The 72,089-nt window shown below is 39.1% G+C and overlaps 1 protein-coding gene across 2 annotated transcripts; it reads right to left on the reverse strand.

Moving 5' to 3' along the window:
• Positions 1-20,765: 20,765 nt before the first annotated feature.
• FRZB (frizzled related protein) lies at positions 20,766-56,609 on the reverse strand. Of its 2 annotated transcripts, none has more exons than XM_067026430.1 (7): positions 56,454-56,609; positions 54,957-55,708; positions 47,441-47,488; positions 30,788-30,853; positions 25,995-26,199; positions 25,584-25,647; positions 20,766-22,047 (listed from the first exon to the last, which is right to left on the reverse strand). In XM_067026430.1, exons 2-7 carry the CDS (start codon positions 55,432-55,434, stop codon positions 21,931-21,933), a joined length of 978 nt encoding a protein of 325 aa, XP_066882531.1. In that variant the 5' UTR covers positions 55,435-55,708; positions 56,454-56,609; the 3' UTR covers positions 20,766-21,930. The 2 variants fall into 2 exon arrangements, with proteins under 2 accessions (XP_066882531.1, XP_058910582.1); XM_059054599.2 differs by lacking the exon at positions 56,454-56,609 and adding an exon at positions 56,080-56,165.
• Positions 56,610-72,089: the final 15,480 nt, after the last annotated feature.

Genomic DNA, 72,089 nt, shown 5'->3' on the forward strand with positions numbered 1-72,089 from the left:
CTCACCCTCCTGACCATGACATGATTATACGACCTCATCGTTATAAACTCCTCCAAGGATAACCAGTGTATTAAGATACCTAAAGATGTTTATCACCAAAGCACATGTAGTATGAGAATTAATTTCTTGGCACAAGTTGTAAAAGTGAATGCTTGGGCTCTCAGATTCCTCTATTTTTCACCACTTTTTTCTGGTACTTTACAATTTTTGGTGATTTAATGCACTATTTTTTTCCTCTGCATCTTTCTCAAATCATCTGCAGACTGCCAACTATACTTTTTGAATCAGTACATTTGGCTTAACAGAAATGGGAACCAGAAAAAAAGATGTTTTGATGTTCTAGCATTTTTTTAACCTCAGATTTTTTTAAGCAACTGTAATCATTATACGGTAACTCTGAGTCCTTCTTTATTCATTTAAATTATAACATAAGAATTTCTTGCATTATTAAACACTCATAAAAACATCTGAATAGTTGATAGTATTCTCTCAATTAACTAAATCATAGGCCTTTTAACCAATCCTCTGTCACGTGACAGACATAAAGCTAAATTTGAAGTATAAAATTTACCTTAGCTCTAGAGATCTAGAAACTAATCAGTGGGTACTGCTGTAAGGGTTGGTACCTAAAAGACTATTGCAATCAGTAAATTATATAGCCTGTCACACTTGACCAATTTTTACCATATTAACAGTGATTACACGTTTCTCATGTTTCACTGGGAAATCAAATCATTGACTACAGCTGGCAATATTTTATTTTACATGGAACATTGCAGCTGGAGGAAAGCCAGGCTAACCTTGAAGAGGGCTTTAACTGATGCAAACATTTAGGGGCAATGTCTTGTGCTGGCTGAATTTCTTTCTTTGCTAACCTTCTACTTGGTGTCTGAATATTTTCAGAAGTACACACAGGAGTTACATACCCTTCACCAAGGCCCAAGGAGAACCCAGAAGCCCAACAAGCTTTACCCCAAGAATGCAAAACAACCCTCTGACCATCCAGGATACGTCATAGGTACTTCTTAACAGCGGTGTTTGGAAACTCATTTGATCCCCTCAGGTTTTACAGCTGTTTCAAATCAATAAGTAAGGACAGTAACTTCAGAGAACATATTTTGAATACCAGTAATTCTTGCTGCAGGATTTTTGTAAGCAAGAATGAAATAAAAATGAGAAGAGGAAAAGAGAAATAAAAACTTTTCCTACCACTTTGGTTTATAAACTCTTCCTGACATGCACCATGTTTTACCTGAATCAATTGATTAAACAAAGAAAGGTTTACGTGTGGGTGAGAGAAATGCAGATTTATCAATATCATGTTTATTCATTCAGGAATATTAACATGTAGTTGCAGTTGTTTTGTTATTAGAAAGAAATATCAAATCCATTCTACCCACATAATCCACAAAATTTGAATCAACATGTTGTATAATTTAGACTGTAATTTTCCTAAAGTTGATTCATTTTCATTGGGCACTGTAAGAAAATGAAAAAAAAATGATCATAGGAAACATTCTCTAGGATATATCCTTGATTTACTAAAAATAGAGACAGATGCAAAGAACCCAATCTTACTACAGCTGCTTTTTACTTCACACAACAAAGAATGCTGCTGTCTACAGTAAAGGCACACTTGAAAAAACAAAAATAGCCTTTAAAAAATAGGGTTTCCCTGGTGGTGCAGTGGTTGGGAATCTGCCTGCCAATGCAAGGGACATGGGTTCAGGCCCTGGCCTGGGAAAATCCCACATGCTGCCAAGCGGCTGGGCCCGTGTGCTACAACTGCTGAGCCTGGGCTCTGGAGCCCACGAGCCACAACTGCTGATCCCACGTGCCACAGCTGCTGAGGCCTGTGCGTCTAGAGCCCGTGCTCCACAAGAAGCCATGACAATGAGGGGCCTGCGCACTGCAGCAAAGAGTAGCCCCCACTCACCACAACTAGAGAAGGCTTGTGCACAGCAACAAAGACCCAACACAGCCATAAATAAATAAATTTTTTTAAAAAATTAAGTTACTACAATATGTCATACTTGAATCTTTAAAACATAATTGAGGATCAATTGGAATCAGCTGATGAAAACATTTTTATTCTAATAAATAACCATATACATACACATTTACACACACATACATATACACTTCTCACAAGTCTAGCCTTCTATGTTAATTTAAAAACTTTGATGTCAGCATTTTAATGCTTGTATGTATTTTCAATATGTGCATGTCAACATAAGAATGATTGTAGGGGAAAGCTCTCTGGAAAGAAGCTGAGGGTGGTCAGGAAGGCCTCTGAAGAGGAGTCACTTGAACAAAGATCTCAATGAAGTGAGGAGGCCAACGATGAGGAAATCTATGGAAGAATATTCCAGACAGGCAAAACCTTTGCAACTGACATCTTCATCCTCATTTTATAGAGGAGAAAATTAAGACTCAGATAAGTTGAGTAACTCATTAATAAATGGCAAAGTTGGAACTCAAAGCCATATCTTGGAAGACTAAATTTTATGCTCTTTTTGTATGACCACAAAAGATTCAAATTTAAAAATGTTCACCTGGTGGAAGAATAACCCAATACGTATATGTGGACTTTGAATTTAAACATGTACCTTATCGAGAGGAGCGTCAAGATGGCGGAAGAGTAAGACGCGGTGATAACCTTCCTCTCCACAGATACATCAGAAATACATCTACATGTGGAACAGCTTCTATAGAACACCTACTGAACGCTGACAGAAGACCTCAGACCTCCCAAAAGGCAAGAAACTCCCCATGTACCTGGGTAGTGCAAAAGAAAAAAGAAAAAACAGAGACAAAAGAATAGGAACAGGACTGCACCAGTGGGAGGGCGCTGTGAAGGAGGAAAGGAAGGAGGAAAGGTTTCCACACACTAGAAGCCCCTTTGCGGGCGCAAACTACGGGTGGCGGAGGGGGGAGCTTTGGAGCCGCGGAGGAGAGCGCAGCAACAGGGTGCGGAGGGCAAAGCGGGGAGATTCCCGCACAGAGGATCGGTGCCTACCAGCACTCACCAGCCCGAGAGGCTTGTCTGCTCACCCGCCGGGATTGTCGGGGGCCGGGAGCTGAGGCTCAGGCTTCAGTCGGATCGCAGGGAGAGGCCTGGGGTTGGCAGTGTGAACATAGCCTGAAGGGGGCTAGTGCGCCACAGGGAGCAGGAAGGGAGGCAGTGAAAGAGTCTGGAGCTGCCTAAGAGGCAAGAGACTTTTTCTTGCCTCTTTGTTTCCTCGTGCGCAAGGAGAGGGGATTAAGAGCACCGCTCAAAGGAGCTCCAGAGATGGGCGCAAGCTGTGGCTATTAGCACGGACCCTGGAGACGGGCATGAGACGCTAAGCTGCTGCTGCCACCACCAAGAAGCCTGTGTGCAAGCACAGGTCACTATCCACACCTTCCCTTCCTGGGAGCCTGTGCAGCCCGCTACTGCCAGGGTCCCATGATCCAGGGACAACTTCCCCGGGAGAACACACGTCGCGCCTCAGGCTGGTGCAACGTCATGCTGGCCTCTGCCGCCGCAGGCTCGCCCCGCATCTGTGCCCCTCCCTCCCCCAGGCCTGAGTGAGCCAGAGCCCCCGAATCAGCTGCTCCTTTAACCCCGTCCTGTCTGAGCGAAGGACAGACGCCCTCAGGCGACCTACCCGCAGAGGCGGGTCCAAATCCAAAGCTGAACTCCAGGAGCTGTGTGAACAAAGAGAAAGGGAAATCTCTCCCAGCAGCCTCAGGAGCAGCGGATTAAATCTCCACAATCAACTTGATGTACCCTGCATCTATGGAATACCTGAATAGACCACGAATCATCCCAAATTGAAGAGGTGGACTTTGGGAGCAATGATATATATATTTTTTCCCTTTTCCTCTTTTTGTGAGTATGTATGTATATGCTTCTGTGTGTGATTTTGTATGAATAGCTTTGCTTTTACCATTTGTCCTAGGGTTCTGTCTGTCGGTTTTTTTTGTTACGTTAAAAATTTTTTTCTCCCTCTCTCTTTCTTTCCTTTCTTTCTATTTTGTCTCCCTTTTATTCTGAGCCATGTGGATGAAAGGCTCTTAGTGCTCCAGCCAGGCGTCAGGGCTGTGTCTCTGAGGTGGGAGAGCCAACTTCACGACACTAGTCCACAAGAGACCTTCCAGCTCCACATAATATCAAATGGCGAAAATCTCCCAGAGATCTCCATCTCAATGCCAAGACCCAGCTTCACTCAATGATCAGCAAGCTACAGTGCTGGACACCCTATGCCAAACAACTAGCAAGACAGGAATACAACCCCATCCATTAGCACAGAGGCTGCCTAAAATCATAATAAGGCCACAGGCACACCAAAATACACCACCAGACAAGTACCTTCCCACCAGAAAGACAAGATCCAGCCTCATCCACCAGAACACAGGCACTAGTCCCCTCCACCAGGAAGCCTACACAACCCACTGAACCAACCTTAGCCACTGGGGACAGACACCAAAAACAACGGGAACTACAAACCTGCAACCTGCGAAAAGGAGACCCCAAACACAGTAAATTAAGCAAAATGAGAAGACAGAGAAACACACAGCAGATGAAGGAGCAAGGAAAAAAACCCACCAGACCTAACAAATGAAGAGGAAATAGGCAGTCTACCTGAAAAAGAATTCAGAACAATGAGAGTAAAGATGATCCAAAATCTTGGAAATAGAATGGAGAAAATACAAGAAACGGTTAACAAGGACCTAGAAGAACTAAAGAGCAAACAAACAGAGATGAACAACACAATAAATGAAATTTAAAATTCTCTAGAAGGGATCAATAGCAGAATAATTGAGTCAGAAAACGGATAAGTGACCTGGAAGATAAAATAGTGGAAATAACTATTGCAGAGCAGAATAAAGAAAAAAGAAAGAAAAGAACTGAGGACCGTCTCAGAGACCTCTGGGACAACATTAACTGCACCAACATTCGAATTATAGGGGTCCCAGAAGAAAAAGAGAAAAAGAAAGGGACTGAGAAAATATTTGAAGAGATTATAGTTGAAAACTTCCCTAATATGGGAAAGGAAATAGTTAATCAAGTCCAGGAAGCACAGAGAGTTGCATACAGGATAAATCCAAGGAGAAACACACCAAGACACATATTAATCAAGCTATCAAAAACTAAATACAAAGAAAAAATATTAAAAGCAGCAAGGGAAAAACAACAAATAAAACACAAGGGAATCCCCATAAGGTTAACAGCTGACCTTTCAGCAGAAACTCTGCAAGCCAGAAGGGAGTAGCAGGACATATTTAAAGTGATGGAGGAGAAAAACGTACAACCAAGATTACTCTACCCAGCAAGGATCTCATTCAGATTTGATGGAGAAATTAAAACCTTTACAGACAAGCAAAAGCTAAGAGAATTCAGCACCACCAAACGAGTTTAATGCTAAAGGAACTTCTCTAGGCAGGAAACACAAGAGAAGGAAAAGACGTACAATAACAAACCCAAAACAATTAAGAAAATGGGAATAGGAACATACATATCGATAATTACCTTAAATGTAAATGGATTAAATGCTCCAACCAAAAGACATAGACTGGCTGAATGGATACAAAGACAAGACCCGTATATATGCTGTCTACAAGAGACCCACTTTAGACCTAGGGACACATACAGATTGAAAGTGAGGGTATGGAAAAAGATATTCCATGTAAATGGAAATCAAAAGAAAGCTGGAGTAGCAATTCTCATATCAGACAAAACAGACTTTAAAATAAAGAGTATTACAAGAGACAAAGAAGGACACTACATAATGATCAAGGGATCGATCCATGAAGAAGATATAACAATTGTAAATATTTATGCACCCAATATAGGAGCACCTCAATACATAAGTAAAGCAAATACTAACAGCCATAAAAGGGGAAATCAACAGTAACACAATCATAGTAGGGGACCCAAACACCCCACTTTCACCAATGGACAGATCACCCAAAATGAAAATAAATAAGGAAACACAAGCTTTAAATGATACATTAAACAAGATGGACTTAATTGATATTTATAGGACATTCCATTCAAAAACAACAGAATACACATTATTCTCAAGTGCTCATGGAACATTCTCCAGGATAGATCATATATTGGATTACAAATCAAGCCTTGGTAAATTTAAGAAAATTGAAATGGTATCAAGTATCTTTTTGGACCACAACGCTATGAGACTAGATATCATTTACAGGAAAAAATCTGTAAAAATGTCAAGCACATGGAGGCTAAACAGTACACTACTTAAAAACCAAGAGATCACTGAAGAAATCAAAGAAGAAATAAAAAAATACCTAGAGACAAATGACAATGAAAACACGATGATCCAAAACCTATGGGATGCAGCAAAAGCAATTCTAAGAGACAAGCTCATAGCAATACAATCCTACCTTAAGAAACAAGAAATATCTCGAATAAACAACATAACCTTACACCTAAAGCAATTAGAGAAAGAAGAACAACAACAACAAAAAACCCCAAAAGTAGCAGAAGGAAAGAAAACATAAAGATCAGATCAGAAATAAATGAAAAAGAAATGAAGGAAATGATAGCAAAGATCAATAAAACTAAAAGCTGGTTCTTTGAGAAGATAAATAAAATTGATAAACCATTAGCCAGACTCATCAAGAAAAAAAGGGAGAAGACTCAATTCAATAGAATTAGAAATGAAAAAGGAGAAGTAGCAACTGACACTGCAGAAATACAAAGGATCATGGGAGATTACTACAAGCAACTCTATGTCAATAAAATGGACAACCTGGAAGAAATGGACACATTCTTAGAAATGCACAACCTTCCGAGACTGAACCAGGAAGAAATAGAAAATATGAACAGACCAAACACAAGCACTGAAATTGAAACTGTGATTAAAAATCTTCCAACAAACAAAAGCCCAGGACCAGATAGCTACACAGGCGAATTCTATCAAACATTTAGAGAAGAGCTAATACCTATCCTTCTCAAACTCTTCCAAAATATAGCAGAGGGAGGAACACTCCCAAACTCATTCTATGAAGCCACCATCACCCTGATACCAAAACCAGACAAAGATGTCACAAAGAAAGAAAACTATAGGCCAATATCACTGATGAACATAGATGCAAAAATCCTCAACAAAATGCTAGCAAACAGAATCCAACAGCACATGAAAAGGATCATACACCATGATCAAGTGGGGTTTATCCCAGGAATGCAAGGATTCTTCAATATATGCAAATCAATCAACGTGATACACCATATCAACAAACTGAAGGAGAAAAACTATATGATCATCTCAATAGATGCAGAGAAAGCTTTTGACAAAATTCAACACCCATTTATGATAAAAACCCTGGAGATAGTAGGCGTAGAGGGAACTTTCCTCAATATAATAAAGGCCATATATGACAAACCCACAGCCAGCATCATCCTCAATGGTGAAAAACTGAAACCATTTCCACTAAGATCAGGAACAAGACAAGGTTGCCCACTCTCACCACTATTATTTAACATAGTTTTGGAAGTTCTAGCCACAGCAATCAGAGAAGAAAAAGAAATAATGGGAATCCAAATCAGAAAAGAAGAAGTAAAGCTGTCACTGTTTGCAGATGACATGATACTATACATAGAGAATCCTAAAGATGGTACCAGAAAACTACTAGAGCTAATCAATGAATTTGGTAAAGTATCAGGATACAAAATTAATGCACAGAAATCTCTAGCATTCCTATACACTAATGATGAAAAAGTTGAGAGAGAAATTAAGAAAACACTCCCATTTACCACTGCAACAAAAAGAATAAAATATCTAGGAATAAACCTACCTAAGGAGACAAAAGACCTGTATGCAGAAAATTATAAGACACTGCTGAAAGAAATTAAAGATGATACAAATAGATGGAGAGATATAACATGTTCTTAGATTGGAAGAATCAACATTGTGAAAATGACTCTACTACCTAAAGCAATGTACAGATTCAATGCAGTCCCTATCAAACTACCACTGGCATTTTTCACAGAACTAGAACAAAAAATTTCACAATTTGTGTGGAAACACAAAAGACCCCAAATAGCCAAAGCAATCTTGAGAAAGAAAAAACAGAGCTGGAGGAATCAGGCTCCCTGACTTCAGACTATACTACAAAGCTACAGCAATCAAGACAGTATGGTACTGGCACAAAAACAGAAATACAGATCAATAGAACAGCATAGAAATCCCAGAGATAAACCCACGCACATATGGTCACCTGATCTTTGATAAAGGAGGCAAGAATATACAGTGGAGAAAAGACAGCCTCTTCAATAAGTGGTGCTGGGAAAACTGGACAGCTACCTGTAAAAGTATGAAATTAGAACACTCCCTAACACTATACACAAAAATAAACTCAAAATGGATTAAAAACCTAAATATAACACCAGACTCTATCAAACTCTTAGAGGAAAACATAGGCAGAACACTCTATGACATAAATCACAGCAAGATCCTTTTTGACCCACCTCCTAGAGAAATGGAAATAAAAACAAAAATAAACAAATGGGATCTAATGAAACTTCAAAGCTTTTGCACAGCAAGGAAACCATAAAGAAGATGAAAAGACAACCCTCAGAATGGGAGAAAATATTTGCAAACAAAGCAGCTGACAAAGAATTAATCTCCAAAATTTACAAGCAGCTCATGCAGCTCAATATCAAAAAAAAAAACCAGCCCAATCCAAAAATGGGCAGAAGACCTAAATAGACATTTCTCCAAAGAAGATATACAGATTGCTAACAAACACATGAAAGAATGCTCAACATCATTAATCATTAGAGAAATGCAAATTAAAACTACAATGAGATATCATCTCACACCGGTCAGAATGGCCATCTTCAAAAAGTCTACAAACAATAAATGCTGGAAAGGATGTGGAGAAAAGGGAACCCTCTTGCACTGTTGGTGGGAATGGAAATTGATACAGCCACTATGGAGAACAGTATGGAGGTTCCTTAAAAAACTAAAAATAGAACTATCATATGACCCAGCAGTCCCACTACTGGGCATATACCCTGAGAAAACCATAATTTAAAAAGAGTCATGTACCACAGTGTTCATTGCAGCTCTATTTACAATAGCCAGGACATGGAAGCAACCTAAGTGTCCATTGACAGATGAATGGATAAAAAAGATGTGGCACATATATACAATGGAATATTACTCAGCCATAAAAAGAAACGAAATTGAGTTATTTGTAGTGAGGTGGATGGACCTAGAGTCTGTCATACAGAGTGAAGTAAGTCAGAAAGAGAAAAACAAATACCGTATGCTAACACATATATATGGAATCTAAGGGGAAAAAAAAAAGTCATGAAGAACCTAGGGGCAAGACGGGAATAAAGACACAGACCTACTAGAGAATGGACTTGAGGATATGGGGACGGTGAAGGGTAAGCTGTGACAAAGTGAGAGAGTGGCATGGACCTATATACACCACCAAGCGTAAAATAGATAGCTAGTGGGAAGCAGCCGCATAGCACAGGGAGATCAGCTCGGTGCTTTGTGACCACCTATATCGGTGGGATAGGTAGGGTGGGAGGGAGGGAGATGCAAGAGGGAAGAAATATGGGAACATATGTTTATGTATTCACTTTGTTGTAAAGCAGAAACTAACACACCATTGTAAACAATTATACTCCAATAAAGATGTTAAAAAATGATTGTAAATTACTTACTTTCAATTTTAAATGTAGTGGTTAAAATGTCTTTTAATGAGGAACAATTTTTTTTAACTGTTCTATTTTTAGCACCTTTCAAGGTTTTACTTTCATTATTTTCAAAATCTTACATCTAAGAAAATGTTAACTGGCATCTTTAATTATGCCTCTAGATCCTATGGGCCATTTTTCATGGTCTCTCCTCAGTTATCCAAGTTAATAGGTAACCCTCACTGTTACACACACTACACCATCAGGGAACAGCTTTAGGGGTAAAATAAGTCTCATAGGAATTTTATTCCAGGGAGTATTTCAATAACACCTCAAACCGAGATGTCTTAGGAGTTTAGAACATTTTATAAATAACTTTAAGTAATAAAATAGATGCCAAATTGTAACCTATTAGTAACAAGATAATGACTTCACACAATTTTAAAAACGGGTAACTTCAGTTTATGTTACCATGGCACATCTACTTGCCAGCGAATGCAAACTGTATTTTATTAATTTATTTTTAAACTCAGCCTACAAGCCTGCAGTCCCGGCTTCCACGGGTGTCAAATGGAGCTGTTGTGTTCATACAGTGTCTTTTGTACCATCACATGTGGGAATTTAGTAACCTTTTCACCACCACAATTAGAAATAACAAAGAGGTAAGTATTCATTCAGTATAAATTCTGAGCATTAGCAGCTGGGCCAGGACTGGTAAAGTTATTAGACTGTTTCATATCTGCTTCACTGTTTTTCCCCCTTGGTAAAATATGCATTGAGGTAGGGTTCTCATGCTTGAGGCTAGGCACCAGTTTATAGGGCAAAAGGCAAAGGGACAATTTAACTTTTAGTTAAGTGTTTTTCCATTAATTGGGCCACACATTCTTACAAGCACCATTGCACACAGTTTGGTTCTGAGAAGATTTGCAAGCGTTTTGTGTGTCTTTTGTTACTTCCGACATACAGTTCATCCTTGATTTAGCAGACTACAGTTACACAAGACTTTTCTTAATTGCTTTTCATGCACAGTTGGGAGAAACAGCAGGCAGCCTGTAAGTGAAGGTTTTGTGGCCCTGAAATGGTAGCTTGAAGGGCCTCCTTTCCTGTGTTTATTATTGACAATTCAATTAGCATGCCAAAGCATCTGTGGGCGGCAGAAGGCGGGGTCAACGGAGTTGCACAACAACTAATGTTATTAATATGCAAAGCAGAGGGGCAAAATTGGCTGCGATGTATTTATGTCCTGTAATTACTGTAGAACACAACAGACAGGGGAAAGTCTAGCCAGTTTTCCCAGATTTAGATTAATCTTATGAAAAGTCACAAATTTAAGCTTATTTCCCACCCCCCCCCATTAGTGGCTGATGAAAGTTATCCATTTTCTCACTCTTCAAGCTTTAACAAAAACCATACTTGGCAACAATGATATAAAAGACCTCATACTCATTCAGGGTGTTCTTTTAATAAAAAGTGATTTTTTTAAAATGAAAGGCAGGCAAACAAGACAAGTATCATATAAGGGTATTTCATGGACAATGCATTCAACAGTGATATTTGGGTAGCCATAAGCATACTGAATTGTTTAGTTGCTCATAGTAGTTCCAGTGTAACTGGTGAGACAACCCAAACAGTGCCAACAGCTACATGTAGGTAGGTAAGCTGAGGGGACTCCAGGGGTAGAATGGGGGAAGCTCCTGGGGTGGAATCTGGCTCTGTAAGTGGATCTGGGGGCAGTTTCCAGACAGATGCTCCACGTTCTGCTGGTGCAGCCACTCTCTGAAAGCCATGTGGCACTGGTTCCCTGGGGTGCCTGGTAGAGCTCGGAGGTGACGGCTCCATCTCCAGGAGTTTGGCATTGAGATTGGCTACAGCTGCAGGGATGACCATCAGACCCTTGGCATGTCACAGCCAGAAGGAGGGAAGGGTCACTTTTCAGAGTTCACACTTGGTGGCATTGGTGTCCCAGATGCTAACACGTATTTTTTTTTTTATAAGCGGACACTTTTTATCTTTTATTTTATTTTTTGGCCACAGCACGCAGCTTGCAGGATCTTAATTCCCTGACCAAGGATCGAACCCATGCCCCCTGCGATGGAAGTGTGGAGTCCTAACCACTGGACTGCCAGGGTATTCTCGCTAACACTTACTTCTAATGCCTTAGTTTGACTTTGGACATCACTCTTGGCTGACGGCTACAGAGAGTCTGAGCTGGAGGCAGAGAACTCACAAGGCAACAGCTTAGGGTGACTGTTCTTCCTGCTGTTTGATTTATATACCAAAAATTCTGCAATGGGCAGAACTTGAAACTGCATTACTTTTCTTTCCAGCACTATCAGCAAGGTCTCCTGAATCATTCCATTCTAATCCTGTCATAGTTTAACCTTTTTTCCTACCTTTCTCTAAAATGTTTTTATCATGCCATTTCTTTGTACTTCTTTAGGCTTAACACTCTAATGTAAGCAACACCAAAAGTATTAATTTCACCCCAAATGTTCCTATGTTGGCTTTCCTGTGGTGTTTGTCATCTTCTGCTCCCTTCCCCATGCCTACCTTTTTTTCCCCTGAGATTATACTTCTCATCAAATACTACTAGGCTTCAAAATAAGTATTTTAGGAATTGTGTGTGTGTGAGGGTAGTAGAGGGCAGAAGTCCCACAAAGATAAGATATAAAAACTCCTAGATCACCAACTCTCATCAAAAAAACAGAGAAGAATCTGAAGAAAGGGGTTCTGAAATAAGATGGAAACTCATTCATATAAAATCCACTCTTGGAAGATTTCATATAGAGTTGAATGCTGAGTTGACTGACATTCTTCACATCGCACGGTTAGAGATGTCAGTCCCTAAGAACCTTACTTTGCAACCTAATGATCTCCTTCTTGCATTCCATGTTTATTTCAGTGCCTGTGTATTTTCTAAAAGCCTAATGAATGAATATAATTGTTTAAGAATAATATAACTTTTATTGCTTTTGCAACTACTGATTATGTTTACTGCTCTATATTCCCTAAGGAAAAGGTAATAATTTTTTGTAAGACCAGCATAGCAGTTACTTTCTCCTTCCAGTATCTTCACTTATAGTTCTTTGAAATGGTCTCTAATGCTACAGACACCACTACACACAAATATGGATTTGTCAGGATCCTAAATGCTCAGATTGTGTTTAATTATAGTTGACACTTTAGAACTTCAGTTACACTTGGAAGAAATTAGAGAACCAGATTAGCCAATGCTTCTCTTCCCTGCTTATTTGCAAAAATGTGTCTTTAACTCTAGGAAAACATCTCCTAACTGAAACCTCCTAAAGTCAAGGTCTTAATCCACAGGCAAACACAATGTTGGCTACATTTCATGATGCTTTCAAAGCCTGGTCTGTTCATTGATTGGAATGATTCAGTGGCAGTCATATAATTGTTTCCCACAGGCTACTAAGAAATGTAAACTAACTCCGATAACAAGGTTAAAGTCTGATTTATGAAGATGGTACACATGTTTCACATACCTAATTCATTCCTGCACACTCGAGTGGGATTAAATAATGCAGAATCATGTCTAACTCCGTAATCCTGCTCTTACATCACCTTCAAAGAAATGTTGGCATTGACATATTCACACATATAAAGCCCTATACATTATATTAATAAATGCCTTCCTAGATATTCCTAATACATCTTGTTGTGATGATTGCAACCTTCTGGCAGTAATTCTGCCCACCTCCAATATCTTTTTATTAGGTCATCTTTGACTCTTTTTTTAAAAAATTTATTTATTGTATTTATTTATTTTTGGCTGCGTTGGGTCTTCATTGCTGCGTGCAGGCTTTCTCTAGTCGTGGCGAGTGGGGACTACTCTTTGCTGCAGTACACAGTCTTCTCATTGTGGTGGCTTCTCTTGTTGCGGAGCACAGGCTCTAGGTGCACAGGCTTCAGTAGTTGTGGCGTGCGGGCTCTAGAGCACAGGCTCAGTAGTTGTGGCGCACGGGCTTAGTGGCTCTGCGGCATGTGGGATCTTCCCAGACCAGCGCTCGAACCCGTGTCCCCTGCATTGGCAGGCGGATTCTTAACCACTGCGCCACCAGGGAAGCCCCATCTTTGACTCTTTTCTCTTCCCAGCTCCCTACATCCAACCCATCAGGTAGGATTTCAAAATCTAACATGTATCTTAAATCTGTCCAGTTCCCTCCATAACCACTATGACCACTGCTCTAATCCCAGCACCATCTCTCGCCTGGAATATTGCCACAGTCTCCTTTCTCTAATCATGCTCCCAACCTCATACCAATTCTTACCGTCTGCACAATCTTAAAAAACATAAATCTGATCATGTCATTTGCCTACTTAGAACACTCCAGTGGTTTTCCATATCACTTTGACACAAACCAAACTCCTTCATACTGCCACCATGGCCCTCCATGTTTGCTCCTGCTACCTTCCCCAACTTTCCCTCTTACCTTCTCTCTCTAGTCCCCATTCTACCCCCTCCACAGGTCCTCCAAGTGGCTGGGCAATTTCCAGCTTCGGGATTTTCAAATGGCCCTTCAACCCAACTGGATTACTACCCCCGCATCAAGCATGGCAGGCTCCTTCCTATCCTATTGGAATCAACCAAAATGTCTCTTCTTCAGAGAAACCTTCCCTAACCACTAAGAATGAATTCAGATTTTGTGAGCCCTGAAGCTTACACAATTTGGGAGAAACTTTTTTTATGGAAAAATTTTAAATCTTAAATTTGTAAATCTTATCAAACACACCATCATGGGACCCCTGTGGCTAGGACAAGTGAAGGGCCCTAAAGCTTAGCATCATAACCTTCACAGTGACTCTCACTCCATGACTACCGTTGTCAAGCAGGTCCTCGCCATCCCCACCCCCACCTCCACCCCATGGCCTCTATCAGTGCATCCCCTTTACCCTTCTTAGCACTTCTCACAATTTGTCACTTGTCTCGTCTGCCCCCTGCATCAGACTGTACCTTCCAGCAGGGCAGGTACCATGCAAAAACACCCACCACCAAACATCACATCAAAGTGCCACTGAATGAGTGGGTGACAAAGTGTCCTTTGAGATGAACAATGCTAGATAAATGTAAAGAACTATTTTATGATTTAAATTTCCTTGTCATTAAAGCAGGCTGGTTTTCTGTCCCTCTGTCCCATGAGAAGAACCTGGCGGTCCAGCGGTCAGGACTCCGCACTTCCACTGCAGGGGGCACAGGTTTGATCCCTGGTTGGGGAACTAAGATCCCACATGCTGTATGGTATGGCCAAAAAAGAACCTTACAGTATGACATAATGCCTGGTATGGAGGAAATACTTGCTATGTCCTCTCTATCTACTCCAAGCCTCAGGAATTTTTAAGCCCACCTAATTTCCAGAGACAAAAAAATCAGTTGTCCAAAAGGGTGGGCCTGGTTCATGTCAGGATCACCATCCTCTATGTTTTGGGGGGAGAGTTCTGCATCAACATGACTCTGGCTGTGGTGACACTAGTCAGCGGCCAGGTGCCAGCATCCTCTGGCATCCTCTTCCCAGGCTCAGGCCTCTCCCCTTTGGATATGTTTGTGTACCCGTTGCCTTGTTATATTAACATTTTTGTGTGTTGGCCTGTCCTCATCACCGCAAGATGTTTCCCCAGTCTCCAGGCTGTGGCTCTGAGAAGGGCATCATGGAAAGGGGCTGGAGTTTGTCTCCAAGGAGAGCTAACACCTGAACTCAGGTGTAGTTGGAGCTCACACACTCCTCCCTGAATCTGAAGGAGAAAAGTAGAACTTCAAATTTACCTGACTTACTAAGACGATAGTCAACAAGTCTGAAATACTTTCCAATTTGGCTATTTAGTGTAAAGTATTAAACAAGTACTTGACAAAAAAAAAAAAGCATCGTTTTTATAATTGTAGCTAAATATTTCATGTATCTTGACATTTTCTTGCACTAAAACCTGCAATGTAACCTGCCAATAGCAGTAATAATTATTAAATCTTAGAATTATCTACCAATAGAAATCATTAAATGACTTCCAGCATACTCTTTTTGAATGGGAGAGATATAAATAAATCACTTTCTTAAATGATTTAAATTTGGTTTTACCTGGACTAGACAAGGGTGAGTGGGGTTGCTCTCAGGTTTAGAATGCTACAAAAATCTTGTCTGCCTTCCACTAAAAATCCCTCAAAGTCCTCAAAAAAGAATAAGCTGCACAAATCCAGAAGTGAACTTGAGGTTCTTCTGTATTTATATGAACAACCTGCATTTCATTTGTTGAGTGACTCAGGATCTATGCTATTCATTTATTTGTGGCAGGTTAAACAGTCAGCTGGAGTGTATATTTTATGGTTAAATTAACCTGAACTAGGTTAGTTATGGTGGCAATTGAACCTCAATCCTATACCTTGCAGATTGGACCTTGGTGAGACCATATTCCACTCTAAGCTACAGTGTATCAAACACAAACTTCTGATTGGAAGCAGTTTCAGAATCAATTTACATTCAAATAAAAAGGCACTCCAGTGAGAGGTACATTAAGATGTTTAAATTATGGGGCATGTGGGGTTCATCAAGCAAGGAAAGCCGCTGTAAATCAAGCTTATGGTGAATGGGTTAAACACACAAGGGGGGTTTAGTGCATGAGCAACACTTCCGATTATATTTTTCTAGTTTTAGCAACTTAAATGGAAATGTTAAGGAAATAGCAAGGAGTAAGTAAGGTTTTTACAAATGACAACTACCAACCATATTTATAGTTTTCCACTGTTCCTGTCATGCCAGCTTTAAAACTAAGGAATAACTAGCACTAGGAACACATTTCAATATACCAAACTAGAATGAATGGGAGGGAGGGCAAGAGAGAAATGAGACCGGCAGTGTGAAGGGCTTTTACAAAGAATTACCCTTTGTTCTTGCTTCTTTTGTCGATTCTACCATTTTGTATTACATGTGGATTTTCCTTGCTGGATTATCCTATTCCACGTCTTACCTTCATTTCCTAGCCCTGAGCCTTGCAACAAAATAGGTGTTTGTTGAATGGGTATGCAGTAACCAAAGTGGCACTCTCTGTCTGGATATCTAAGCACTCATTCATGCAGGACATTATTCCTAAAGAATGTCCCTTTGCAGGAACAACAACAACAAAAATATTATTTGGTGGTCAAATGGATCCTATGAATAATTGTTTAAAGCAGGATGACAAACACCTCCCTTTCACAGCTCTCCCCTTTCAATCCCCTTTTCTTTACTCTAGGCACTATGTGCTTTCTTGCAGCTTCTAGGGCCTCTTTTGGTCCTAGCTACTTAATTAATACTAAAGAAATGCTGACTTGATATGTTTCCCAAGCACTTACATTTTAAACAGATTCCTAAAGAGAACAATGTTCAACCCATAAATTGAATTTCTAATGGTAAAATTTTAGGCAAAGTCCTTTTTAAGCACAAATCTAACTTTTCTTAGTAGTTAATTTCTCTATGCTACCAAAACCACCTATTTCATTAAGTCCAACAAATGATAAAATAATTCAAACTAGTCAGGGAGCATTTGACTAGATCCACAAAGACAGGCAAACTACAACCCAAGGGCTAAATCCAGCCTACCTCCTGTTTTTGTAAATACAGTTTTATTGGAACACCACCATGCTCACTCATGTATGTATTGTCGAGTTTGCTTTTAAGCCTCAGTGGCAGAGCTTGCAACAGAGACTGTGTGACCCACAAAGCCTTAAGTATTTACCATGCAAACCCCGGGTTAGGTTTTCCCTTTTTCAGCTGGCTCTTAGGTTATCTTCTATTTATCCAGTATGTACTAGTCCAAGCCCTTGTGAGTTATTCTTATTTCCAAGTTTCAGTAAAAGCTGCCTCTGTTTTGAGAACCCTCAGTGTGTAGCCTGGAATGCAGAGCCTGCACTTTTGAAACATAAACACTTTGTCTCGATATAATTTTAGTACTTCTGGAACTCCCTAGGAAATGAAAAACACCAAGAAGCTCCTCCAACAAAATTCAGTTCATATTGAGAACATGTATCTTTGCAAGAGGTCTCTCGTTGCTCACCTAAACCAGGAGCAAAAACCTCTTTTGGAGAGCCAAACTTTTACCAATAACATTAAGAGAAAATTGTTTGACCTGCTTTGCTCCTTGATGTGAAATAATTTATTACTTATAATAGATAACAGTAAAGTATAAAAGTCCAATTCCACTTAAAAGTTCAAAGATTAAGTGAATTAATCTGGGAGTTGACATAGAGATGAACAGCATAAAGATATGAAGCTTTCTATAGTTTTATCATCCTCTATATTTAAAAGTGATTGGAGAAGTATTCTGGTTGATTTCCAAAATAAATCACATTTGAAATAAATTTGTATCAGTGATGTAAGTATTTGTAGAATTGAGTACTATGCTGTTTTTACAAAATCTTATCTTTTTCAAAATTGAATAAGTATTCATCTAGTCTCCTGATCATGCTGCTTTCTAAGCACATCTGCCTGGCTGGAGGAGGTAAAGGAAGACAATTTCAATCATCTTCAACTTGAGGATGAGTTGGGGGGACTTTTTTTGAGTCTGGCATCGTAAAGATGGAGGAGAGAGAACAGGGCAGGGGGTAGGATCTCTTGGAAGCCACTTTTCTTCTCGCGTTAAGCACTTGCGAGAGAACTGTTTGAGAACTGAGTACCCCATAAAAGTATTCAAGAGTAAAAGGTGAAATGATTCTGACACTTATTAAGCACCTCCCATGCTCTAGGCACTGCCCAACAGGATTCACCCAGCTCGGTTCACCTGATCTTAAAACTTGGGAGTGTAGACTAAACAGCCAGTAAGTTGCAAAGTGAGAATTTGAATCCAGGTGCCTTAACAAAGCTCTTTTCGAGATGTGATAAGGGGACCATTTTGAATGACTGAATGTCTCTAAGGAAAAAGGAGTGAGGGCAGCTGTAGTTCCAGGTTGATAGCACTGCTGGGTGTTTACATCAGGAAGCACTTAACTTTTTATCAGTAATTTCAAGGGTGAAGAACATATAACTTGGGGAATAAGATGGTCTGAGGCCCAGTTCTGCTACTTACATAACTCTGAAGTTCTAAATTCTTGATTTCTTCATCTGTAAAATGGAAATAACAATTCCTCCTTCATGAACTTTCAAGGATTACATGAGGTAATACACATGCCAAATGTTTTGCAGAGCACTCGAGCCACTGTTAGACATTATTATCCCAAAGAGGTAAATTATCAAAGGCATAACTATACTGTTTTTGGTACTATTAGTACAGCTGGCAGCCATATTTTTAAAATACTATCGGTTGGATTTCAATAACAGTATTAGAAATCTCCGCTTTACCTCACTTTCACCCATGTTCTTGAAAGCTTGTATTATTAAAATATTAAAATTCAGTCTAAATAAACATCACTCTTGAAATATTTAATTTTTCATTTTACTTGTTGAAAGATAATAGCAAATAATTTCTTGCAGAAGACAATAAGTAGTGCTATTTACTCACAGTGATGACAATTTTTGTATTTGCCTTCTTAATCTATAACAGATGTGGAATGACATGGCTCTGTCTCACCCCACCTCCAATGCTCAGTGCAACATATGGCACCGAATCAGATTACACTCTGGACGTGACACAGTAAAATACTCACGTATCCATGAGGAGAATCCAAGTTTGCTGTTATTGTACTTTTTGCTAGTTTATTCAGCATGCGTCTAACATTTTTAATGTTGTTATTTGACTAGGAAAATTAATATCCTGAAAGTGAACAAAATTTTCGAAAGAAATGTTAAATTAATTTTGTAGACCTCAAGGTTACTGACAAGGAGGCATATATATTAAATTTTTAGTGGCTTTGAAAGTTAATATTTGTTAGAAAAGCCTGTAGAGGGGCATTACTTAGATGTATTCGTATTACAGCAATTACAGTGTAGAAATAATTTTGCAGTCTGGTTAGAAACATGACCATTAAGATAAAAAAAAATCATGTAATTCTCCAAAATTGGCCTATACATAATTTATTAATGGAGATATTGCAACTATCAAACTGAAAAAGCAAATGTACTTTATTCAGGGACCTTATACCATTAGAAACTGTAGCTGACAGAGGCTCATACTGAGCAAAATGGAAGGTGGAGAAAAACACAGCTGAATCTAAAACTCTGGTCTTCTTTTGCTTATAAATATCACAATTGTATATGTATTGAACATAAATTGTGTCAAATCTCTACACAAATATTACTGCCCTCCCCCCAAAAAAAGAAACCTGCAGGAGCTGCAAACAGCTGTGGCTTTCATTGTACCTCAAAAGATTTTGCTACTTAAAATTCCTCTTACTGGAAGAGTTGATGACATTCTGTGGATTTGAGAAACCAATTCCTTTAAATCTCCTGCAGTCCTTCTTGCCCTTCTTCACTCATTAACATGCAAAAGGCATGAGAGAAACAGGAAGAGGCAGAAGTGCTAGTTTCCAGTCCTCAGTCCTTGAAGCTCAAGTTGAGGTGCAGTTCATCCACTGTGGGACTTCACTAGTACCCCGTGACACCCAAACTCCCCTTTGTGGGCTACAACAGCAGCATCTGAAAAGAAATGACCCTGTCTTAGCCATCTGAGAGTAAAGCCCAAAGGGCAGATGGTGAAAATACCTGAAAGCAACCACATGGCAGCTCAAAGACTATGTGGTCCCGATGTAGGCAAAGGTGAGAACTCCTTCTTCTGGGATTGTGGAAATTGTTGGGGTTTGGGGGTCAGTCAGGAGGCAGGGATGTTCTCTTACTTCCAAAAGAGGGAATTTAGATAAATTGTTATTTACCATTTTAGGAAACTTTTGTTCAGGAATGAATTTCATTCTTGCATGTTTGTCCTTGTAGAAGGAAACAGCACCATTTGCTTCATAAGTGTTTTCTTTTCAGCATACCACAGCTTAGAAATTTGGTTCTATTAATACTAATATCAAATATGTAAATTTAAGAGAATGAGACTGTCAAGTGATGGGCACAGGCTCTAAAGAACCCCTGCTGGAGGAAGAAGTGAGAGCATCATTTGTTCCCCATGGTCCCCGGGGGACCCCACTGCAGCTTGGGTAATGAGAAGGAGCATTTGTTTCAAAAGTCAGAACCACCTCTCTCCTGACAACCATAATTCCTTTTATTAAGCATATTCTACTGGGCATTAAACAGCACAAATCCAACTGATAAAGTGCAGGCCACCGCACAGGCCTGTAATTCAGTTCAGCTTGGGTGTGAAGGTACAGACACACATCCCATGCTAACACACACAGACACACCCACACCCAGAATCTTGCACATTTTACCATCCTGCAACTACAGCATTTTAGAGAGCCCCATATTTAAAAAAAAAAACACCCTGGTGCATATGCGTACACACTGTGTTTTCCTGGTCAAATGCAGCAAGTGAGATTTATTTTAAAAGAAGAAGAAGAAAAAGACTTACACCAATGGGTTTATCTAAAAGGAAGCAAATTAAACAGAGCCATGCTGATAACAGCTGATGTCTGGTTATAATTCACTTCCCTAATGTTGATTAATATATTCACAAACAAATCGAATGTGTTGCCAAAAGAGAAACACTGCTGTTAACACCCCAACAGCTACTGGTTTCAGTTGTGCTTCTCGATCAGGCAAAATGCTCTTTCCCCAGCTCCTAACACTGTTTATTTTGCTTCCTGCCAATCTTGCAAATAATTCGTCTTGCGTGTCGTTTCCTTATAAATGCTTCCTGGTGCTTGATCGCTTTGCCTGTGTGGCATTTGATTTCAAACTGCCATTTTACCTTTATAAACATTTAGAACTTTCTAAGCGTGAGGAGAATGCCCAAAAGGCATTCAAAAATGAGGCTGTAATTAGATCAGCAAAGTATGCCTCACAGCCTATCTAGCTTTCTGTGTATACCAGAAATCTCTCTTTGCATCCAATATTGCATTCCCAATCTGGATGCAGAACAGTAAATTAAGTTACTCCAGCAAAGAGGCCCTGGTATCAACATGTTTAATTTATTATTATTGCGAAGAACAGTTTTCCCATGATTAGTGAAATAGAATACATATAATATATTTAAGGAGCTGCACCCAGACCACAAAAAAGGGGGGTAGGGATGGAGGGAAGGAGAAAAGCAGAAAACAAAAGAAAAAATAGAAGTAATATCAGTTACCACCTGATTTTTGTGGTTAAAAAATAGAATATGACGTGCAATAGTGCAATTTTCCTTTGCTAGTCCAGCAACGCAAGTCTTAATAGGAAGTCCACTGAGAATTTTCTGCATTTCAGGATTTAGTTGCGTGCTTGCCGGGGGTTAGAGTTCCTACCAGACTTCTGACTCTGAGTGGAATCACTATGGCTAGAATCACTTTTATTCAGTCCAAGATGACGGAGCTTCATATCCCAGCGCTGTGAAATTTAAAACAGAAAATGGTCACAAGCATATATTACCAGGGTCATCACTTCTATTATTCTAACAACTAAGACTGCAAAATCAGATCTCAAAAGCATTTTACTACTTTTCCAAAAGTATAAAATCTATATCCCAGGGTAACAATGAGATGGATGCTTTATAAACATAATTCTTTAATTTGAAAAAGCACAATATTGGCCACTTGTATCAGTAATGCTTTCATAGCAAATCTTAAACTTAAAATCTCCAATAAACGATGACACAAATATACATTGATATCTGTGGGTATTTCCTGAGGTAATGTACACAAGTCTAGTACTTCATGGGTGACCAACAAATGGAAGATTTACATAGAGAATTTGAAGAAAGGGCTACTTTTTTCGTTTTTTGCGGTACTTGGGCCTCTCACTGTTGTGGCCTCTCCCGTTGCGGAGCACAGGCTCCGGACGCTCAGGCTCAGCGGCCATGGCTCACGGGCCCAGCCGCTCCGCGGCATGTGGGATCTTCCCGGACCGGGGCACGAACCCGTGTCTCCTGCATCGGCAGGAGGACTCTCAACCACTGCGCCCAAAAGGGAAGCCCGAGAGGGCTACTTTTTATTTTCCTCTCTTATGACTCGTAAAAACACAGCCTTTTAAACCTGTGTGATTTGAGCAGTGAAAAAAATGAAAATGGGGGGAGGGGGTAGAGTCCCTTAAAAATATTTCCTAAATAATATCTACCAAGTGCAACAAAACAGAACAAAGTTCTGCCCTCATTCTACGTTTTACAAAGCAGACATCACCAATGTTTCTAATAACTACAATCAAGCTTATTAATATTTCATATTAACAATTTCAATAATGTTTATATTATTGAATATAATAATTTAAAAGGAAGTTATATTATGGTATTACAGGTAGTAAACAAGAATAAGGGTTATAGCAGTATTTCTTAAACTTCAATGAATATAGAAATAACTTGGAGATCTTGTTAAAATTGCAGATCCTCATTCAGTGGGTCTGGGATGGGGCCCAAGATTTTCATACCTAACAAGCTCCCAGGTGATGCCAGTGTTGCTGGTCCAGGCACCACACTTTGAGCAGCAAGGACCTAATGTCAGATGGCCCAAGTTCAAATTCTAACTCCATCAGTTACCAATCGAAGATTCTTGGACTTACTAGACCTTATCATTTACATATTAGAATTAATTCTAGCATCTGCTTAGTGTTCTGAAGATTCACAGATGAAAAATGTATAAAATTCTTAGTAGATAACAAATTCTCTATTTTCAATTACTGAAATTACTGAAAGTAATTCTTCATTTTAGCACACTTAACTCTACAATCTTATTGGATTTTCATTAAAAAAAAAAAAAGTCTGAATTTCAGCTCCCCAAGGCAGGCCAAATATCTTGATTTGAACAACCTGCTATTACAGAGACTTAGGTTTAAAAAAAAAATTTGCATTGCAAAACCATAAAAAAAGTCTTTATTTAATCCTTGATCTATCCCTGAGAGCAAAAAATATCAGCTGAAAAGGACAACTCTTACTTAAAAAAAAAAACCAGTATCCTCCATAAAACTCTTTTTTACATCTTCAGAACTGACTGGAAAACTACAGTAAGGATCTCAGTAATCCTAGCCAAAAGAGGTTTCCCATTCATGGTCTTTAACCCTGAGTTCTGCATATGAATTAAAAATTGTTCAAGTTATTTCTTCCCTTCAGCATGTTTAAATCCAGACTGAAAATATAAATGAGTTCACAATAATAACTGTGAGTTCCCTGTAGAAAGCAATGGAAAATATCTTTGCCTTACTAAGAAAAAGGACAAACACGCCATGTGTCCTGGGTCTTTACACGATGATAATTGTTTTGGTACCAAAAGAGAAGCAGCTAGCCGTGTTATATGCTTTGCAGCAATGATGTTGAAAGCTCTTCCAACTGGTACAGGAATTTAGGACAAATTCCTGTTCTGCATTAGCAAGCAGAAAACGGAATTAAAAGGACAGTAAGAGATTCCAACACACTGAAGAAGAGCTACTTTTTAACAGGCACCAAACAAATTGAAAAGAGATACAAATAGAGAATTCTCATGAGTCTGAACTTGAAATACATCTCACTTTTGACAAAGTACTGGCGGGTGGGGGAGGGAGAGCTTTCTGGAGGGTATTTTCTCCCTGCAAAATAATGCCCTCTATGTTTCTTGTAGGTCACTTAAACTGAAATGTGTCTGCTGTGTCAAGTGCCAGGTGTATAAGATAAACTGCCTGGGGGTGTTTAACTTACACTTGTAAATGTTTCCCAAGCCTTCAGACTCACAGAGGGAAGAGGATGTATTATGTTTGGTACAATTCCCACTCTCCCCTACCCCCCTTTCTGCCCCCTACACATACACACATACACACACACACACACACACACACACGCACACACACACCGTTTTTGATTCTTTGCCCTTCTGTGCATACTCCCCACATTCCATTTGTTGAAACAGATTTGCTTAGTAAGAGGAAATGGAACCTTCTATAATAAGGTGATTTACTGTGATTTTTAAAAAATGCATCACGTACAGAATCTAAGAGTCATTGGCTTAAAAATAAAGCTATGTTTCTGCTCTAAGGACCTAATTTGGTCAGATCTCTTATATACAGATGAATGCAGCTGCACCTTGTACATAGGAACTGGTGTCTATTCATTGGGACAATATTGGCAGTTTTATACCCGAGCTTTATTCTTCCCTTCTTCTGTGACTCACAGAACTGCAATTGTTCAAGGAACCAACATATTCAGCTAAAAAACTACATTTTCCAGCTTCTCCTGCAGCTAGGGATGGACAGAAGACCCAGTCCTAAGTAAAATTGCTAGGTAGGATGCTTGGAATCTATTTTTACCTCCCTTTTCTTTCTTTCTCCCTGAAATGTAGGTGTGATGTGGAGTTCGGGCAGCCATCCTGTGATGTCCAGCTAACCTTGACTATGGAAGCAATATCATTAAAAATGACAGATCCGGGGCTTCCCTGGTGGCGCAGTGGTTGAGGGTCCGCCTGCCGATGCAGGGGACACGGGTTCGTGCCCCGGTCTGGGAGGATCCCACATGCCGCGGAGCGGCTGGGCCCGTGGGCCGTGGCCGCTGGGCCTGCGCGTCCGGAGCCTCTGCTCTGCGATGGGAGAGGCCGCAGCGGTGAGAGGCCCGCGTACCACAAAAAAAAAAAAAAAAAAAAAAAAAAAATGACAGATCCGTAAGCTAGATGGAGCCTGGAGCCCTAATGGTAATGTGGAGCCACCAGAGCAGGGCTGGACTAACTACAGCTAGACTTCCCATGGTGAGAAGTTAGGCAGCTGTAGTTAGATCTCTGATACACACACAGAATTTGCTCCTTAAATGAAACAGACATTACAGACAAACTCAGTTCTTGGAATATTCAATATATATGTATCAGATTTTAATATTTCTCATGAAGTTGAGGGCAGCTATTTTGTTTAAATGACAAATGACTGTCTTTCTACTTTTATTTTCTGTTTATCATTTTGAACATAAAATTTAGGCTTACCTTAACTTTTTTACCAAGTCGATCCTTCCATTTCTCAGCAATAGAACCTTCCACCAACAGTAATCTATATTTTTAAAGAAGCAACCATTTTTGAAACATTAAAATATATTACTGAAAAATACAAGGAATCATTGTCAGAAAGACTTACTGTTTATACTAGACTAGGACAGCCAAGTTTTAGAACCGTAATTCTAACTAACTGGGAGTCATGGACCCCTTTAAGAACAAATGAAGTTATGATTTCTCTCCCCAGAACAATGCACACCCACAAGTTTCCCACATATACTTTTGTATCCAATACATGAAATTGAAGGATCCAACTAAAACTGATCTTTAATCCCCCTGAAGGTAGACAGATCCCAAAGTAAGAACCCAGGAGTCATTACTCTGAATCCTTAAGGAGTGAATTACCTGGAGCGTTCCTCATCTTCATAGCCCATGATGAGATACTCCTCACTGACGTTAAGTGGAGGACACAGGCAACCAGAGCTGGTGTAAAGGTTAATAGTGTCCCTTGGAATGTTGACCAGAGAAGCCTTTAAAATCTCCTTCACCTCCACTACTGCAGTCACATCATGGCACTTGATCTTTACTTCTTTAACTTTAGCCCTAATGACTGGATTAAAGACAATAAAGCTGATGTGGTAATATGATACACAATAGGCACCCCATTCAAAAAAGACACATAGGCTTCTTTCTAGTCAATTCATATTCACTTAATGCTCAAAGAATAGAGAGGAAAAGTCAACCATATATTTTCACCTTAGACAGTAGTGAATGACACACTACACAACACACCTGCCCCCTTAATGTTCAGCCCTGATCCCCTTTGCATGTAAGTTTATATTTGTGTGTATATAAGCATACATGTGTGCATGTATTTCATGGTGAGAAACCATTTAGATAATCAAAGATTTAATCTGGAGGTAATTTACCTTCAAAATGTCATTTTGGATGTGTGTATATGTATATGTGCAGTTTCAATTGTGCCAAGGAGAATTTAAACTATATTAATTTCACTATATGTAAAGACCTAGTACTTAAATATTCTTTGTTGCTTTGTCAGCATTCTTCTATAGGGTCTATTAATAGATTTTCTAAAGAGTTGGGGTTTTCTTTAGTGTCATAAAGTTGTTCTGTTTACGGTGTTCCCAAGCTTGTTCTTCGATCTTTCCACCTTCCTCATCTTAGCTCACTGTTCAGACATCGGCTCCTTTCTTTCTTTGTTTCAGTATAGATTATCTTTCATACCCTCCTTTAGGTATACTGCATTTTCTTTTTGAATAAAAACTGTCGCCACTCATGTGCTATGGAATGTGGTCTAATATGTCAATTGCATTAATTTACCTCTTTCAAGGGATATTCTAGCACCCAACTTATAAGACTCAGCTTGACTTCTCAATATAAAGACAAACTGCCTTAAAAATAATTCAGTTGCAAAGTCTAAGTATTTGACTCAGAATCTAGAAAGTACAGTTCTCCTTCTTTTCTGTATTTCTCTCCTTTGGAAGAGCCAAATTCTTTAGATTCCTACTTCTGGTAAATGAGCTTTTTACTTTTTTTTTTTTTTTCCTAAAGGGGGAGTTTGAAAAAGCCTAAGAAGAAGCAAAAATGTCAATTAGTAAGAAGCCAGTAGCTTTTGACTAGGCAGCCTCATTGCTCTAGTTCAATATCCATGGATGTTATACAGAGGAAAACACAACATATCCAAATGAATGTACTTTTTGAAAGCCTCTTAGGAATATATCTGTAAACTACTTTCATCTGAGTCCCTTCCCACATATTTTAGGGGTTTTGAACTACAAAGAAAAAAGTAATCCGTGAAAATATAAAGCCAGCTAATAAGCCATTGCCTCCCATCAATGCCCCAATTCCATACAGAAACTTATTCAATAACATTCCACCAGTACAAGACACATACAATAAAAATTAAGCTACTAATTCTAAAAACTTTAGGACAAAACCTCATTTTTGCTTCACAGGTATTTCAGTCTTCAGAGAATTAGTTGTCTCAAGTATGAGAGCTTATACTAAGCAAAATGTAACTGCCCAGCTGTCCCTGCTTGGTGTGATTTGTGAGTGAAGGAGTCCCTTTTTATTAGTGTTCTATTCTTATTTTAACAAAAGATAAGATTGCCCTTTTTGAAATGTCATTTGGGAGAATCAGTTGATAGATTCACAACCCCAGCTAGCAGACATTTTTGTGCGTCCTGGCTTATGTGAATGTGCTTCATAGCATTCATCAACTATCACAGATTAGTGAACTGTGCAAACCTTCTCAAACTAATGATTTATTTACCTGGTGTGTCTACTATTTTCATTAGAAATTTTTAGCACATGTACCCACTCCAAAATAAATATCTCTCTACAAGACTTACTTTATTATTCAAGCAATTTTGTTAAAGCTCAAGAGCTTTTAACTGAATTCATCTGAATGAAGCAGAGGTTTTATCTGAATTATCAAATGCTCCCACCCCCACTTTGTTTTCTCAGTAGACACACGTAGATATTTAAGAAAGACAAAAATCAACATATTTTGGAATTTAAAATGTATTTTCTTTGCAGGGTTTTTCCTTTTATTTAATCATTTCAGTGCCTGCCTTCCCCAAAGAAGCTCTGAGTAAGCCTCAGACAAGTGAAAATCCTTAAACTGTGGGCAATCTAGTTATTGTTTGGCTATGAGAAAGAAATTATCTTTTTTCCATTAACTGTGCTCTGTATCCCATTTTCGGTTGTAATTTTCACTCAGCTACCTCGTTGCTGATTTTCTCTTCCCGTGACTTGTAACCAGTAGTATTTTATCTTTTAACAAAAATAGCAGCCCTAGCCACTGCAGCACTAAGAAGGTTGGGTATGGTAAAAATTAATAAGTAAAATAAATATAAATTCAACTAAAATTCCCCAATATAAAATTTCTATCATGCTTTTGTTTTTAATATAATTGTACTTAAAAGTTCATATAGGGCTTCCCTGGTGGCGCAGTGGTTGAGAATCCACCTGCCGATGCAGGAGACACGGGTTCGTGCCCCGGTCCGGGAAGATCCCACATGCCGCGGAGCAACTAAGCCCGTGAGCCATGGCCGCTGAGCCTGCGCGTCCGGAGCCTGTGCTCCGCAACGGGAGAGGCCACAACAGTGAGAGGCCCGCATACCGCAAAAAAAAAAAAAAAAAAAAAAAAAAAGTTCATATAGCATTTTTCAGTCTTAGAAAGCTAATCTCCTAAAAATTAAGACTTCCCTTTTCTTGTGATATTTCATATCACTTTGTAGAGAAGAGGTTCCTCAGATGAGCAGCCAGGCTCATCTTAGGTAAACATTTCAACCTTGGAAAGTGTGTCTACCATTGGCTAAGAGAAACTATAGATTCCTCTAAAGATGTTAGTAAATAAAAAATAAATATTGACTCCGTTGAAGAAAAACTTGAGAAACTAGGTATATTTATTTTAAAGAAATTTAACTACACTGAATATTTTACTTGATACCTTTCAATACACAGTATTCTCAAAGATATCAAAGGTTACTCTTACAGAGATTTACCCAGTTCTCTCCATCCAATTCCCAAAATTATTAAAGCAGGATAAGTCTGCAGTGTATGTCCTATATTCTCTAAAGTAGGGCATGTAAACTCAATAGTAAAGCCCTCATTTTAATAGTGTAGGTGCCTTTAAAAATCTATTTAATTGCCATGTTTATTCATTTACTCAGCATTGACAGAGACAGTAACATGAACTTTATTAATCTCATAAATGCCAGGGAGGGAAAATCATAATAAAATGCCTATGGAATACAGCAAATACTTATTTGTTCCTTATTTTATCAACTGGAAAACTCTATTAATTGACCCTTTGAAATATAACGGTAATTGATTTTTGTGACTCTGAAGCATCCCAGTACCCAAAAGTAATTCTGAATAATCAAAGGAAAGACAACTTAGGTTCAATAAGCATTGATAAAATAAGGATAATAGAACGTCTCATGGCACAGTTGAGAAAATCACATAAGATAGTGTATGGAAACCGCCTAACACAGTACTTGGCACAGAGGCAACAGGCTTTTTCCTCTTCCAGTTAAGTTTGTCAACTACATTTAGATTGGTAGCTCTTCAATTAATATTTTGTTTATCAGGATACCACATGTCTAGGTCAGGCTAGATAACAAAACATTTCCTTAATTGAATACTAACAACTTTTGTGTTACTTTACTCTGTCAATGTTTTCCATGAGTTAGACTGAAGAAACCCAGTTTGATTCTTTTAACCACTCATAACGCATTGAAGTGCTCCTCTGTTTACCCCACTTACTGTTCACCCCCGTAAATCACAACTGATGACCCACTGCAGCTCCAAATCCTCCCTGGCCTGTCAGAAAGGGAAGAGTCCCTCCCATCTGTTTTGAAATGTATCTCTGTGTACTTAATTGCATAGTTCTAAGATGCCAGCAATGCTGCCTGATATGCTTCAAAAAAATCAAGCATTTGTTGAGAATGGTCCCCTTATGAGACCGTTTAGTTGTTTGGAACAGGGAGAGTTTGCTCTTAAAAATTGTCCTTGTTGGGGCTTCCCTGGTGGTGCAGTGGTTAAGAACCCACCTGCCAATGCAGGGGACACGGGTTTGAGCCCTGGTCCGGGAAGATCCCACATGCCGTGGAGCAACTAAGCCGGTGCACCACAACTACTGAGCCTGCGCTCTAGAGCCCATGAGCCACAACTACTGAGCCCATGTGCCACAACTACTGAAGCCTGCACGCCTAGAGCCTGTGCTCCACGACAAGAGAAGCCACGGCAAGGAGAAGCCTGTGCACCCCACCGAGCCCCCACTCAGGGCAACCAGAGAAAGCCCATGCACAGCAATGAAGACCCAATGCAGCCAAAAATAAATCAATTTTTTTTAAAAGTTGTCCTTGTTTGTTTGTTTTTTGTGGTATGCAGGCCTCTCACTGTTGTGGCCTCTCCCGCTGCGGAGCAGAGGCTCCGGATGCACAGGCTCAGTGGCCATGGCTCACGGGCCCAGCCGCTCCTCGGCTTGTGGGATCTTCCCGGACCGGGGCACGAACCCGTGTCCCCTGCATCGGCAGGCGGACTCTCAACCAATGCGCCACCAGGGAAGCCCATTCTTGTTTGTTTTTAAGCCTCACTCTTATTTACACACACATACACATCCTTTCTTAACTCAGCAGTTTATAAATCAATCATGAAGTTATCCTTACCATAGTTGTAATTGTTTCGGAAATAGGTCTTCTGCGTAGCTCTGATAGGTTTACATTTACAGCGTTCTAAAAAATATAACATTTTATCTATTATAAGCAAAACTTCAACATCAGCTTTCTTTTGTTTATGCACATTTTTTGGTAATATTAGATCCAAGTTTGGTAGCAAGGAGGCTCTTAGCAATTCTACGTGTCTGGTCTCTTTCTCCTGGAACTACATTCACGTTTATTCTAGATACATAGCCTCTTATTCAGTGTCAAATGCTCATAAGTTCCCATTCTCCAACAAACCACCCAGATACTGAGGAAACACTTCATCACCATGCAGGAGGAGAGCATGACTCCAGAGTCCTGAAAGAGACATGCTTAGTGCTTGTGGCAGAAGAATCAATGCCAACTGAGAGGCAATTTATGCTTATGCTCAGGTAACTGGTTTACCCCTGTGCAAGACCACTTGCATTCATAGACATTTTACAGATTACACAGCACCCCTCCAAATATTAGTTTCCGGATCTAAAAGCAACTCAGTGAGATAAGCAGGTATTGTTATAACCCAGTGAACTTATTGAAGAGGCATGAGTTCCTTCTTTTTTATTTAATTTTTACTTTTTAAATTTTTAACTGAAGTATAAATGAGTTACAATATTATACTTGTTTCAGATGTACACCACAGTGATTATCATGACTACCTTCTGCAGGCAGAATAAAACTGCCATTAAACTCAATGGTATTTTTATGTTTATTGGCGGAAATTACTAGATACATATTTCGAAATGAGAAGTTCTGTGCTTTTTAAATATCTGGTGAGTGGTGACCAGAACACATATTCTATGTGACATAATACAGGTGTATGTAATAAACGTAATTATCTCAAAATGTTTCATGTATTGGATAAATCATTTAACATCTCGGACAGTCGATTACTATATTGTTTATAGATTACTATATTGTTTATACATTACTTAGCTAAGAAATATACAACATATACACATCATACATCATTATATATATACATCATAGTAAATTCTTAGTCATTAAAGTCAATATAAAAATAGGAAATAATACACAATTACCTTAGAAAGCATTTTAGTTTATGTAAAGATTTCTTTAAAATAGTACCCCTGAGAAAGCTTCATTTAAGATGAAATGGTATGTTTCTTCTATTTGCACACAGAAAGAGGAAAAACGAACACATGAACCACAGAAAAGAAGCCAATAAAAAATTTTTGTTTAAAAAGTGTTTTAGGGCTTCCCTGGTGGCGCAGTGGTTGAGAATCTGCCTGCCAATGCAGGGGACACGGGTTCGTGCCCCAGTCCGGGAAGATCCCACATGCCGCGGAGCGGCTGGGCCCGTGAGCCATGGCCGCTGAGCCTGCGCGTCTGGAGCCTGTGCTCCGCAACGGGAGAGGCCCCAGTGGTGAGAGGCCAGCGTAACGCAAAAAAAAAAAAAGTGTTTTATGTTAGCATGGAGACTAATAAGAGGCAGAAGCTTTCCTTGACCATCTGACACTGTGTTTTCTAATCAAAATAAATGTTATTTCCAGTTGAACTCACAGATAACATGCTTTGAAGTAGTAGTCCCGAGGGATGTAACACCTCACTACCCGCTTTTCAATTCTAGAAATAAGCAGTCTCTACTGGGGACAGGTGCTGGTCTCCAAAGCAGGAGCAGCAGCACTGCTGTTCTCACCCAGGAGAGAAGTGAGGATGTCCTCAGTGCTACACACAGCCATTCTCTGGTTCTGTAGATAATTTTTAACACTATTTTTGTGGAAGAACAATCTCAGCCCAATAAACCATATGTAACATCAGTGCTGGTTGCTAGTTTGAAGAAGACTCTTCAAAAAATAACTTTCTTACTAGCAAAACATTTGTATTCCCATTTAAAACAGACTAGAAAGTAATCTAGTTCTATTGTTTTATTTTGTTCCAAAATATTACACATTTTTAAAAGAGAGATATTCTTGAGATTGACATTATTTCTGAAGAAATATATGTTATGGTCTTTGACTTACAAATTATCCTCACCCATATATAGATACGGATTTATGCTTTTCTACCTCTTTATATTTTTTTAATTCAAAAAAATTTTTTTATTGGGGTATAGTTGTTTTACAATGTTGTGTTAGTTTCTTCTGTACAGTGAAGTGGAGTTCCCTGTGCTATACAGCAGGTTCTTATTAGTTATCTATTTTATACATATTAGTGTATATGTGTCAATCCCAATTTCTCAATTCACTTATGCTTTTCTATCTCTTTAAAAATAGATATTTATTCATTAAAAATAATGAATGTAGATAAATTATCTACATATTTGTAATTCTTCAGAAAATTGCACATGTTCTAATAAAAATTCTTGGCAAAAATACACCAGCTGTTAACTGGATTGCATCTAATATGATGTCATTACCATATAACTTTGCTTGAAGCATAAAAAATGGATTCCAAAACACTTTCCAGGCAGAGATTTTTCAAAAAGTTATATCATAAAACAATTTAGGAAGATTTCAAGTAGGTGTTTCCACAACCATAAGTACAACTACATGTATTAGCTAGTCTCTTTCCTAATAGCTAATGACCTAAGCAATTATTTTCTTGGGACTAAATTTTGTTCCTCCTCAACGCACTTGTTTCTCCTGCTGGCCTCAGAGGTGGCAATGCCATACTATATGTTTGAAAACTTTCCTATGCTCCAAACCTTAGCTCTTGCTATCAGCAAATATCTGTCTGGTTGAAGTAACTAGTAGCTCAAAAAATAACACAGTAATAAGAAGGAGTGGAATTTTATATCCACAAGGCTCAAATACAGAAGAACTTTCACTTATTTATGCTAACTCAACCCAAACATTCATATCTGAAGGTTTTCATGAAAAGTGTATCTTAGATCAACATATCTGGAAGATTATCCCTTTTCGAAAGTATTTATACCCACATCTACATATATGTCTCCAAAAGCCCAAGAACTGGGAAATGGCCAAAAAAAAAATCATAGAGGAATACACTGCATGCATTATTTACTACATTTTTTTGTACCAGCCACCCTAAATCAGACTGCAACAGCTTCTTTTTATTTTAGTACCAATAGTTGATTTCTCAGACTTTTTATTGGGCCAGTAGCATTATCATCATATCTACTTTAATTCACCAATAATTTTGCCACTAGTGTCCCTTCCCCAGCTTGCCAATGGCACAAGGTCTTATTTTTTCCCGAAGTGGCAAAGTAAAATCTATTATTTTACTGAGCTTTGCGCAAAAGACCACTAGACATTGATTTGCTTGCATTCCACTGTTGAGAAGAAAAACATGTAAAGGAACTGCCTTGGTGCTCTTATCTAAGGAAAAAAATACAGCAAAACTTAAAGGAGTTGGCTGCGACCCAGTAAAGAAGTGACAGGAGTTCTTCAAGTGTGGGGAAAGTTTTAATATTAGCAATTCATTCACCTCAAAGTCTAGAATTAAATATAACCTGAATCACAGGGCAACATGCAGTCCTATATCTCACAAGCATCTGTGGAGCACAACCAGGAAACTGTCTTGGGCAGCTTTCCCTCATATTCTCTAGCTAGATTCTCTCAGCGACTCTTCTAGAATCCAAGATCTCCTACTCCTCTGCTAATGAAACTGAAAACTGTTTATTATCCTAGTATGAACATGAGTGTACCACCCTAGAACACATAGGAGTTTGTGAAATGAACACGCCCAGTGCTGCACAGAACTTGGTCTGCAATTCAGGGGAGCTGCCCTACGGTGCACTGCAGTGCCTGAGCCAGGAACAGCTTCACTGTCTCAACACTGGGGCTTCTGAGAAACATAGTTCCGAGTGGGAAGTCATCACATCCTTCTTTATTCATTTTTTTACACATAAAAAAAGAATCAGCTCATTTACTGAAAATACATAAAGACAATAGTCTTTTTTAAAGGGTTCCATGATTTTACAAGTCTAAAAATTATAAGTACCTGACAATTATGAAATTTGATACTCACCGGACCTTAACTATTTAAGGCAACCTTGTTTGAGTTCAAGCTTAAGTGTGATATGACTTTCTAACTAACCCTGACCTTTGTTTGAAATTGACTTCTGTTGGGTCTTCTCCAGGGCTGTAAGACTATAATTAACTTTGGCAGATTCCAAAACCCCTATAACCTTTCATGTACCATGACTTTGGAATACTACCATCTGTTAGTGAGTACTTTTCTGCTTGTTTTTTAGGAAAAGGCCTTAGATCTGTGCTCAAGATTTATTTTCAAAAAGAAAATACAATTCTATTTGCATTACAATTTCTATTATAACTCTTCCAAGACTGACTCTAATCAGATCAGAGTTTAAATAACTTTAATTTGTACCAAATGAACTATATGTTTTATATTTGACCCTGGAAGCCCACTTGTCCACCTTTGCTCCATTTTAAGACACATAGGAGCAGACCACAACAATTTTTAAAACAGATGTAAAAAATAAAATGTTATGACCCTTAACTATGACTTCTTTACTGAGATCCAGATCTACATTTTCAATTGCCTATAAATGGTGTCCACAAGCAAGGCTTGAGGCTTAATTTTAGTGTGTCCATGAGCAAGGCTTAATTGTAAACATATGTCAATGTCCATCACACCATAAACTTGTCTTTCTTCTATAGAAATAGCGTTTTCTGACTCTACAACCCTAGGATAACTATGCTTCTCTAAATATAAGATGGAAAAGGAAAAGAGAACTAAAATTTGCGGAACCCTTTGAGTCACTTACATATTAATTCATTCATTCTAAAAATATTTATTGGGTATCTATTACATGCCAAACTCTGTGCCAGGCATGTAGGACACCTGATGAGCAATATAGACAATTCAGAATAGGATACAGACATTGAACAAATAATTACACATGAAATAATTTATTTGCATATGTAATACATCCTATAAAAGAGAAGTACAATGTGCAGTGAGAACATACAATTTGATGACCTAAACTAGTCTGGTCTTCACAGTCCTCTGAGGAAATGACATTAAAACTTGAAACCTGAAAGATCAGCTGTAGCTATCTAGGCAGGAACTACATCTTTATACATAAGATAGTGAAGAAGGGCCTTCCCTGGTGGTGCAGTGGTTGAGAGTCCGCCTGCCGATGCAGGGGACACGGGTTCGTGTCCCGGCCCGGGAAGAACCACATGCAACGGAGCAGCTGGGCCCGTGAGCCACGGCTGCTGAGCCTGCGCATCCGGAGCCTGTGCTCCGCAGCGGGAGAGGCCACAACAGTGAGAGGCCCGCGTACCGCAAAAAAAAAAAGATAGTGAAGAAGAAGACCATAAAGGAGACTGAGAGGAGCATCCAAAGATGGGGAAGGAATACAGGAGAGTATAGAGTCAAAAAGCTGAAAGAAGATGGTGTTTCAATAGAAAAGGAGAGCTCTCTCTGAGGAGAGAACCCTCAAAGCTCAGATGACTTAAAAGAGAAAGGGTTCCATTAAATTCAGTTGGTAAGGGGACTTCCCTGGCAGTCCAGTGGTTAAGACTCTGTGCTTCCACTGCAGGGGGCGTGGGTTTGATCTTGGGGAACTAAGATTGAGCATGCTGGGGGGCCAAAAACCAAAATTTAGCTGGCAAGGAAAAGATGGGTGAAAGCCAGAGGGACATTCTATCCACTGCACAAGAAGAAAAAGGAGAGAGGGGTACTGATGTTGACAGCTTCTAAATCTGTTGCTGGGATGATTAGAGTTCCTTCTGTTGGCTTTTACTTGCTCATTGAAGAAGGAAGTCATCAGCTGCGGGGAATGAGAGGCTAAGAGAAGCAGGGTATGGAAGAGTAAGGAGAGAAGAGAAAGTATAAAACAGTTATTTTATTGAGTGGAAAGGCAAACTTTCTAGAGAAACAAGGTAGGATTGCTAGGCAATGTTAATCATGTATTTGAATTTTGTCTTGAACTTAAAGTAAAACCAGTCACCCTAGCTAAGTAATCTTCTCCAGCTTCAGGAGTTGAGAATTTGCCAGGTGACTAAGGCAGAAGAAAAGATAGGCAAGGGAATTGAGGGTATTTTCAAGGGAATGATTATTACAATAGACCATGAAATCTCAGGTAGACAAGGAGGTTAGGGTTGAACAATAATAGTAAGCAGTATATGATGAATAGGTAGTCCCAGTGGAGTAACATTTTAGCAGTGATGATACTAAAGTAAATCTGCTGGAATGAAAAGAGATGGTAGGCAAAGAAGCAGATACTTGAAATTAAGATTACAGAGTTGGCACCACTGCTAGATGGCAAAGTACAGAATGTGCCCATGGAAGTGGATGGCTGGGGTAGAACAAAGAGGTTAGTGAAGTGAAGGAGTCAATGCACTAGATGGATGATCTACTTTATCATCAAAGTCATCAAAATGGCAACAGGGATGGGTGCCATTATGGAACATGTACAGATAGAGCTTAGTGCAGGGTGGGCAATGTATCATTTGGCCTTCTGGAAGTCAGTTTCACTACCCTTCTAGAAAAAAAGAGATGGTGAAACATCCCTAGATTCAACCCCTAGGACCACCTTCCCTCCTCCCAAAATTATAAGTCATGAAATTGACACTGTATTGAAAATCTAGAGGATATTATTATTCCTGGTACAGTTAAAAAAAAAAACTAAAAAAACAGAACCCTAATGTCCTGATCTCAATAATGAAGGAAGAATTTTAAAAAGAACAATGTTTCTCTTACAGAATCAGGAACCATAATGATCTATACCACTAAGATCTACATCACTGAGGCAGAGTCCAGGAAACACCACGGTTAAAAGGATGGACTTTTATTGTGAGACACAGCTGGGTTTGAATGTAGGTTCCATCTCTTACTATTTTTGTAACTTTTAATATCTAAAAGGTGGTATCTTGCAGAATAACTGAGAGAATTAAATGAGATAATACACATAAAATACCTTTCACAGTACCTAGCACACCACAGCCCATAAATGTCAGATTTATTTTTGTACAAGATTCACTGGGAATCCTAATCCTTTACTTGTAAAGACCATTTAATGAGTAAGATAAGCAATATTTTCCCAAGGCTCCTTGCCACCTACAGAACTGTGGTGCCTACCAAAAGTAAGCAAAGCAATCAGATTTTTTTCAGTAGTGCCCGACTCTGCTATTTTGATTCAGGTACACCAAGCTAATTTCTTTCCTGATGTAGGAAGTCCATTTGAACTATTACGTACACATCCAATATTTGAAGGATCAAACTTAGCAAGCCAAAATGATCATGTATGTGGCCATTCTAATAAACATTAGTGCTAAAGAGTATGGCAGAATTAAGGGCACATGAGTTTAAATCCCATCTCTGTCCCTTCCTACTCATGTGGCCTTGGGCAAGTTACAAAACCCATTTCTAAACTAATGCTGGCTACCTCAGAGGGTTATTGTAAGAATTTAAAGAGTAATTCACATAAAGAATTTGGCACAGAGCCTGGTACTTAATCACTCATTGGATGTTAGCTAGTAGTAGTAGTAATATATACGCAAACCAAAAAGATTGGAAGGAAGATACTTATGCAAATTCAAGAACAGTTTATGAAACAGAAGGGATAATTTTCTAACAAAAAAATGATCTATAAATTTGAGGATAAAAATTTGCTAAATTTTTTCCTAGAGATAGAAACTTTAGATTATTACATTTAGTTTGGGGGGAACTGTATAAAAAGAATAGAATTTAGAAATCATATTGGTATTATGCTCACACAAAGGCATACTATTTCACAATAAAATGATACACAGAACTAAATGGGTAACTCTCAAAAGCATTACACAAAAACAAAAGCAGCCAGTCACAGAAGAGTACGTACTGTATGATTCCACTTCCATGAAGCCGAAGAACAAACATTAATTTATGGTAATAAAAATCAGACCTATGCTCACCTCATGGTGGGGTAGGTGATTGACTCGGCACAAGGGAATTCTCAGGGGTGATGGAAATGTTCTTTATCTGGATCTGGGTGATAGCTACATGGGTATATACATTTGTCAAAATTCAATGTGCCATAGACTTAAGAATTGTGCATTTTACTGTAAGTACCATTGACATAAAAATTCATACTTATATGAATTCCTTTCATTTTTCCATAAATTAAAGTGTCATGACTTAGAAGCTGTTCATTGCATGTTTAAAATAATATTTATTTCCTAAACATATACATTGGGCAAAGAATATCATATTAGATTCTATTTTGGATTAGAGCAGTATGTGGAAAATGCAATGAAGTTGATTGGTGAACTCAGGTAATATAATCAGGCTTTAAAAAGCAAAACTAACATTTGCTTAATTTAGCTCAAAAAACAAACCTCGAACATTGTAATAAAGGTCTCAATTCATAGTAATTTGTACTTTGTAAAAGGGAATTGCTTAAGATTGAGGGAACTAACACTATATTAATATGAAAAGGAAATTTAGTTTTATTCCTTTAGGATTTTTGTCACTGAAAATTTTAAAATAAACTGTCTTTCAGAAGGTTTCTGGGTCCAAAAGTCATTCAGGATATACAAAATGTACAGAACCAATGTGATATGCCTGTTTTCTCCTGTGAGATCTGAAGTGTTAGTTTTGTGATATATAAAAGAGGTCAATTAAGAGGGAATTCCCTGGCAGTCCAGTGGTTAGGACACTGCGCTTTCACTGCCGAGGGCCCTGGTTCAATCCCTAGTCGGGGAAATAAGATCCCCACAAGCCACTCAGTATGGCTAAAAAAAAAGAAAAGGTCAATTGAGAGAAAAGCAAAGTGGGTCTTTCAGAACATCATGCATCCACTCAATATCAACCACACAGAAAAGAGGTGGGAGAAAAGGGTAGTGCAGTCAACTGTTCACTCCTTCACTCTCTCCCTGTTCTTGGCATCAAGTATGCTTGGTACAAGGGGTGGTCATTAAACTTTTGATGAATGGTGGGTGGATGGACTAATAAGTTTATTGGTAGATGGACTATGAAGTTTCAGTACTGGGGATCTGGGAAAACAATGGTGCCACATACTAAAACAAAAGTTGCAAGGAGTAAATTTTTAATGAAAAGAAAATTATTAAATAATGTAGTATTTGAAGTACAATTAGGCTGCCCAGGTAGAAGTGTTTACTGGAGGAGAAATGTGGAACTCTACTCTACCTGCAAGAGTGATCAGAACTGTTACAAGAGTGATAATTAGGCTTATGTGGCTGAATGACTTCCAACAGGAAGAACTCATTGTAAGGAGGAGTAGAGGCCAAGCACAGAAACTTGGGGAATGCCCATAGCTGGTGGACAGGGGAAAAGAACTAGGACAATTTGGGTAATAGCTCAGGTAGAAGAATACTTAGGAATAAGTATTAATCAAAAGTGTCAAAAGTGATGGTGCAGTGGTTAAGAATCTGCCTGCCAATGCATGGGACACGGGTTCGATCCCTGGTCCGGGAAGATCCCACATGCCATGGAGCAACTAAGCCCATACGCCACAACTACTGAGCCTGCGCTCTAAAGCCCGTGAGCCACAACTACTGAAGCGTGCGTGCCCTAGATCCTATGCGCGGCAACTACTGAGCCCACACGCCGCAACTGCTGAAGCCCACACCCTCTAGGGCCCATGTGCCGCAACTACTGAGCCCACGTGCTGCAACTACTGAAGCCCTCGTTACCTACAGCCCATGTTCCGCAACAAGAGAAGCCACCGCAATGAGAAGCTGGTGTACTGCAATGAAGAGTAGCCCCAGCACAACTAGAGAAAGCCTGCTTGCAGCAACAGACCCAACACAGCCAAAAAAGAAAAGTGTCCAATACTGGAAAGCAGTGAAAAAAGCATATATTTGTAAGCTACTGTATAATTACAAAATACGATATTTATCTATCCTAATTTTATTTTCAAATAAAGGGTAGAATTTGCCACAAGTTAAGTCAGCCTCTATAGTCAGTATACATTTGCACCAAGGGAAAAAAAAAATGGACTCCTTCCCAAAATTAGTAGGAGGCCAAAGGGGAGGAAATAAATTTGGAGAAGGAAAGAGAGAGAATGGGTCTATACTACCCAAGCTAGGCATTGGTCATCCCAATAAAGGGTGGGGGGGAGGGGTTGTGTTGCTACGGCAGGCCTGGCAGGTGCAGGCAATCAAGAATCACCAGTTACTCAGCTCCTCAGAGGGGTTTCTCAGAAGCACCTTTGAAAAAGGGTCAGGAAGGTGTTAGTGAAAACTGGGAGAGTACCCAACTTAACATCAGCAGATATTACTCATGTTTCCCTAATTTGAAAATATATCAGATATGGGACTTCCCTGGCGGTCCAGTGGTTAAGACTTCGCCTTCCAATGCAGGCGGTGCAGGTTTGATCCCTGGTTGGGGAGCTGGGATCCTATGTACCTCCTGGCCAGAAAACCAAAAGGTAAAACAGAAGCAATATTGTAACAAATTCAATAAAGACTTTAAAAATGGTCCACATCAAAAATAAAAAAATCTTAAAAAAAATTTTTTTTCAAAAGAAAATATATCAGATATATATCAGAATTCAGCAGTCAATATGATCTGATTTTATATTTAAAAAACAGACCCAGAATAACAGATTAAGTAATTTGGTCATGCTTACACAGTTAATTAGTGTCAGAATTTACTAACTATATCACCTCTTTGGGGAAATTTGTGTTTTTCAAATACAAAAGCTCATAAATTGGTCACCACCACCAAGTAGAAAACTGGGGCGGGGTGGGGGGGATTCTTTTTCAGAACTGTTTTAATAAACAACATATCTTTTCATTGCACCATCTGAATACCTGCCTTAATTTCCTGTGTTGATTTGACAGATGAAGTGACTCAGCAGAATAGAACTAAAATTGTTTTTCTCCATATTCCATGTTGTGGAAGCTAGAGAGAATGTACCCCTTATTATGATAGTGGTTTTACAACAGCAAAACATACTAACAAACTGCAAGCTGCTCAGACAGTCACTATCTCCCAAAAAAGAAGACTGTTAGGCTTTGAGGCAAAGGATAAATTAACTGCAGAGAAAGAATTTCATTTCCAAATTCCAGACAGAAACAGCTTGACACTTTTGAAAGAGGGGTTATGAGGGTTACAATGTTTTTGTGTCTTCCTCATTTCCTGCTTTATCATAATCAACCTCAGCTGTTACATTACTCCAAAGCACAAAATTTTGAGTGTGAACAAATTTCCTTTTCTTTTGGAACATGTGACTTATGTCAGTGTGTTTCTTCACAAGCAAATGAGCTTGGTTTTGCCTCCCTGTTAATTTGTTTTCATCACTCCCATTATACCAGGGGACAGGAAAACATTTATAAAAGAGAAACAGTAAACACTGAACCCTGGAACACTGTATTCATTCTAGGTAGTTTAACACATTGAACTATCTTTGTGTATGAATTTATAGTGTCATTAACGTTTTCCCTCTTTCACACACTGAAGCGCTATATTATTCTAACCATAAGTTCTAGACAAATTGATAGCACATGCATGAGCTTGGCCTGAAATTTTGACTCACTAATTGTACTATATACTAATGAGGTTTTCTGTTTGTTTTCAGCAAACATGAATAGCAGGAGTGATCCTTAAAATAGCACCACTACTGGACACCAGTGATTTCCAGCTAATTTTATGACACTATAAGAACACTCAATTACATTAAAAAGGTAACAACATAATTCTAAATAAATCATTTAAATTCACTTGTGTTTTTTAAAAGATAAATGTTTGTTTGGTACACACTGCCTCATGTCAAATACTTGTCACTCTGGTAAGATCCAGTGGAAATCAACAGTGAAAATTCTTCCAATCTAATGAAAATTGATGTTTCAAATTTATCTACAACTTACTAAAGATTCCACTTCCACCTGTAAGACACCTTACAAGGCAGTACATACAGACCCAAATCAGTGCACATTACTATTTCCAGAAAGTAAAAAAGAAGTATACAGTAACTAATTGTAGTTGTAAAGTTCCTGCAGAAACAAATGCAGCATTAGTCATAGTAAAAAAACAAAACAAAACTAGAAACAGCGCAAATGTCCAGGAACATTAGAATGAATAAATGAAGTGTGGTGTACTCACATGATAGAATACTATATAGCAATGAAAATTTAGAAGTTCTGCTATACACAGCATAATGAAGAACAAAGGAAGCCCCACACACGCACGCACACATGCACACACACTATATATATATTAGGATTCCATTCATAAAAGTTGAAAATCAGGCAAAATTAATCTATGCTGTTAGAATTTCTGCTAGTGGTTACCTCTGGGAAGAAAGGTGGAAGTAGTGGTTTGGAAGAGGCACAAGGAAGTGTTTCTGGAGTGCTGGTAATGAAAAACATCTTGATCTGTGCAGTGGTTACATACGAGTGCTTACTTTATGAAAAGTCACTGGGTTGCATGCTTATGATTTGTGCCTTTTCTGCAAGTATGCCATACTTCACTTAACGGTTTATTTTATGGAAAGATGGAGTAAGTAGACTCCATCATGTCTCTCCCACTGAACACAGTTATAAAACAGAACGCAAGATGTTGCTACTTAAGGATTCTGAAAAGTAAACAGTAGCAGGAAGTTTGAGGAGAAGCTCAGTACCATCAGACTGATAGTCGATTCATCATCTTTCCACCTCTGGTACCTCCCAGCCTGGTTTCAACACAGCCAGGAAGTAGGTATCATGAAGAGTCCTCCAGGAAAAGCCCCCTGGTTCTGACTCAGGAAGTCCGAAAGGGTCTCCTAACACTCCATTCTCACCTATCCCCATCTCTGAAGCAATCGTGGGACAGTGGTGGCAGCAACAGCTGCTGCAAGGGAGGTCCTTGGAAGCCTAAAATGCCGATGGAGGGGAACCTTGCTTTCTGATTGGATGACATGTGGTGTCGAGAGACTGGGACAAACCCCCATTGCTTTGTCCTCCACCACTTGGCCCCTGATACAGAAAAAGTCACAGGAAGTATATCACAGAGTGGGATAAATAAAGCTCCAGCTTTCCGGCCAAAGGACAAAAAGGCGGAGCCTTCAAGGAACAGAAAAGTACTAAGGCAATCACAGAGAGGGAGGAGCTTGGGAAATGATCCCATAAAAATACTTATGAACTGCTGGGCTCACTCACCCCTGGGTATGTGTGAATCTGACACTAAACAGTATACTATAGACTTTGAAAACTCGACTATGGTATAAGTAACAGCCCTGATCTCACACTGGCCACTGAGTAGTGTACACATAGGATAGATCGGAAAGGCACTGCAAATGCCTTTGGAAGTGGAACTGATATTGAAATCACAACCCACAGAAGACTAGTCAGAATTTGCAGCCTAACCCAGTTAGGTAGACTGCTGCTAGAACAAAAATATCACCATTCTCCATATGATTTTAAAGACCCAAAGTCTTAGAACATAATATTCAAAATGTCCAGGATCTAATAAAAAATTACTCTGCCCATGAAGAACCAGGAAAATCTCAATCTGTATGGGAAAAGACAATCAGATGACACAAATGTTGAAATTATCCAACCATGATTTTAAGGCAGTTTTATAAAAATTCCCCAAAAAGTAATGGTGAACACCCTTGAAATGAAGAGAAAGATAGAAAGTCTCAACAATGAAATTCAGGATATAATAAAGAACCAAGAGGAAATCTTAATTTTGAAAATTACAATAATGGAAATTTAAAAGTTCACTGGATGGGCTCAACAGCAGAATGGAGAGGACTAAGGCAGGAGTCAGTAAACTTGATGACAGGCCAATAGAAATTATCCAATGAAAGAACAGAGGAAGCCTGGGAGGCAATGAACAGAGCCTCTGGGACCTGTGGGAAATATCAAAATGTCTAAAATTCATATCATCATCAACTCGCAAGTAGAAGAGAATGCGCTATAAAATATTTTTTTAAGAAATAATTGCTGAAAGCTTCCCAAATTTGAGAAAAGGTATAAACTTATAGATACAAGAAGCTCAATTAACCCTAAACAGGATAAACTCAAAGAAATCAATGTCCAGACATACTGTAATCAAACTGCTAAAAAGTAAAGACAAAGAAAACATTATTGAAAGCAACCAGAGAAATCTGATGCATTACTTACAGGAGAACAACGATCTGAATGACAACCAATTTCCCATGAGAAACACTGAGGACAGAAGTAAATGAAATAACATTTCTTAAGGACTGAATGAACTGCCAACCCAGAATTCTATATCCAATGAAAATATACTTCAGGAATGAATATGAGATGAAGACATTCTTAGATGAAGGAAAACTGACAGAATCTGCTGCCACCAGAACTGCTCTAATAGAAGTATAAAGGAAGTTCTTCAGACACAAGAGAAATGATACTAGAATATCAGGGAAGAAGGAAGAACAATAGAAATTATAAATATCTGTATAAATACAGTAGGCTATTTTTTTCCTCTTGAGCTGTTTAAAACATATTTAATGTTTGAAAGAAACATGAATGGTTCAAAGAGAAAATACTACATTGTCTCATGGAAAGATATATATATATATATATATATATTTATATATCACACAGACACATACATGGGTGTGTCTGTGTGTGTGTGTACACACATGGGCACATGAGAGAGAGAAAGAGAGAGAGAGAATGAGAGAGAGATACATTCAAATAACCCAAGAGAAAGCTAGGAAATTGGAAACAGGAATGAAAAAGAGAGGGAACAAACATAAAACAAATAAAATAGTAGCTCTAAATACAAAGATATTAATAGTTATAACAGATGTAAATGATCTAAATATACTAATCAAAAGACAAAGGTTGACAGAATGGATAGAAGACCAACACCAACAAAAAAACCAACTATATGATGTCTAGAAGAAATTTATTTAAAACATAATGATGTAGGTAACTTAAAAGGATAGAAAAAGATACACCTTACAAACACTAATCAAAAGAAAACTGGAGTAGTTATATTAACATAAAACAAAATAGACTTTAGAGAAAAGAAAATTACCAGAGATAAAGAGGAACATTACATCATGAAAAGGGTCAATTCACCAGTAAGACATAAAAATATTAAATGTGTACACACCAAATAATATCACTGTTGACTTCATGGAACAAAACTGACAGAACTGAAAAAAGAAACAGAAAAATCCACGACATTTGGAGACTTATTCATTTCTCTCACAGTGATTAATAGATGCCGTAGATAGAAAACCAGCGAGAATATAAAAGAACTAAAAAAAAGTATCAATCAATGAATCTAATTGACATTTAAAGAACATTCCACCCAATAACACCAGAATATATATTTCCAAAGTGCATGTGAAACATTCACCAGGATAGATCATATCCTGGGTCATGTAATAAATCTTAACAAATTTAAAAGATTAAAATCATACAAATTATATTCTTTGACCATAATGGAATTAGAATAAAAAATTAATAGCATAAAAAGAACAGAAAAACCTCCAAACAGCACCAAATTTAACAACACAATCCTAAGTAAGTCATGAGTCACAGAGGTAATCTCAAGGGAAATTATAAAACATTCTGAACTGAAGAAAAATCAAAATAAAACCTATCAAAATTTGCAGGATGCAACTAAAGCCATTCATAGATGCAGAGCACCTAGAACTCTTAAGTACTGCTAGTGCAAAATTGAACAGTCATTTTGGAAACAGTTTGGCAGTTTTTTATGAAGTTAAACATACCTTTATCATTTAGCCCAGTAATCATATTCCTAGATATTTACCCTAGAGAAATGAAAACTTACACACAAAAACCTATACACAAATGTTTATAACAGCTCTATGATAGCCAAAAAGTGGAAACACTCCAAATATCTTTCAAGACATATATGGATAAACAAATGGTAACACATCCAAGTAATAAAATATTCAGCAGCAAAATGGAATGGACTATTGATACATGCAGAAACTTAGATGAGGGCTTCCCTGGTGGCACAGTGATTAAGAATCCGCCTGCCAAAGCAGGGGACACGGGTTTGATCCCTGGTCTGGGAAGATCCCACATGCCGCGGAGCAACTAAGCCCGCGAGCCACAACTACTGAGCCCACGTGCTACAACTACTGAAGGCTGTGTGCCTAGAACCCGTGCTCCACAACAAGAGAAGCCACCACAATGAGAAGCCCTCGCACCGCAACGAAGAGTAGCCTGCACTTGCCAAAACTAGAGAAAGCCCACACGCAGCAACAAAGACCCAATGCAGCCAAAAATAAATAAATTAAATAAATAAAAATTAGAAAGAAAAGGAAAGACTTAGATGAATCTCAAAGGCATTTTGTGTGTGAAAGAAGCCAATATCCAAAGGTTACATACTCTATCATCCCACATATGGCAATCTCAAAATGACAAAGTATAGTAGTAATGAAGAACAGATCAGGGACTGCCAGTGGTTAAGGGTGGGAGAAGCTCGAGGGAACTGGGGTTTTCTTGTTTGTTTGTTTGTTCTGAGGTTATGGAACTGTTACATATACTGATTGTGGTGCTAGTTACACAAATCTAAACATGCATTAAAATTCATAGACCTATACACCAAAACAAAAGATCAAATTTTACCATGTTAATTTAAAAACTAAAATTAATACAAATAAATATTTTTATTTGTTTACTTTGAAAATATAAGACACAAAATTCCCAAAATAAGATTTGAATATCTAAGTAACATCAAGACTAATCTGACCACAAAAGAAAACCAGGAAGATAGTGATATACTCACCACTGCTTGCCCCTCTACAGTTTCCATTACTAGAATCCATAGGAAAATCTGAAAGGAGGTGATAGAATAAAGTAAGAATCATAACATATGCATTATTATTTCAAGAATTCCCATATTAAAATCTAATTCAGTCACAAGTTGATTTGGGTAAGAACCCAGGTGTCTCAAGGAAATTGATTCTTGTTAGTGTTGTGAGGTTGACACTCTATCATTTGTAGGTCAAATAAGGACACAACGTATTCTTTCATGTGATTGAAAGTTGACATACTCTTTTGAATCTTCATCAACTGTGCATACTATTTCAGTATTTAATAAACAAAGTTTCTGAGTTTCACAAAAGCTTCCTGTAACTTTAAAGCCCATGAATATATTAGGTATTCACCCAACACATTTCTTGATGGCTAAAAGAACTAAATACACCTCTTGGATAAACAGATGTATCACACTTCACTGGCATACATTTTAATTCTTAGTGCTTAAGGAAAGCATGAGAAAGCATTCTTGTGCTCTGGGTTAACTGTACACTAAACAGTTTGTTAGCAGAAAGGAAGCCTACCATCCAGGGGACTACTCAAGCCAGTGCAATTAATAGACACAGTAATAATTGGAAAGTGCCATCAACTCTTTTCATGATCCCCAAATCCCAGAAAATGATAAAATGATAACTGGTAATGAAAATGGTAATTATGTAAAGTTCTTCTTTGTTCTAGTTTAGAAATCAGCCTCTAATGAATAACATTGAGTGCCCCAGCAAAGCACTATGCTGTACCTAATTATATGTTCTTACTGACACTTCAACTCAGTACACTTACACGAGCATTTTACATTTGTATTAACACTTTATGTTAAATGAGTTTAATGCCTCTGTTTATCCTAATAGAAAATAATGTTCTTCCTTTGTCCTTTTTCTTCACAGGTCATATCATGAATAAATTAAACAAGGAGGGGTAATACCATTTTAGAACAATAACACCCAAAATTACAACTTATGAATTACTTTTCCAAGCTTAGTAAGCATTAGCTGGTATTTTATTTTATTATTATTATTTTTTTTGCGGTACGCGGGCCTCTCACTGCTGTGGCCTCTCCCGTCATGGAGCACAGGCTCCGGACGCACAGGCTCGGCGGCCATGGCTCATGGGCCCAGCCGCTCCACGGCATGTGGGATCTTCCCAGACTGGGGCACGAACTCGTGTCCCCTGCTTCGGCAGGCAGATTCTCAACCACTGCGCCACCAGGAAAGCCCAAGCTGGTATTTTAAAAGTTATATCCTAGGGAGTTTCCTGGTGGCCTAGCGGTTAGGATTCTGGGCTTTCACTGCTATGGCTAGGGTTCAATCCCTGGTCGGGGAACTGAGATCCCGCAAGCCTGTGGTGTGGCCAAAAAAATTAATAAAAAATAAGAAAAAAAGCTATATCCTAGGAAAGATGGCAGTCACCAAATAAAAATATAGATAATTAGGCAACAAATACTTGATTCTAAAATGTTGGGTTCCACTCAGGTCAGATACTATGAATTCTATTCTTGAATAAGTCTAATAATCATATGATAACATGCATATGATTTATACAAAGATGATCTCTCCTTAAATTAAAAAAGTATATTGATCCACATTTAAAATAATTGTTTAATGTCAAAAGGTTGAAATAAAACTGAAAGATAAAATTCTTCTCTTGGAAAAAGAAAACCCCTTTGAAGCAGCTGAACCTGGGAGCTTGGTTTTCTTCTTATTCACAGGAAAATGTTTCTACACTTTTTAAAGTGCTTAGACATCAGTTGTTAGAATTATAAGAGAGAAAACCAAAGTTTTCTGATCATAAATAATCCAAAAAAATGTTTTCAGAAAGTTAAACTTAGGAATTCTAACAAAATTATCCTAAATTAAAATAGTGGGTATTATTAGTAGGTTTTAATGCCCTAAAGATTTCAGGTAGGGGTCATAGAGGTTTCCAGGAGAAGAGTTCTAAAAAAGAGCTGGAGAAGGAAAGGAGGGTTTTCCAAATAGAGAATAGCACATGCAAAGGTCTGGGGTAAGAAACCACTAGACTCATCAAAGGACCTGCAAGTCTTCCAGTGGGGCTAATAGAGTGGTGTAATCAGAGAGAAAGGAAACTAGAGAGGTAAGAAGGTATGAGATCCTGAAGACTAGAGGCAGATATCAAAGGATTTTAAACAACAGATTTGTACTTCAGAAAGTTCACTCTGTTGGAATAGGGAGGCATCATACTGGAGGCCAGCAAGCCAATTATCATTCTAGCTCCATAATCCATGGAAGAAATGGTGAGGCCAAAACAAAGAAAGTACCATTAGGGAAAAAGGGGAGGGAACTGGATTCAGAGTAGATCTAATAGCACTTGATACCTATTGAATGTGGGGGATAAAGAAAAGGGTGGAAGCAAAGCTGACTCCCAGGCCGGGAGTATGGGTGTGGTGCTGTCTCTTAACAATATAGAAAATACTAGAAGAGAATGGGCGTATGAAGGTAAGGAGATGATGAGTTCACTCTGGGGCCTGCAAAGACTGAGGGGCTCAGAGTTAGACAGAAGAGTCTGGAATGTATGTCTTCTGCTGTCTCAGAAGTTCAGAGAAGTATTTATCTCTTGGAATCCATTGTCCAGAACTGTCTTCTATTCTCTTAGGCCATATATAAATGGGCTTTTGAAATGCAATGAAGAAAACTTGTTCCTTTAACTGAAATCTGATGGTCAAAAGACACAGATTCTCTGTACAGTTAGTATCACCTATTTCTTCATAAGAGAGGAAATATAGTTTAGAACAGGTCCTGGTTTGAATCTTCTTTCTATTAATAGCTTTATGGACTTGGTGCACTTAACTTCTCTAGATGCTTCAAATTCCCTTTCTGCAGATAAGAGTAATAGTATTGGGCTTCCCTGGTGGCACAGTGGTTAAGAATCCGCCTGCCAGTGCAGGGCACACGGGTTCGTGCCACAGTCTGGGAAGATCCCACATGCCGCGGAGCGGCTAGGCCCGTGAGCCACAACTACTGAGCCTGCGCGTCTGGAGCCTGTGCTCCGCAACGGGAGAGGACGCGACAGTGAGAGGCCCGCGCACCGCGATAAGAGTGGCCCCCACTCGCCGCAACTGGAGAAAGCCCACGCACAGAACGAAGACCCAACACAGCCAAAAATAAATAAATAATTTTTTTAAAAAAAGAGTAATAGTATTATACCTACCGTCCAGTTATTATGAGAATTAAATAAATTAATATGCATTGCCCACTTAGAACAGCACCTGGAACATACTAGGTGCTGTTAGTTCTTATTCTGTGGCCGCTAATGATTCCTGTTCTGAGAATGACATGTCCTCTTCCCAATCACATTAATGTTGATTTACCATTTATCATTCACTTCACATGAATATTTCTTTTTGTTCTTCACAATCCCAATGTTAAAGTCAAATGACTTGCTCAAGGTACAACATTAATGGCAAATCTGGGATTCCAACTAAGGGCCCATAACTTTAAAACTGGTGTTCTTTAAACTGAGGATATATAGCCAATTCTTAATCATTTAAAACTCTATATGGTGGTTCTTGGTCTCCTCTTTTGATACACCTAGTAGGAGGAGAAAGGACAAATATAACTTAGTCATTTTTGCTATTTACAGCAAACAACTATTTAGAATTTTGTGGGAACAAGATAAAAGTGAATTATTGAAATACAATTTGGAAACTACATAAGATTCCATTACAACTGATAATTGTGTTAGCTATAAATAGAATTTAATATCATCGCATTCTAAAATACTCTTCCCTACCCCATCCAGAGTGCCTTTCGATATTTTACATTATGAAGAAGCTTTAGAATCATGTTTTCTCTCTAGTCTTAATCTAAAATGTCCATTTCTCCTTTCCATTTCATTTTCCTCCTCATATCACACTAAATAATTCTCCCTTCTTGGTATTTGGCCCCTCAAATATTTGTAGAACAGGGCTAAAGAAAAGGCTGCCTGTTCCCCAGAAAGTGGAGAAATGATTAAACAGCAGTGCATGCATGTGAAAGTTGGCACAGCTCTGCCAGGCGAGAGAGGGCTGGGAGAAATGTGCTGGGCAAGAGCTGGGGTGACAACAAAAAGCAGCAATGACTGAGGAGCGATTATAAAGCCCTTGGCATGGCAAACCAGGAGGCTGTATAAACACCAGTTAACTATCATACTATAAATTTTCTTAAACACGCAACGCCTACATTTCTGAGATAAACTATTTGTAACTAACAGACATCCATCAGACTCATTCCTTTATACCTATTGCTTCCAAAGGGATTTGTTCTTGAGCCTGAGGTCCAGGTCCATTTGTGTACAATGAAATACTAAGTTTATATTTGGGAGAAATAAGATCCGCTTTCCCAGTTAGTTCTCAGTGTGAAGCTTGTTTCCCAGAGTTGAACTGATAAAAGATCTAGGCCATATCTGCATTTACCAACAGACCATGTTTGTCCAAAAAAACAAACAAAAAATCAATTTGAATAACAATAATAATGGTAAAATAGCAATAGCAACAGCAGCAATTTGTTGAGGACCTACTATGTACCAGATGTCCATGGGATGTAGGCAGTATGTCCCCATGTTACAGATTAGAAAACTTTGAATTGGAGAGGTTATATCATTTCCCTATAGTAACAGTTGGTATGAGGCCAGAGTCAAGATCCAAGACCTACCTAGTCTGCCCCATTCCAAACACATACCCTTTACTCACTATACAATATTAAAGATTTGACTAATGTCTTAATTAAATGGCTGAATGACTAAATTGAACTGAATTCTCAGATAAAGCAGGTGTACATGCATGCAGTCTCAAGTCGCTAGTAAATATAAAATGTGGAAAAAGAATAAACTTCATGTGAGTTTCTTAGTAATAATCAGGAAGATATGATCTTTTCTTTATAAAAATGTTTGCCCCTAATATTTCAAAACAAAAAGAAGTTTGAAGCAATATTTCATTTCAGTAAGATTTTGCTTTGTAAAATGTCCTTAAACTTGTTGGTGGAGTCATAATGTACTACAAGGGAACAGATCTGTGTGAATGGTAGGATTTGAAAATCCTCTCGACATTGAAGGAACATAAAAGGTGGTTCCATTTTATTCAGGGAGACCTCATTTTTATATTCTGCTAGATTCTAGGCATAAGACATAGGGACTCTGTTTATACCTAGAGGAAGGAAAAAAAAAAAACCCTGCTTTGTGAACTACAATATCCCACTGAACCAAGGAGCATATTGCATCGTAAATTAAACTGGCCACATGTGGTAGTTCCTAAGTAATTCCAGGTGCCTGACAGTTTGACCCAGGATAGGGAATGTAATTTTCAGCAAGCTGGCCTTGGAATCCACCATTCCATTCCCCTTCCCCTCCTCCCCTTCAACTCCCTCCTGACACCACAGTCTCTGATTCACACTGAGGGTTATGGTAAAGGGAGAACATCACTAAAATACAGTTCCAACTGCCACCTACCCTTACTTCTTTTTCTAGCAAGGATGCTGACAGCAAAGCACATTATTTAAAGCAGCTTAGCAATCAGGTTCCATGGACTGACAAATTGTTTCCATGCATGTCCTATTTGAGGGCTTCAATGAGGCAATTGTTCTACATTTGGTCCACGATGATAGGTAACTTAAGGGACATTTAAGAAAACTGCTTTCCATTCATATTGACCATGGCTTTTGAGAGCCATTAACCTTGCCAAACCTCTCTGATTTGAGATGCATCTCTAAGAGAGGTTTCAGAGCAAGAGGAAGAATGCATTTCAGTGTGAACCGTGGCCACTTCATTCCTAGCCCTTGGCCTAGCAGAGCACCAGCATTTAACTAATCTAAGTGTCTGGCAGACCAGGGCAGCAACTGAGCTCTCCCAGTGTCTGCACAGCCTGTAATGTTAATGAGTACAAAAGCTCAAGAGTGCTCTTTTAGACCAAAGATTAATAAGAAATACATTTCTTTTTGATTATTTTAAACAACAAGTTGTTGGTTCATCATTAAAATCAAGATGACAATAGGGGTAGTCAAAGGTGATAAACTGAGGTGACCATCAAAAAGCTCGTGAAATCTTTCTGTTCAATTTGGTTTTGCAGCTATTTGTACAACTACTTTTCCCCTCCCCACTCACTGTATGTTAAGTGGCTCAATGTGCACAGAAAGCAATTTTTCTAAATCAATTCCCGGACCACCAAGAACTATTTTACCTAGAAATGGACTAAGGACATCAGCTTAGGTTGAGCAAGTTGAGAGGCAGAAGAAAAAGTTGATGCCCCAGAAATGAACAGAGAAGGAGGTATAAAGACATCACATCTAAGGGCAGAGTTGATCTGGGGAGGGTGTGAAAGAGGACCAATCATAAAAGATTGGGTTTATATTTAAAGTATATGAAGAGTGAAATTTTCGTGTTTTGGGTAATTGGTAGGAATGATTTTGAGTTAGAATTAAATGGACCATAATGAACTAGGTTTAGCTGGGGTCTTAAGAGTTATGACTACCCTAATTAGACCAAACACTAGTGAGAAAACAACTTGTGATCGATTTCATTTACCGTAGAACTGCAATAAAGTTTTACAGTAGGGAAAGATTGAAATAAACTGGTGGTTGATGCACACAGAGAAAGAGCATAAAATAAAGTATCGAAGACAAATTATTTGCAGAGCTTAAGAGTGGGATAAGGGGTGATATTAAAAATAACATTACATGAGTGTATGATGATAACACGCCTTAAATATAACTCCTTTCATCCATATGTCATTTACAAAATGACTTGAAGGCATGTGGGAATGAGAAAGGACCCCAGCAATTTTACTCGCTAGCTCTGTGGCTGCAGGAAGTCTCAGGAGCTAATTAGCAGTGCATGGCAATGTTTCCCAGCTATTTCAGTCTGGAATGGAAGAACAATTTATCTCCTTGAAAGGAGGGGGAAATTTAAGGTGAAGGTAATTGCTCAAAATGGATGTTGAGCAAACACATACCACTAACATCTGTGGGTTGGAGTAAGGTTACTGGAATTATCTTGGCATTTTTAACGAATAGAAGAAAACAGTTCTTCAGTTCTCTGTTTTCACCATACAATCTTGACAAGTAGCTAAACACAGGGAATATAGAAAACTGATGACTGAGAATGCAAGAGAATCAGGCAAGAAAGTTAAGTGATTCTAAACAAATTAAGAAAGTAAGAAAAAAGCATCACTATAGGAGATGAGGTTACTTGGACATATAAAGAAGAAGTGAAGGGGCAGTGTTGAGTAGAAGTGTAATGGGAGTGGAAGGAACTGAGTGTTTTAGAAAGACAGATCGCCTATTGGAATAGAGTGCATCCGTTGGATGGGTGATGAGGTGAGAGCAAAAAAGGCATGGTGCTCGACAGAGAATTGAGAGAGACATTAAGAGAAGTGATCCAAAGAGAAAAGACAGAAATCAGAGAGTAAAGGCGAGTAGCAAGGACTCCAAGAAGTGAGCGGCTGGAGGACGCGCTTGGGCGGGGTGGGGGGTGGGCGCAGGTTGTGCAGTGTCAGGACTCACCGGCTCCGTCTGCAGTGACGATGGCCTCGGGAGAGATGCACACGCCGCGGTCATAAACCGGCAGCTCCTCACAGGCCAGGCTTTCCGGCCACGAGTGGCGGTACTTGATGAGGATGGGCTCACAGCCCTGCCGGGCCCTCTCGCACACAGACTTGCAGGGCTTGATGGGCTCGTGCTGGAAGTCAATGGTGCAGATGGGCGCGTACATGGCGCAGAGGAAGAAGAGCAGATCCGGGCTGCAGTGGGTGCCCAGCAGACCTTCGAACTGCTCGATGGCCAGGATGGCGTTGGCCTGGGTGCTGTGGTGCAGGTGGTTGGGCATCTTGGTCATGTTCCAGGGCAGGGACTTGCACAGGGGGATGCGGACGGGCTCACAGGCTGCCGCCCGAGCTCCGGGCACGCGGAGCAGGCAGAGCGCAGCCAGGGCGAGCAGCCCGGCCCGCAGCAGCAGCATCCCTCCCGGGCTGCCGCAGACCATGATCCCGGCGGGACGGGGCAGGGTGCAGCAGTGCCGAGGACGCCAAGAGGCCCGCTCCGCCGTCTCCTCCTCCCCCCTGGAAGTGGACACAATGATCTGGGAGCTTCTCCTCCCCCGGCAATTTCACAGCTTCCTTGGATCAAATTCCCCCAATGGGGTACCACGAGCTTCGCCGAGCTCCAGCCGCCGCCGCCCCTGCCGCTCCTGCAGCTCTGGCTGCTTCTGGGGCCGCAGCATCTATTTATTCCTCGCTGCCTCTGGCAGAAGCATCGGACTTCGCAGATGAATCAGATGAGAGGAAAACAAGAGGAAGCGAGGGAGAAATAAAAACAAAAGTAGAATTCAGCTGAGGTAGTTGGATCTGGAGTGTCACCTCCCCTGGATTACAAAAAGGTGCTAAAAGAAGCATGAAATTGTCCCAAGTGAGGAGGAGGACAGGAGGGGGGTTGGGGAAGGGGAGAACCAGAGGGCAGACTCCTAATGCGGGAGGAGGGTGCAGGAAGATTTTGCAAATCTTGTAGGCTGAGCAGAAGATCCAATTTTTGGTGTGAGCTGCGGCCAGCCAGCCGCAGGCAGGAGGGGACCAGCAGGAGGGGCTTCGACGGGAGGTTTATGGCTCCGACCCTCTGCTCTTCACTTTCCTACCTACTGACCCGACAGGCAGCTCCGCCCCGGTGCAGTCCCAGCCCTCCAGCGCTCGCTTCCTTTCCCGGGAAGGGAGTGAGGGGTCCGGAGAATGGTCTGTGGGTTGGAGGCGGAGGGAAGGGAAGCCTGGAGAAGCAGTGAGGATGCGAGAACCCAAGACAGAGCGGACTTGAGACGACCACCTCTTCCCCACCCCCACACGGGGGAGCACCCCCTCAGCCCCCGACCCCCGGCTCCAAAGGAGAGCCCCCGGCCTCTCACTGAAGAGCCCACCCCAAATCTCCACGAAGGAGTGCCCCCAGTTCCCCACTTGGGAACCCACCCGAGCCCCACGCTCCCTGGAGATATTTCCTTTAAGCAAACTATAGCCTCACCTCTGTGATCACCGGCTCTGCAGAAAGTCAGACCTGAGGGGGGAAGACTTAAGCAACATCACTTAATGTCCAAGTCGCAGGAAACAGGGACCCCTGCAGCGGTGTTGGAGCCTTATCAACCCAGAGCTCCTGACTACAGAGGTCTGCATTTTGAATAACTAGGTGGAGGGAAATCCTCTTTCATAAAAGGAGAAGAAACGCTATATAATTACAAATAGGCCACCAGAAGCAAGATACGGGTGGGGTTTTTGTTGTTGTTGTTGTTATTTTGTTTTTCCTTTGCCCTGCAGAATTAAAACTTTTGAGTTTTGCTTTTTAAGTTTCAAATTGAAAACTGCTTTAAAGTATTTGGGCAATTTTTTTTCCGATTTTACCCACTAAAATAAAATGGCATTTATTAACTCTTCTCACCAATAATTTCACCTAACACTTGAGAGATGTGTAGGAAAATTACATCACACTGGTAATGATAATGATGATAATGACAACAATAAAACCCTTTTCATCCAAATGAGCTCAGTCTAGAAAAGAAAATGGAAAACAGATCCCCTCCTGGTCTGCTCCTTCCACTAATGAGCAGCCTCTTTTCCTCCCTCTCCCCCTTCCTCCCTTTTCAGGGCAAATTGTAAATGAATGACCTGCAGAGGCACTCCTACCCTGCCCTTTCAATGGGAAATTACTGAGCAAAAGGATTGCAGAATGTCAGAAAACACAGCCTTCATTGAGAAGAGAAGGAAACAAACCCTAAAACAAAACAGGAAGTCACCTTTGCTCTGCATCACTGAAACATTTCGCTGCTTTAATCCAACCATTTCTCACAGTCAATAATAAGCAGACAAAAGATGCTTCCACTTTAGAGCACCAAGTGAGATGGTTTCCATTCCCCAGCATTGACTTGACAGCACTTATAAAATGTCAGTGCTAACCTGAGTTTATGGAATTTTATCTCTAAAATGACCATAAACAGCCATTTGGGACTGCAGTAAATTATTTCAGAAGGAAGTTTGTTCCACTTAGGAGAAAAGAAAAAACAACAGATGGCAGATAGGGAGTCATTTAAGTGAGTATACCAACTTTGCCTGGTCTACAATTATTTAGTGTCATTTAACAAAAGAAAGCCAAAAATTATATAAATGAATTAGATGAAAAATGATTTAGCAAGTAAAATTTAGGGGAAAAACAAATATAAAAACAGTTAATAATAGAGCCTTTGGGGGGCTCTGTAAAGAAAATGTAGGTGGAATTTTCAATAAACTAGAAGGAAGAAGTGAGGAGTAGATATGATAGATTGTTTGATAAATATATTTTCCTGTTCATCTTAAATCTTAACAGCATGAGGGGAAAAAAATGAGCCAGTTGTTTTAATGGTTCTACAATTATCTGAAATAAAGAGTGTTTGCCTTCCCCTGCACATAAGTCAAATATCCCCTTTGTCTAACATGTACCCTCACAACTTTTCTCTAATCCAAATTTCTCTTTATCAAAACCTAAAATAAATTTCACTGCCTCCCAGAAGCCTTTTTGGGTTGTGCGTTTTTTAAAATTTCTTTATTGAACTATAGTTGATTTACAATGTTGTGCTAGTTTCTGGTATACAGTAAAGTGATACCATCATATATATATATTATTTTTCATATTCTTTTCCATTATGATTTATTATAGGATATTGAATATAGTTCCCAGTGCTATACAGTAGGACCTTGTTATTTATCCATGCTATATATAATAGTTTGCATCTGCTAATCCCAAACTCCCAATCCATCCCTCCCACAAGCCCCCTCCCCTTGGCAACCACAAGTCTGTTCACTATGTCTGTGAGTCTGTTTATGTTTTGTAAATAAGTTCATTTGGGTCATATTTTTGATTCCACATATAAGTGATATCATATGGTATTTGTCTTTCTCTTTCTGACTTACTTCACTTAGTATGATGATATTTAGGTCTATCCATGTTGCTGCAAATGGCATTATTTCATTCTTTTTTATGACTGAGTAGTATTCCATTGTATATATGTACCACATCTTTATTCATTCATCTGTCAATGAACATTTAGGTTGCTTCCATGTCTTGGCTATTGTAAATAGTGCTGCTATAAAAATAGGGGTTTGTGTATCTTTTCAAATTACAGGTTTTTTTCCAGATATATATATGACCAGGAGTGGGATTGCTGGATCATATGGTAACTCTATTTTTAGTTTTTTTAAGTAACCTCCATACTGTTTTCCTAGTGGCTGTACCAGTTTACATTCCCACCCACAGTGTAGGAGGGTTCCCTTTTCTCCACACCCTCTCCAGCATTTGTTATTTGTAGACTTTTTAATAATGGCCATTCTGACCTGTGTGAGGTGGTACCTCATTGTAGTTTTGATTTGTGTTTCTCTAATAACTAGCGATGTTGAGCATCTTTTCATGTGCCTATTGGCCACCAGAAGCCTTTTTGAGTACCCTGCCTGGTTCTGATCATTTTTCTAGTTAGTTCCCCTTGAACATCATTCATTTTTGCAAATTATTCTTTAGCACTTGCCAATTTACTGCTTCAAAAAAATTTCTGCATTATTTCATCTGGGTGGGCTGTGCCTTCCTAAATAGCATGTATGATTTTTTTTTTTTTTAAGAAGAGACTTCATCTTCTATTTCTTTTGAAATAGTCATTTGAGAAATGTTGGCTGATGGAACTTGGAATGCAATATTTTAAATATTAAAATATACATATCTTAAAGAGAAGTAAAATACAAACTGAGTAAATTATGATAGCCAAGTTTGAAAAGTAGGCTATACAATCATGAAGGAAACACAAATGAGATATGGCATAGTTTCCACTAGTAGGTGAGCTGTACCCTCAAAACTGAGTGCCTTCAAACAGGCCCACACTAGAGAAAATTAAGGGAAGGCTGAAACCAAGTGCCCCAGAGGAAATAGGTCATTGGTAATTTGTTTCTCTTACGTTCTATTTTACACCACTTTATTTAACCAGCGTTTAACTGACAGAACACTGATCTTCTTGTAAAACTGCACCTGGGCTACATGAAAGACAGCTGATTGCTTTAGACATTTCTCCCTATCTGGTGAAGAAATTTCAAAGTAGATAATCTGTAGGCCACACAGAAGGGGCTGGAGAATTGGAACTTTTAAATGATATTTTGATGGGCATAGCTATAGTGATCTTTTAGAACTCACCTAATTGGGACTGTGGGTCAATTCTGGGCTTGACGGCTGCTTAGGAACTACACCCAGACCCAGTCATGGCCAATCAGTCTTCTTATAATGCCTCATGGCACCATGGTAAGTACCATTCCATTTAAGTTCCTGATAAGGGCTCCTGTGGAGACATCAAAAAAAGATCTTGCTAGAGGTTATTACTGTGAAATAGCCATAGTTTCAAAATTTAAGTTTGACCAATTAAAAAAAATTTGCAATGTCTTGTTTTGTCAATAATTTAAACATAAACATAATTTTCATCTGTTAAATACCTTTAAACTTACCCCAGCTGTGGTTTGTAAGACTGTCCACCTCTGTCCTATAAGGAAATGTGCAGGGCTGATGTGTGAAGTAACTAACAACTAGGGCGGCTCAGACACTGACCAGTCAGAGTGACTGCAGCCAATCTCATTCTGCAACAACTGAGCATCAGCCCTAAGTACCCCAGGGAGAAAGGAGACTAGTGTTTATTGAATACCTACAATGTGTGAGGCACATAAACTGCACCACACTTTGCCAGAGGTATTGGTTACAAAGATGAAGAAACAGAGGCTCAGAGAAATGAAGTCATTTCCCAAAGCTCTCACAGCTGGCTAAGGGCCTGTCAGAAGTGGGACTTGAATCCATGTTCTTTTCACAATTACAACAATCACACTTCTTCCTGGGTAGAAGGGAGCTGGGAAATGGGAGAAACAGGGCTCTATGTGAGACTGGGTCTCTGAACACGGCCACACTGGAGCTCAGCCTCTGGCTCTGCTACCCAGGAATAGAATGCAAAGCTTTGCCCTCCAAACAGGGACACCTTCCTGCTTCATGGCCTCTACCCAAGCTGTTCTGCAGACCTAGTAATTCCTCTTTAGGAAGATCTCACGTTTCCAGTCTCCAAGCAATCCAACAAAAGCTTCCCACCTGTTAGCTACATCAGCATTAAGGCAGTGACTCTCAAACTGTAATGTGCAGCAGAATCCCCTGCAGGGCTTCTGAAAACACAGATTACTGGGCCTCATCCAGAGTTTCTAATGTACTGGGTCTGGGGTAGGGCATGAGAATTTGCATTTCTAATGAGTTCCCAAGTGACGCTGATACTGCTGTCCAGGAACACTTGGAGTATCACCGCTTTGAACTAGATATTAAGTTCTGATTTACCTTTAGTAAACTCTTTACATGCTATAAAGATTTCATGATTTTATCTCCTGGTTATCTTCTCTTACTTGAAACAAAATTTCAGTAAAGCAGCCTAACAGCTAAATAACACTCTGAAAGGGGTAGGAAAGAAGAGAGGACTAGATGCCTCTGTTAGTTATTCAAAGGCCGTCCTCAGAGCCCCAGTGAGGCCTGACAATAAAATCAGCTGGCTCTGTGACTCTAATGTACTTTTCTAAAGGAAAACAGCACCACTCCACCCCCATTGCAACAAAAGAACAATAGATCCAGCTTCAAAGAAGTTCCAGAAAGAACCATAGTATCTTAGTAAAGACATGAACCTCAGCAATATAGCCCACCCACCTGTTCCCCCTCCCTCACCTCCCAGCCTTCCATATCTTAATTTGAAGAGAAAACTCAGAGTTAAAATCACTTATGTAAAGTCATGAAGTCAGTTAATGGTAGTTAAAGGTTCCCGGTTCAATATTCTTTCTATTTATACTATCCTTCTCTGTTGAAGGTGTGTGTTTTTCACCCATTTGGAAACACCAATGTCTATATAAAGTTTATTTGATAATTAAACATAATGGTATTCAGTTTACACAATCCCTTAAAATCTTGCGAAACTTCCAAGCAGCTTAAAAGGATTTGGGAATCCAGAAGAGAAGGTATGGGACACATCCAAGGAAACCTCGCCCTGTGGCACTTCCTGTGTCTGATGTCAATTGAAACCTAGATGATCCTGGATTTCTTTCTAATCTCCCTTTGACAAGATTTAACTGCAGATGATTTCTAGAATACCCTTTCTATCATCTTACTCTAGAAAAGACCTCCATGTTTCACTACATCTTTCATCTTATCAAATGTGTGGAAGTCTTGATTTACTCCTCAGTTCCCCCCTCTTATGGTGCCAGAGGAGAAGTCAAGTAACACACAGGTCATCCCAACTTAAGTTATGATGTAAACAACTGAGCAACTGATGGTGACCATCAAGGCCACATTAGAAAATGGCATTAAAATGATCCCCACAAGATTAGAAATCCTGCAAAAAAAAATCAATAAGAAGCAATAACCTGGGAATTCCCTGGCAGTCCAGTGGTTAGGACTCCTTGTTTTCACTGCCAAGGGCACGGGTTCAATTTGTGGTCAGATAACCCAGAGCTAGTCTTCTGTCATCTGTGATTTATTAAATGTGAGTCGCACATATCATATTTAACCTGGAAGATGATTCGGTCTCTTCCATGGTTATATAAATAATGAGAACATGAATCTGCCAACTTGGCAACTATATCAATTACTAAAGCCAATGAATTTTTAAAAATTTTTTTCAGTTTTGAAGAGTAATAATGCTCATCAGAATATCAGAAGTAGATATTGAAAGATATCTACATTCAAAGTGAGAGACTTCAGGGACCTCCCTGGCGATCCAGTGGTTAAGATTCTGTGCTCCCGGGCTTCCCTGGTGGCACAGTGGTTGGGAGTCCGCCTGCCGATGCAGGGGACACGGGTTCGTGCCCCGGTCTGGGAGGATCCCACGTGCCGCGGAGCGGCTGGGCCCGTGAGCCATGGCCGCTGAGCCTGGGCGTCCGGAGCCTGTGCTCCGCGACGGGAGAGGCCACAACGGTGAGGCCCGCATACCACACACACACACACAAAAAAAAAAAAAAAAAAAGATTCTGTGCTCCCAGTGCAGGGGACATGGGATCAACCCCTGGTTGGGGAACTAGGATCCTGCATGCCACACAGCACAGCCAAATAAATGAATAAATAAATACGCGTCTGCTTTATCCCACAGCATACATACAACGCTCTTAGAATAAAAATAACAGCACAACCAGCAATATGATTACTGTAAACACTTAAAAAAAAAAGTGAGAGACTTCAAAATAAATTACCCAGTGTAAAGATCCTAAATCTTAACATGGATCCTCCTGGTGCTAACAGGACCTTTCCTGGGACTAGGCTTATTACCCTTATATCACTAATCAACTAATTTGCCCCGTGTGAGAATCCTGACCTGTTGAACTTCTTGCTAATCCAAGACCATTAATTACTCTGCCATTTTCCTCCATGATCCTTTCTAATTGAGGCCCTTGACCCTCAGGTTGGCCCTCAGCTATCTTACTCTTCCCATCACCTGTTAATAACTCCACCTCTGACTAATACTCTTTCAATCTTTCTCTCCATTCTTCCATCACAAAGAGCTGGATCATTATAGTGCAACTCAGGCCAGAATCGTGGGAACCACCTAATGCTAACAACTTTATTAACTCAGTAGTTGAGTTAGTAGTTAGAGTTTCCTAATTACAGCACTCAAAAGGTAAATGCAGATATTTTGACTCTTTCTTGAGATATATTTAATCACATTTCACAGAAACTAGGTATTATTTCTTAGAATGTAGCAACATGAGGAGGCAAATGCCGATGTTGTTTTCCTTTTCCTCTGTTTTTTTTGTTGTTGTTATTGTTATCTGTCTGAAATCTGTCCCTTAAAAATCCATTTTTCCTTACTCCAACTTTGGCTCCTTTTTTCATACGTTTACTCACTAAGTTGGAAGCAGAAAGAGTTGGAATCCAGTCAGCACCAAAAAGTTATGTTTTGAATTTTGTGGACTATATACAATAATAATAAGTATTTATATAGAATTTACTATGATTCACTATGTGCCAGGCACCATAAACACATCTAATTCATTCAGTCATCACAACGACTTGATAACATGGTAACATTATTCTCACTTAGGAATGAGGAAGCTGAGCCACAGAGTAAATAAATAATTTCCCAAGACCTTACGACTTAATAAGAGGTCACGTCAGGATTCAAATGGAGACAATCCAACTGTAAGACCTGTGCTCTTCTTCCTCTTGGCCCTGCATTGCCTCCACATGAAAACGTACCCCTGCAGTCTTGGCATAGTGCTCATTAGGACAGTGGGGTGTGCTTTAATATAAATACCTTACCTACTAAGTATCATGCCAATCCCCCAGATTTTTTAAATAACATCTGTATTGAGATATAATGTGCATAAATTATATAAACTTCGTTCTTCTAAAGTATACAATCCAGTGGGTCTTAGATTATTCAGAGTTGAGCATCCACCATCACAACCAATTTTAGAACATTTTCATCATCCCCAAAGAGAAACCCATTCCAATCAGCAGTCACTCCCCATTTACCCCAAGCCTTCTAGCCCTAGACAACCACTAACCTATCTTCTGTCTCTATAGTTTGCCTATTCTGGACTTACATATACCTTTTCATATAAATGCAATCATACAATATATGGTCATTGTGACTGGCTTCTTTCACCTTTCATAATGTTTTTGGGTTCATCTATGTTGTAGTATACGTCTGTACTTCACTTATTTTTGTTGCTGAATAATATTCCGTTTTATGGGTACACCACATTTTGCTTATCCATTTACCGGTTGATGAACATTTCAGAAGTTTCTACTCTTTGGCTATTATAAATAATGCTGCTATGACATTTCTGTATAAGTTTTTATGTGAACATATGCTTTCATTTCTCTTGGCTATATACCTAGGAGTGCACTTGCTGGATCACATGGTAACTCTATGTTTAACCTTTGGGGAACTGCCAAACTGTGTTCAAAGTGGCTGCACCATCTTGCATTCTTACCAGCAACATATAAGGGTTTCCAATTTCTCTGAATCCTTCCCAACACTTAATATCATCTGTCTTTTTTATTACAGCCATCCTAGTGGCTGAGAAGAGGCATCTCATTGTGGTTTTGATGTGTACTTTCTTAATGACCAACGATGTTGAGCATATCTTCAAGTGCTTATTGGCTGTGTATTTGTATATCTTCTGTGGAGAAATCTCTTTGGATCCTTTGCATTTTTTAATTGGGTTGTTTGTCATTGTTGGTTTGGTTTGTTTGCTTTGTTTTATGTTGTTTTGATTTGTAAGAGTTTTTAATACAGTCTAGGTACAAGTTCCTTATCAGATATATAATTTGCAAATACCTTTTTTTTTTTTTTTTGCGGTACGCGGGCCCGGGCCTCTCACTGTTGTGGCCTCTCCCGTTGCTGAGCACAGGCTCCGGACGCGCAGGCTCAGCGGCCATGGCTCACGGACCCAGCCGCTCCGCGGCGTGTGGGATCTTCCAGGACCAGGGCACGAACACGTATCCCCTGCTTCGGCAGGCGGACTCTCAACCACTGCACCACCAGGGAAGCCCTTCTTATTTTCTTAATTGTGTTCTTTGAAGCAGAAGAGTTTGTAATGTTGAAGTTCAATATTTCTTTTATCTTTTGTGCTTTTAGCGTCAAATCTAAGAAGGATTGGAGTAACCCAAGGTCACAAAGATTTACTCCTGTTTTCTTCTAAGAACTTTTAGCTCTTGTATTTTGGTCTGTGGTCTATTTTGAGTTAGTTTTTATGCACGGTGTAAGGAAGAGGTCCAACTTCATTCTTTTGCATGTGGCTATCTAGTTGTCTCAGCACTATTTATTGAAAAGATAATTCTTGCCCCATTTAATTGTCTTGGCATTCTTGTCAAATATGAGTTAAACATAAATGTAAAGGTTTATTCTGGACTCTCAATTCTATTCCATTGATTCCCTTGATATCTTGATTCATTCTGATGATAATTAGTGAAGATCTTAACACCAAGATTGGTTTTATCTTAGGAAATTTGTCTTGTAAAACCTGTCTCCTTTGAGGAATCTCTCAGAAATGATAAAGAAAGACAGGAAGATTACAATTTCCAAATCCTACCCTGAATGTATGACTGATCGATACAATATTATTAACTGAACACAAGAGTAAATAATTTCTTTTTTTTTCTTTTATTCAGAGTCACAAAAATTATAATCATCCTCATCAGTTCACTCAATCCCATGTAATTAATTTTTTTCATCTTGATCTTTTGTTAGCACTTTTATGAATTCATCAGTTTTCCATTAGAGTTCTGAAAATGCTTATTCATTCAGTTCAGCAGTATAGTCAGTTACCAGAAACCTGTACTTGTCAGAGTCTTTTCCATGAATTACTTGAAGATGAAACCTTTTCATAGGAACATTTTTGCAAAAGCATCAGAGTACACCCAGAACTGTCTGTAAATGACAAAAGACTTAAAAATGACAACGGTTGGGGCTTCCCTGGTGGCGCAGTGGTTGAGAGCCCGCCTGCCGATGCGGGGGACACGGGTTCATGTCCCGGTCCGGGAGGATCCCACATGCCGCGGAGTGGCTGGGCCCGTGGGCTATGCCCACTGGGCCTGCGCGTCTGGAGCCTGTGCTCCGCAGCGGGAGGGGCCACAACAGTGAGAGGCCCGTGTACCGCAAACAAACAAAAAAAAAGACCACGGTTAAAGATTTGATGAAAGTTCAGAATAATACAATTGACAAGGAAATTTACTTATTTCTTTTATTTTTTTTTAATTTTTATTTTTTTTGTGGTACACGGGCCTCTCACTGTTGTGGCCTCTCCTGCTGCGGAGCACAGGCTCTGGACGTGCAGGCTCAGTGGCCATGGCTCACGGGCCCAGCCGCTCTGCGGCATGTGGGATCTTCCCAGACCGGGGCACGAACCCGTGTCCCCTGCATCGGCAGGCAGATTCTCAACCACTGCGCCACCAGGGAAGCCCTACTTATTTCTGAGATATACATTTTAAAGTAATAACTAGAATTATGACTTATAACACTATACCAGAACATATAAGATTTTTAGAAATTTCATGTAATGTCTGAAACTTTTATGTTAACATATTTCCATACAAATAACCCAAAGAAAGTTTAGTGTTAGTTGTTTTTCTTTGCTTGTTTGTTTTTTTATACTGCAGGCTCTTATTAGTCATCAATTTTATACACATCAGTGTATACATGTCAATCCCAGTCACCCAATTCAGCACACCACCATCCCCACGCCACCACGGTTTTCCCCCCTTGGTGTCCATACGTTTGTTCCCTACATCTGTGTCTCAACTTCTGCCCTGTGAACCAGTTCATCTGTACCATTCTTCTAGGTTCCACATACATGTGTTAATATACAATATTTGTATTTCTCTTTCTGACTTACTTCACTCTGTATGACAGTCTCTAGATCCATCCACATCTCAATAAATGACCCAATTTCATTCCTTTTTATGGCTGAGTAATATTCCATTGTATATACGTACCACATCTTCTTTATCCATTTGTCTATCAATGGACATTTAGGTTGCTTCCATGACCTGGCTATTGTAAATAGTGTTGCAATGAACACTGGGTTGCATGTGTCTTTTTGAATTATGGTTTTCTCTAGGTATATGCCCAGTAGTGGGATTGCTGGATCATATGGTAATTCTATTTTTAGTTTTTTAAGGAACCTCCATACTGTTCTCCATAGTGGCTGTATCAATTTACATTCCCACCAACAGTGCCAGAGGGTTCCCTTTTCTCCACACCCTCTCCAGCATTTGTTGTTTGTAGATTTTCTGATGATGCCCATTCTATCTGCTGTGAGTGATACCTCATTGTAGTTTTGATTTTCATTTCTCTAATAATTAGTGATGTTGAGCAGATTTTCATGTGCTTCCTGGCCATCTGTATGTCTTTGGAGAAATGTCTATTTAGGCCTTCTGCCCATTTTTGGATTGGGTTGTTTCTTTCTTTAATACTGAGCCCCATGAGCTGTTTATATATTTTGGAGATTAATCCTTTGTCCGTTGATTCATTTGCAAATATGTTCTCGCATTCCGAGGGTTGTGTTTTCATCTTGTTTATGGTTTCCTTTGTTGTGCAAAAGCTTTTAAGTTTCATTAGGTCTCATTTGTTTATTTTTGTTTGTATTTCCATTACTCTAGGAGGTGGATCAAAAAAGATCTTGCTCTGATTTATGTCAAAGAGTGTTCTTCCTATGTTTTCCTCTAAGAGTTTGATAGTGTCCGGTCTTACATTTAGGTATCTAATCCATTTGAGTTTATTTTTGTGTATGGTGTTAGGGAGTGTTCTAATTTCATTTTTTTACATGTAGCTGTCCAGTTTTCCCAGCATCACTTATTGAAGAGACTGTCTTTTCTCCATTGTATATTCTTGCCTCCTTTGTCATAGATTAGTTGACCATAGGTGTGTGGGTTTGCCTCTTGGCTTTCTATCTTGTTCCATTGATCTATGTTTCTGTTTTTGTGCCACTACCATATTGTCTTGATTAATGTAGCTTTGTAGTATAGTCTGAAGTCAGGGAGTCTGATTCCTCCAGCTCCATTTTTTTCCCTCAAGACTGCTTTGGCTATTCGGGGTCTTTTGTGTCTCCATACAAATTTTAAGATGATTTGTTCTAGTTCCATAAAAAATGCCATTGGTAATTTGATAGGGATTGCATTGAATCTGTAGATTGCTTTGGGTAGTATAGTCATTTTCACAATGTTGATTCTTCTAATCCAAGAGCATGGTATATCTCTCCATCTGTTAATATCATCTTTAATTTCTTTCATCAGTGTCTTATAGTTTTCTGCATACAGCTCTTTTGTCTCCCTAGGTAGGTTTATTCCTAGGTATTTTATTCTTTTTGTTGCAATGGTAAATGGGAGTGTTTCCATAATTTCTTTCAGATTTTTCATCATTAGTGTATAGGAATGCAAGAGATTTCTGTGCATTCATTTTGTATCCTGCAACTTTACCCAAGTCATTGATTAGCTCTAGTAGTTTTCTGGTGACATTGTTAGGATTCTCTATGTACAGTATCATGTCATCTGCAAACAGTGACAGTTTTACTTCTTCTTTTCCAATTTGTATTCCTTTTTTTCTTTTTCTTCTCTGATTGCCATGGCTAGGACTTCCAAAACTATGTTGAATAACAGTGGTGAGAGTGGACATCCTTGTCTTGTTCCTGATGTTAGAGGAAATGCTTTCAGTTTTTCACCATTGAGAATGATGTTTGCTGTGGGTTTGTCATATATGGCCTTTATAATGTTGAGGTAGGTTCCCTCTATGCCCACTTTCTGGAGAGTTTTTATCAAAAATGGGTGTTGAATTTTGTCAAAAGCTTTTTCTGCATCTATTGAGATGATCATATGGTTTTTATACTTCAATTTTTCAATATGGTGTATCACAGTGTTTGATTTGCATATATTGAAGAATCCTTGCATCGCTGGGATAAATCCGACTTGATAATGGTGTATGATCCTTTTAATGTGTTGTTGGATTCTGTTTGCTAGTATTTTGTTAAGGAGTTTTGAATCTATATTCATCAGTGATATTGTTCTGTAATTTTTCTTTTTTGTAGTATCTTTGTCTAGTTTTTGTATCGGTGATGGTGGCCTCATAGAATGAGTTGGGAGTGTTCCTTCCTCCGCAATTTTTTTGGAAGAGTTTGAGGATGGGTGTTAGCTCTTATCTAAATGCTTGATAGAATTCACCTGTAAAGCCATCTGGTCCTGGACTTTTGTTTGTTGGAAGATTTTTTTTTTGCAGTATGCAAGCCTCTCACTGTTGTGGCCTCTTCCGTTGTGGAGCACAGGCTCCAGACGCACAGGCTCAGCGGCCATGGCTCACGGGCCTAGCCGCTTCACGGCATGTGGGATCTTCCCAGACCAGGGCATGAATCCGTGTCCCCTGCATCGGCAGGTGGACTCTCAACCACTGAGCCACCAGGGAAGCCCTGTTGGAAGATTTTTAATCACAGTTTCAATTTCATTACTTGTGATTGGTCTGTTCATATTTTCTGTTTCTTCCTGGTTCAGTCTTGGAAGGTTATACCTTTCTAAGAATTTGTCCATTTCTTCCAGGTTGTCCATTTTATTGGCATAGAGTTTCTTGCAATAGTCTCTTAGGATGTGTTGTATTTCTGCGGTGTCTGTTGTAACTTCTCCTTTTTCATTTCTAATTTTATTGATTTGAGTCCTCTCCCTCTTTTTCTTGATGAGTCTGGCTAATGGTTTATCAATTTTGTTTATTGTCTCAAAGAACCAGCTTTTAGTTTTATTGATCTTTGCTATTCTTTGTTTCTATTTCATTTATTTCTGCTCTGATCTTTATGATTTCTTTCCTTCTGCTAATTTTGGGTTTTGTTTATTCTTCTTTCTCTAGTTCCTTTAGGTGTAACATTAGATTGTTTATTTGAGATTTTTCTTGTTTCCTGAGGTAGGCTTGTATAGCTATAAACTTCCCTCTTAGAACTGCTTTTGCTGCATCCCATAGATTTGGATTGTCATTTTTTTCATTGTCATTTGTCTCTAGGTATATTTTGAATTCCTCTTAGATTTCTTCAGTGATCTCTTGGTATTTAATAACGTATTGTTTAGCCTCCATGTGTTTGTGTTTTTTATGTTTTTTTCCTTGTAATTCATTTCTAATCGCATAGCATTGTGGTCAGAAAAGATGCTTGATATGATTTCAACTTTCTTAAATTTACTGAGGCTTGCTTTGTGACTCAAGATGTGATTTATCCTGGAGAATGTCCCATGTGCACTTGAGAAGACAGTGTGATCTGCTGTTTTTGGATGGAATGTCCTATAAATATCATTTAAATCTATCTGGTCTATTGTGTCATTTAAAGCTTTTGTTTCCTTATTTATTTTCATTTTAGATGATCTGTCCATTGGTGTAAGTGAGGTGTTAAAGTTCCCCACTATTCTTGTGTTACTGTCGATTTCCTCTTTTAGAACTGTTAGCAGTTGCCTTATGTATTGAGGTGCTCCCATGTTGGGTGCATATATATTTCTAATTCTTACATCTTCTTCTTGGATGGATACCGTGATCATTATGTAGTGTCCTTCCTTGTCTCTTGTAACATTCTTTATTTTAAAGTCTATTTTATCTGATATGAGTATAGCTACTCCAGCTTTCTTTTGATTTCCATTTGCATGGAATATCTTTTTCCATACCCTCACTTTCAGTCTGTATGTGTCCCTAGGTCTGAATGGATCTCTTGTAGACAGCATATATATGGGTCTTGTTTTTGTATCCATTCAGCAAGCCTGTGTCTTTTGGTTGGAGCATTTAACCCATTCACGTTTAAGGTAATTATCAATTATCAAAATGGGTTAAAGACCTAAATGTAAGGCCAGACACTATCAAACTCTTAGAGGAAAACATAGGCAGAACACTCTATGACATCAATCACAGCAAGATCCTTTTTGACCCATCTCCTAGAGAAATGGAAATAAAAACAAAAATAAACAAATGGGATCTAATGAAACTTAAAAGCTTTTGCACAGCAAAGGATCCCATAAACAAGACCAAAAGACAACCCTCAGAATGGGAGAAAATATTTGCAAATGAAGCAACTGACAAAGGATTAATATCCAAAATTTATAAGCAACTCAGGCAGCTCAATAACAAAAAAACAAACAACCCAATCCAAAAATGGGCAGAAAAACTAAATAGAAATTTCTCCAAAGAAGATATACAGATTGCCAACAAACACATGAAAGAATGCTCAACATCATTAATCATTAGAGAAATGCAAATCAAAACTACAATGAGATATCATCTCACACCGGTCAGATTGGCCATCATCAAAAACTCTAGAAACAATAAATGCTGGAGAGGGTGTGGAGAAAAGGGAACACTCTTGCACTGCTGGTGGGAATGTAAATTGGTACAGCCACTATGGAGAACAGTATGGAGGTTCCTTAAAAAACTACAAATAGAACTACCATATGACCCTGCAATCCCACTACTGGGCATATACCCTGAGAAAACCATAATTCAAAAAGAGTCATGTACCAAAATGTTTATTGCAGCTCTATTTACGATAGCCAGGACATGGAAGCAACCTAAATGTCCATCAACAAATGAATGGATAAAGAAGATGTGGCACATATATACAATGGAATATTACTCAGCCATAAAAAGGAATGAAACTCAGTTATTTGTAATGAAGTGGATAGACCTGGAGTCTGTCATACAGAGTGAAGTAAGTCAGAAGGAGAAAAACAAATACCGTATGCTAACACATATATATGGAATCTAAGAAAAAAAAATGTCATGAAGAGATTAGTGGTAGGACGGGAATAAAACACAGACCTACTAGAGCATGGACTTGAGGATATGGGGAGAGGGAAGGGTAAGCGGTGACGATGTGAGGAGTGGCAGGGACATATACACACTACCAAATGTAAATTAGATACCTAGTGGGAAGCTGCCACATAGCACAGGGTGTTCACCTCTGTGCTTTGTGACCACCTAGAGGGGTGGGATAGGGAGGGTGGGAGGGAGGGTGATGTAAGAGGGAAGAGATATGGGAACATATGTATATGTATAACTGATTCACTTTGTTGTAAAGGAGAAACTAACACACTATTGTAAAACAGTTATACTCAAATAAAGATGTTAAAAAAATATGT

The sequence above is a fragment of the Kogia breviceps genome, chromosome 2, assembly GCF_026419965.1.
Source record: "Kogia breviceps isolate mKogBre1 chromosome 2, mKogBre1 haplotype 1, whole genome shotgun sequence".
Lineage (NCBI taxonomy): Eukaryota > Metazoa > Chordata > Mammalia > Artiodactyla > Physeteridae > Kogia > Kogia breviceps.

What these genes read in the sequence shown, in the direction of transcription:
- FRZB (XM_067026430.1), bottom strand. Translation starts at nt 55,434, where the DNA reads ATGGTCTGCGGCAGCCCGGGAGGGATGCTGCTGCTGCGGGCCGGGCTG. An exon ending in GAAGATGAGGAACGCTCCAG is followed by an intron (nt 25,648 to 25,994) that starts GTAATTCACTCC and finishes TTAAAAATATAG; the next exon opens with ATTACTGTTGGTGGAAGGTT. An exon ending in GACTTGGTAAAAAAGTTAAG is followed by an intron (nt 22,048 to 25,583) that starts GTAAGCCTAAAT and finishes TAAATTTCACAG; the next exon opens with CGCTGGGATATGAAGCTCCG.